The following is a 72,089-nucleotide window of genomic DNA, read 5'->3' as shown; positions in this document are numbered from 1 at the left end:
ATTTTGTTCGGGTCTCTCTGTGTCTCTTGGATCTAGATTCTGTTTCCTCCCCTGGTCTTGGGAAGTTTTCAGCTATTATTTCTTCAAATAAGTTTTTTGCCTCCTTTTCTCTTTTCTCCTTCTAGGATCCCTATAATGCAAATGTTATTATGCTCCTTGGTGTCATTGAGTTCCCTAAGTCTCTTTTCACTCTATTATTATTTTTTCTCTCTCCTATTCAGCTTAATTGCTTTCCATTACTCTGTCCTCCAGATTGCTGATCCATTCTTCTGCTTCCTCTAGCCTACTATTTGTTCCATCTAGTATTCTTAGTTTCATTTATTGAGTTCTTCATCTCTGATTGGTTTTTTATTATGTGTTCTATCTCTTTGTTAAGAGTCTCACTGAGGTCCTCCACTCTCTTCTCAAGTCCACTGAGTATCTTTATGACCATTACTTTAAATTTTCTATCAGGCATATTACTTATATCCATTTCATTTAGGTTTCTTGCTGGGGTTTTTTCCTGTTCTTTCATTTGGGACATAGTCCTTTGTCTCCTCATTTTGTCTAACTCCCTGTGTCTGTTTCTATGTGTTAGGAAAGTCAGCTACATCTTCTGATCTTGAAAGTAGTGGCTTTACAAAGATTGTAGAGGTCATGTAGTGCCCTGCAGTGCAGTTAGTTTCTCCTGTTCACCAGAACCTGGTGCTTCAGGGGTATCTCTTATGCATGTTGCATGCATCCTACTGTTGTAGCTGAGCTGCTTTTACCTTCAGCCCAGTCATCTACAATGGCTTTCTTTAACTGTTGTGGACAGGATTTGGTCCCTATGTTGTTATTGTGCCAGTCTGGGGCTGCCTTATGTTTGAGTTGAGCCAGATCAAATGTTTGCCCGAGATGCAGTAGCATTAAACTCCAGGGCACTTTCCCTTGATAAGCTTTCATTGGTGAGTGGGCCCTGCAGTCATACCAGATGTCTGCCCCCAGCCCACTGTGGGGACCTCAGTTGGACTGGTGCATATGGTTATCTTTCCCCCTTCCCAGGATAGAAGTCACTTTGGAGTGGTGCTGGCCCCACTGGTGCTGCTTGCCCACTGCTAGGTTTGTGGCACCATTTTGGATGGGCTCAATCCATATAGGAAAGGATGGGCCCACAGGAGAATATGGTGGGCAGAGCCAGCAGTGCTGGCAAGGTTTGTGCTAGCCTGCCCAAAGCTCCTGTCAAGACCACCAGGTTGGAGGTGGCAAATCCACAGAAGCACATGGGCAGAGCGAGCGGTGTTAGCAAGTAGGTGGAGAGTGTTGTCCCTGGGCTTGTTCTTGCAAGTGTCCATTTGTCCAGGCTGTGGGTTGAGGAAGGGAAATGGCACCCCCAGCTCCTTTGTTCCTAAGAGGTCTCCCAACAATCCCTGCTCCTCCAGCACACCTCTGAGATTAGTAAACAAATTCATCTCCCTACAACCCAGGAGTTTTTTGAACTGCTGCCTACACTGTATTGTCCCAGGGCTGTTTGTTCTGCTGTCTCTTTAAGAGTGGAGACTCGGTTTCCTATCTCCCTCCAGCTCTCTCAGATCCCAGCATGCTGATTTTTAAAGTTCTAGGTGTTAGACCCTCCTAATAGTAAGAACTTGCAAAATTTGGCTCTTCTGGTTTTCAAAAGCAAATCTTACAGAGGTTCATATGTCCTATGCCCGGGTGCCTGGGATGTCTATTTCTCCCCCCTCATCTTCCCAACTATGTCTCTACCCTTCTTACCCTCTTCAGTGTGTGTTCTCTACATTTAGCTATGAAGAGTCTGTCTGCCATTCTTTGGGTCATTTTCTGGGTTATTTACACTGATGTGGGCGCTATCTAGTTATATCCATGGAATGAAGTGAGCTTAGGGTCCTTCTACTCTGCCATCTTCTCTGGAACCCTCCTTTTTCTTTTTTTAAATTCAACTTTCCTCTCTGTATTTCATTTGAATAGTTTCTAGTGCTGGGTCTTCAAATTTACTAATCTTATTTCAGTCATGTCTTATCTGCCATTGATCACATTCAATGTATTTTCCATCCTAGACATTGTAGTTTTCAACTCTATAATTTCAGTTTGGATGGTTTTCTATCTTCATGTTTCTACTTAAATTTTGAACATGTAGAATACAGTTATAATAACTTTTAATTTAGTTGATTGCTTATTCTAACAGCTGTGTCAGTTCCAGTTCATTTTTTATTGATTTTTGTCCTCATTTCAGGACACATTTTCCTGCTTCTTTGCATGTCTGGCAATCTTTGATTGGATTACAGACATTAGAAATTTCATCTTTTTGGGAGATAGATTTTTCTTAAGACTTTATCTTTTTTAGAGCAATTTTAAGTTTACAGCAATATTGGATGGTACCAAGATCTCATATGCATAGGATATGCCTGTTTCCTCACATGCTAAAGTCCCTCATTTTCAACATCACTCACCGAAATGGTACATTTACCAAGGATGGATCTACATTGACACATAATCACCTGAAGTCCATAGTTTACCTTAAGTTTCACTTTTCATGTACATTTTATGGGTTTTGATAGAAGTATAATGACACACATCCATCATCATATTATACAGAGTATTTTCACTGCCCTAAAAATCCTCTGTCCTCTGCTTACTCATTTCCCCTCCTCAGTCCCTTTCCCAGGTGAATATTTTTGATCCCTACAAATATTCTTAAGCTTTGTTCTGGGATGCAGTTACATTAATTTAAAAAATTTAAGATTTTTGGGTCATACTTTCATGATTTGTCAGGTGGGACTAGACCACTGCTTAGTTTGGAGTTAAGTATTGCCCAATTGAGGTAACATCCTTCTTTGTATGCTATCCACTGCCCTGTAAATCATTATTTTTTCAGTTTGGCAGGTGGAAAGAGGCTGTCCTTGGTGGAAAATGCCAGTCACTGTTACCAGCAATCTTTATGGGTGGTTCTTTACCTGACTTTGGGTACTTCCCTAACACACATGTGCTGATCTATAATCAAGGGGATTATTCTGAAAATCCTCAGAGTAGTCTTTCTGTGAAACTTCTCCTCTCTGATACTCTATCCTGCAAACTGTAGCCCCCTTGGTCTTCATGAATCAGCTTCATCTTCTCAATTCAAACACACCACTGACCTCTCCCTGGGCTTCTCCTCCTTGTCATTGCCTTGAAACTCTCCCCATACAGCAAGTTGAGACAAGAAGCATCCCATATATACACAATTGTATAACTAAATAATTAAGGATATATAAGTAGTTCAGAGGCCTGGATTTAGCCAAGAATGGGTTTGAGAAAAGGGGATTGTCAGCATGGGCTGAAGAAGCTGCTTGTGGCTTGAAGGACACTGGGCTTGAGCTAGTCTCAGTAGAGGAAGAAGCAGGCCTGGGAGCAACTTCAGGAGAGGTTATCTTCTAGTGGGCAATACCATTACCTGAGATTCTAGTGACAGAAGAAGCAGCAAGATGGGGACATGAAGTAGCTTTGTGGAAAGGAAAAGAGCTGAAAATTTAAGAATGATTCTAAACTGGAAAAATGGTGAACAGAGGAAGATAGTCCAAGGAAATAGTTTGAAGAAATGCTGATGTGTGGGACAGTAAAGGTGAATGTAAAAAGGAGATCAGGTATGAGAGATATTTCCAAAGAAGGCTCTATGGAACTGGGTGTTCCATTTGAACTCAGATAGATCATGGTTTGAATCCCATCTCTACTTCTTACTACCTCTGTATTTCTGTGAAGTTACTTTCCTGATCTATAAAATAAAAGCATATCTTGTTCTAAAACCTGAAAATAGCCCCAGGCCTTGTTGGTCGTCAAAGTTCTTATCAAAACACAGATTATGCTCGGTTCATAGGATTTGGCTCTGTTAAGCACCAGGAAATTTCTGGAGTAAATAATACAGAGCTATTAAGCTCTTACATTTATTCAACAGATACTTGAACCAGGTATCATTCCAGCTGTTGGAGATAGAGCAGAGAACAAATCAGGCAATAGCTCTACCATTTAAGAGTTTACATTCTATAAATGAAACAAGATGGGATCGGGAAGGAGACAAACCATAAGAGACTCTTAATGTCACAAAACAAACTGAGGGTTGCCAGGGGGAGGGGGGTAGGGAGAGGGTAGTGGGGTTATGGACATTGGGGAAGGTATGTGCTATGACGTGTGTAAACCTGGCGGTTCACAGACCTGTACCCCTGGGGCTAATAATACATTATATGTTAATAAAAATTTTTTTTAATTATAAAAAAAGAGTTTACATTCTAGTTGTGGGATGTCAGATAATGCTTTAGTAAATTAGAGATGATAATAAACACTATGGCAGAAAGAAAATAGGGTACTATATTAGAAAGTGACTTGGGAAAGAGGCGGAGCAGGAAGAAAGTTACTTCAGCCAGGATGGTTAGGAAAGGCTTCTCTAATGAGGTAACACTTGAGCTGAGTTATGAAGGATAAGACTGAGCCAGCTATATGTATTAGTTACCTATTGCTGCATAACAAACTACCTCAAAACTTAGCAGCTTTAAACAATGTTTATTGCCTCATGGTTTCTTTGGGTTGATGATCAGGGTGTGGCTTGGCTGGGTGTCTCTGACTTGGCCTCTCACAAGACTAAAATCCAGATATTAACTGGGTATGCAATCAACTCAAGGCTCTACTGGGGAAGGATCAGCTTACAACCTCACACAAATGGCTGCTGGCAGCATTGTCCTTGATGGCAACTGGCCTGAGATATCAGTTGCTTGCCACATGGGACTGTCTCTAGGGCAGTTCACAATAGGCATCTGGCTTCCTTCAAAGCAAGGCAGTAAGAGAATGAGAAAGAGTGCACCTCGAATGGGAACCACCTTCTCTTCATAACCCATCACCTCTACTGCATTCTACTTGCCAAAAGCAAGTCACTAAATACAACGCATACTCTAGAGCAGGGTATTACACAAAGGTATGAATACTAGGAGGCAGGAATGGTCAAGGTCATCTCAGAGGCTGCCTATCACACCATGGAAAGAACTGGGAAAAAGTGTTTAAGGCAGAAGAAAGAGAAAATGCAATAGTCCTGAGTGGGAGACATTCTACTTGTGTTTGAGGAAGCCAATGGAGGTAGAATGGACTAAATCAAGTTAAAACAAAAATAGTAGTAGGATATTGGGTAGTCAGAAGGCACACCATGCAGGGCTGAAAAGAAGATTTTATTTTATTTTAAGTGCAGTTGGGAGCCAGTGAAGTGTTTTAAGTAAGGAAGTCAGCAATGTATTCCAACTACTTAACATTTTCCAGAGCTCTATGGTAGATGTGGCCCCAACAGGATTTGATGGAGCAAATGTAGTGGGTGAAGGAAAGGATCTCTTCTGCTGCTGCTAAAAAAAAAAAAAAAAAAAAAAAAAAGTCTCAGTGACACCTAAATACCTATTCAGCTAAGTATAAAGACTTTAGGATCCCAATAAAATATTCTCAAGCTATCCTTCCAGCCTATCTCCCACTACTCCCCTAACCTCCAGTTGAAGTGAAGTTTCTTGAGCATATACTATGCTTTCCTGTCTTGAGCTTATACCATTTCCTCTGCCTGGGGGTCTGTCTCTACCATCTCTACCTGTCAAGCTTAAACACTTTTTGTCAAGACCTTTCTTGAGTGCCACCTCCTATGTGAAGCCTTTCCTGGTTGTTTTCTTCTTTCAGTCCCCTCTGTTCTTTGTTTAATCCACTTTGGGATTTTACCATGTCTTTTCTACTATCAGTAGTTCATTTCTAACTTGTAAGTTCTTTGAGATCAAGAGCTCTGCTTTCTTTATTTCTGTAGCCTGCACTACCCAGAGCCTTAATAATCAGTATTCAACAAATGTTTGTCAACTTGAATTAAACTGGGAACTAGATGATTAAAGCACCTTTAGTTGGCCAAGAGGGCTTCCTGAGAAATAAGATTTTCTCTTTGGTCGATACTAAGTTATAATTTTCCTATTACAACTCACAAGTCCTACATGGTACGTTCTTTGACTATAATGGAATTATTATAGATTATTGTAATTATTATTAATTATTAGATGTTAATAACAGACATTTTTCTTAGAGAAACCTCCAAATATTTGGAAATAAAATAGCACATTTCTGAATAACACATGGGTGAAAGAAAGAATTAAAGGGGTAATTAAAACATATTTTGAACTGATAAAAATAAAAACATAACAAGTGAGAATTTGTAGGATGCTACTAAGGAAGTTTTGAGGGGGAAATTTATAACAGCAAACACCTGTATTAGAATAGAAGAAAGGTTTCAAATCAATAACCTTAAAACATATGCATGCATGCGTGCACGTGCACACACACACACACACAGAGCAAATTAAACTAAAAGTAAGCAAAAAAAAGAGAAAAATAGTAAGTATCAAAATATAAATCAATAAAATAGAAAACAATAGAGGAATCAATAGAACAAAAGCTGCTTCTTTGAGAAAATCAATAAAGATAAAACACTGTGAGACTTATAAGAGAAAAAAGAAATGACACAAATGACACAAATGACAAATAACAAGAACAAGATAGGTGACATCACTTCAGATTCTACACATATAAAAGGACAATAGGGATTATTATAAACAACTCTATGTCAATAAATATGACAACTAAGATAAAATAAACAGTTTCTTTGAATTACAAAATGATCAAAGCTCACTCAAGAAGAGATAAATGTCTCTATCTATATTCCTTATATCCATTTAGGAAAATGGGATACATCAAAACGTCTTCCAAAGAAACTTTAGGCTGAGATGATTTCATGAGTAAGTTCTAGAAAACACTTAAGGAAAAAATAATGCCAATTCTACACAAACTCTTCCAAAAATAGCAAAGCAAAGAGAATAGTTCCCAACTCATTCTAGGAAGCCAGGATAAGTTAGTACCTTTAAAACGAAATAAGACAAAGACATTATAAGAAAAGAACACTATAAACCATAATCCCTCATGAGCAAAAATTCTGTACAAAATGTATAGCAAATTGAATTCAACACTGTATATATATATATATTTTTAACACTGTATTAAAGAGATAAAATATCAGGTGACCAAATAAATTTATCCCTGGAGTGCAGGTTCTGTTTAACCTTTGAAAATCAGTCAATATACTTCAGCATACAAATTAAAAATAAAAATCATGTGCTTATCTGAATAAATGTCAAAAAAGCACTTAACAAAATCTAACATTCGTTCCTGATAAATACTCTCAGTAAACTAAAATTAAAAGGGAGTTTCCTCAACTTTCATAAAGGTCATCTAAAGAAATCTACAATTACCATCATACTTGATGGTTAAAACCTAAATACTTCCTCCATAAGATCAGAAACCAGAAAGAATGTCTGCTATTATTACTTTAATCCAACACTCTTATTAGTAGTTCTAGCCAGTGCAATCAGGAAAGAAAAAAAGGCATTCAGATTCAAAAGGAAGAATTCAAACTGTTTTTGTTTGCAGGTGGCATGATCATTTATGTAGAAAATATGATGGAATCTTTTACAAAAAAGCTATTAGAACTAATAACTGAGGGGCACAGTGGTTGGTTAAATGTGACTCATTTGATTAAGTGTCTTCCTTTGGCTCAGGTCATAATTTCAGCGTCCTGGGATTGAGCCCCACATCTGGCTCCCTGCTTGGTGGAGAATCTGCTTCTCCTTCTCCCTCTGCCCCTCTCCTACTCATGCTCTCTCTCTTTCTCTCTCTTCCTCTCTCTCTCTCTCAAATAAATAAATAAAAATCTTTTCTTTTCTTTTTTTTTTAAAGATTTTATTTATATATTTGACAGAGAGAGATCACAAGTAGGCAGAGAGGCAGGCAGAGAGAGAGAGAGAGGGGGAAGCAGGCTCCCTGCTGAGCAGAGGTCCCAATGAGGGACTCAATCCCAGGACCCTGAGATCATGACCTGAGCTGAAGGCAGAGGCTTAACCCACTGAGCCACCCAGGTGCCCCCAAATCTTTTTTTTTTTAAAGAAATAATAACTGAGATCAGTAAAGTTTCAGGTTACAAGATCAATATAAAAAATCAATTCTGGGGTGCCTAGGTGGCTCAATGGGTTAAGCCTCTGCCTTTGGCTCAGGTCATGGTCTCAGAGTCCTGAGATCGAGCCCCACCTCGGGCTCTCTGCTCAGTGGGAAGCCTGCTTCCCCCTCTCTCTGCCTGCCTCTCGGCCTACTTGTGATCTCTCTCTCTCTCTCTCTCTCTGTGTTAAATAAGTAAATAAAATCTTTTTAAAAAATTCATTTCTCGGTACTGGCAACAAGTAATCAGAAACTTGAATAGAAAAACATTACCAGGGGCATCTGGAGGGCTCATTGGGTTAAGCCTCTGCCTTCGGCTCAGGTTGTGATCTTAGAGTCCTGGGATGGAGCCCCACGTCGGGCTCTCTGCTCAGTGGGGAGCCTGCTTCCCCCTCTCTTTGCCTGCCTCTCTGCCTGTTTGTGATCTCTCTATCAATAAATAAATAAAATCTTTTAAAAAAGAAGAAAAAGAAAAAGAAGAAAAACATTACCATATATAATAACATAAAAATATGAACTATTTGGAGATAAACTTGACAACAAAGTGAAAGACTTGTACACTAAAACTATAAAATATGGTTGAAAGAAATTAAAGAAAACCTAAATGAAGGGAAGGGTCTACCTTGTTCATGGATCAGAAAACTCAATATCATAAAGATGTCAACTGCCTTCAGATGAATCTGTAGATTCAATACAATGCCAGTCAAATTCCCAGTTGGATTTTTTTTGTAGAAGTTGATTATAAATAGCTGATTATAAAATTTTTATAGAAATCCAAAGAATCTAGAATAGCCACACCACTCTGAAAAAGACAAACAAATTTGGAAGTGTAACACTGATTTTAAGAATTATTATGGGGCACCTGAGTGGCTCAGTCAGTTGAGTATCCAACTCTTGATTTCAGCTCAGGTCATGATCTCATTCTCATGGGATTGAGCACCATATTGGGCTCCATGCTCAGCAGGGAGTCTGTTTCTCTCTCTCTCTCTCCCTCTGCACCTGCCCCCCCCCTGCACACGCATGCTCTCTCTCTCTCTCTCAAATAAATAAATCTTTGAAAAAGAAGTTATTATAAAGTTACACTAATAAAAATAGTGCAATATTGATGCCTGGGTAGCCCAGTCAGTTAAGCATCTGTCTTTGGCTCAGGTCATGATCCTAGTGTCCTGGGATCAAGTCCCGCATCAGGCTTCCTGCTCAGTGAGATCTTGCTTTTCTCTCTGCCTGCTTCTCCCTCTGCCTGCCACACCCCCGCCTTGTCTGTGTACTCTTTTTCTGTCTAACAAAGAAACAAAATCTACAAAAAGTACAATTTTAGCATAAGTTTAGAAAAATAAATCAATGAAACAAAATAGAAAGTCCATAAATAAGCCCATACGTATACCTGGACAACTGATTTTTGACAGACGTGCAATGATAATACAGAAGAGAAAGGATAGTCTTTTCAAAAAATTGTGCAGGAACAAGTGCATACACATATGAAAAGTAGGAACTTAGATCTGTATCTCACAACTATATGCAAAATTTAACTCAAAATGGACCTAAATGTACGGGCGCCTGGGTGGCTCAGTCGGTTAAGTGTCTGCCTTTGACTCCATCATGATCCCAGAGTCCTGGAATCCAGTCCCACATTGTTCTCCCTGCTCAACAGGGGCATCTGCTTCTCCCTCTCCTTCTGTCCCTGCTCATGATCTCTCTCTTGCTCACTCTCTGTCTCTCAAATAAATAAATAAAATCTTTTAAAAAATGGGCCTAAATGGAGATATATAAATCTGTGAAACTTCTGGGAGAAAATAGAAGCAAATCTTTGTGATCTCAGGTTAGGCAAGAATTTCTTAGATACAACATCAAAAGCATAATTCATAAAAGAAGAAAATGATAATTGGATTTGGTTAAATTAATAGCTTCTACTCTTTAAAAGGCACTCTAGGGGCACCTGGGTGGCTCCATGGGTTAAAGCCTCTACCTTCAGCTCAGGTCATGATCCAGGGTCCTGGGATCGAGCCTCGCATCAGGCTCTCTGCTCAGCAGGGAGCCTGCTTCCTCCTCTCTCTCTGCCTGCCTCTCTGCCTACTTGTGATCTCTGTCAAATAAAGAAAAAAAAATCTTAAAAAAATAAAAATAAAAAAATAAAAGACACTCTAAAGATAATGAAAAGGCAAGACACAGACTGGGAAAAAAATGTTTGCAAAACCTACATCTGGGGATGCCTGGGTGGCTCCCGCATTGAGCCTCTTGCTCAGTGGGGAGCCTGCTTCTCCCTTTTCCCCTGCTTGCATGCTCTCTCTCTCTCTCTGACAAATAAATAAATAAAATCCTTAAAAAAGAAGTACATCTGATAAAGGATTTGTTCCAGAGTATATATTCTCAAAATTCAACAATAAGATAAACGAACCAATAAAAAAACTGAATAAAACAGTTGAACTGACAATTTAAGACACATAGACAGCAAATAAACATAATACAAAGATGCTCTATGTTTTCAGTCATTAGGGAAATGCAAATTAAGACCACAATGAAAAAAAAGCCATAATGAATAACACTATGTGGTTATTAGAATAGCTAAAATTTAAAAAAAATTTACTGTACCAAGCTTGACGGAGATGTGGAAGAGCTGAAACTCTTGTGAACTTCTGGTGACAGTGTCAATGTTACACCCACCCAGGAAAACAATTTGGCAGTTTCTTAAGAAGCTGGACATATGATGAATATATGATCTGCCCAGTTCATTCATAGGTGTTTATTTACTCAAGAGAAAAATAAATTTATGAGCACACAAAGACTCGAACAAAAATGTTTACAGAAGCTTTATTTGTAATAGCCAAAATCTTGAAACAGCTCAACTGCTTTAATCAGTAGGTAAACAATGACATATCCATAAAGTGGAATCCTACTCAGCATTAAAAAAGAGTGAACTATTGCTACGTATAACAACATGGATGAATCTTAAAATCATCATGCACAGTGAAAGAAGCCAGCCAAAAAAATGTACATATTATATGATTAAACTATAGAAAATTTAAAACTAATTGATAGTGACAGAAAAGCAACTGGTGGGTTCTTGGAGATGGGGACGAGGAGGTGTGGGAGGGAGGAATTACAAAGGTACAAGCAAAAACTTTTGGAGATGATAGATAGCTTCACTATCTTAATTGTAGTGATGATTTTACAGGTATATACACGTGTAAAAATTAGGTACTTTATTTTTTTTAAGATTTTATCCATTTATTTGAGAGAGAGAGAGAAAGAGAGAGAACAAACATGAGGATGTGGGCAAGGCAGAGGGAGAGGGAGGATCAGACTCCCCACTGAGCAGGGAACCCAATGCCAGAACCCTGAGATCATGACCTGAACCAAAGGCAGATGCCTAAGCAAGTGAGCCCTCCAGGCACCCCAATATTTTGTACTTTAAACATGTAGTTTATCGTAGACTCTCTATATAAGCTTTAGTAAAAATAAGTATGTATAAACTTCAGCTGTATATAAAATTATACCTCTTTATTGAGTGTACCTGAGTTATAATGAACTATACATATAACTTTCTTTTAAACTTGGACCCAGAAATGAACTTTAAACTTCTTTTAAACTTGGACCCAGAAATGAACATGTCACTTCCTGTCATGTTTCACTGGCCAGTGAAAGTCATATGTCCACTCCTAACTCCAAGGGGCCAGGAAAGTGTGTTCTTACTATGTGCCTGGAAGGAGAGAGTTGGCTATTTGTGTATATTCTTAATGACTACCATACTCAGCAGTAAGCATGCTGTTTTTTTTTTTTTTTATAAATAGTATATGTGCTGCCTAAGGGAACACTGGTTTTTTATAAATAGAACACTTGTCCCAGTTGTTACGTAAGAGAATTCACATGCATTTGCAGAACCACCAAACAATAGTACACTTAGTAACCCTTACTCAAAAGTGCTGCTAAGATTCAGCCAGTTTGTTTGTAATGGTGAGGAACACAATTTAAATAAAATTGGACAAGTAACCCAGAACTTTTGCTACTAATTCTGAAATTAGTGCTTTTTAGAATCTAAGAAAATAAATGGAACTGGGAGAAAACGTGTACCACCATTTGGTCTAGCTTCTGTTTCCTAGTCATTTTTTAAAAAATATTTTATTTATTTATTTATTTATTTATTTATTTGAGAAAGAGAGAGAGAGAGAAAGAGCATGAGCAGGGGCAGAGGGAGAAGCGGACTCCCCACTGAGCAGGGAAGCCAGCGTGGGCCTTTATTCCCAGGTCCCTGAGATCATGACCTGGGCTGTAGGCAGACGCTCAAGCAATTGAGCCTCCCAGGTGCCATTCTAGTTGATTAAGTATAACAGGAGTCCTTTAAGACAAAGGAAGGGTCAGAGATTCCGTTATGACAAATACCTTTTCTTTCATTTATTCTCTTCACAGTTAAGAAATTGTTTCTCATGTCCAACTAAAAAAAATTTTTTTTTCTAATTTAAACTAATTTCCTTTTGTTCTGTTCTTATCAGTCACTTTGATGAACTGGTCTGACATATTAAAACAAACGCTCTATGGCATAGAAAAAGGTTAACATTCTTAATGTACTAAAAACTCTTGCACATCAGTATGCATAAAAGACAAACATTTTACTTATTTTTCTAACAAGATGGCAGACTGTTAATACAGCACATATCTCATTTCACCAGGGCTTCTTTCTGAAAAACACATTGAAATGCTGTGTCTGTTATATTATCCTCAGTATTTTATATATACTTTTAAATATTTCTAATTTTTTAAAAGAAAAACATCCTAATTAAAAATGATCTAAGGGTACAGGAAATTCACAAGAGAAAAAATTATGTATATGAACAATAAACATAAGAGATAAAGAAAGAAGTAATTTATTGTTCAAAAGAAGTAATTAAATCAAAATAGAAATTAGATGCCACTTCAGGTGTACAGTTGGAAAATATTTTTTAAAATGAAAATGTCCAGTATTATCAAGGGGATCCCACCTATATTCACAATAGGATCCTCAATTAGTACAAACTTCTTCATTGTGTGAGTGATGGGATTGAGCATATTTTCAATTTTCTTCTTTTTGCTAATATACATCTTCTAAGTTTTTTTTAAATAACCATATACCACATTACTAACAAAACAAACACTTTTAATTGAAAGCAATAGTGCTTTTTAAAAAATTCTCTTATCCTTCTCTTCTCCACGTTAATCAATTCAGATTTCTTTCATCTTTTCATACAAGCCCTTTTTTATTCTGAAATTGTATTTACCAAGATTTTCAGAACTTTCTTCATTTTCTCTATGTGCTTGATTCAATTGAGCTTACTTTCTAAAATATTCTACCATAACTGGTTTGAATTTTTGAAAAATGCTTTCCGGTTTCTCTCTTAAATAAAAAGCGTAGTCAGGCTGCCAGTTAGCTCAGCTGGTTAGAGCGTGCTGCTAATAATAAAGTTATATTTGCATTGCATTTCACCAAACGCATCCATTTGCCAGACTGACATTTAAGAACGTGTCATACCATGTTCTTTTATCCAAAAGAATAGACTTATTAAGTACTTTTAGGTGTTCTGATACCGTTAGAGCAGTATCAGTGGGTATCAGTGTATGTGAGTAAATATATATGTGTGTGTATGTCCATTTGTATAAAATATGTGCCAGTCACTGGTCTTAGTGCCTTCTAAGCTTGGCTTCACTAAGTACTCACAACAATTGGATGAGATTACTGTTATCATTTCTATTTAACAGATTAGGCTTCAAGGGGGGCTATAATGTGCCAGAGAAGAGCTGGTAAGCTAAGCCTTGCAGATGGCATCCGGGAAAGGAAGCAGTTTATGCACAGAAATAAAACTATGTACAGGCAGCCTATGAGAAATGCCACAAATTCTTATCATTTTTTATCAAAAATGTAGAATTTTCTGGACCTTCGTTGACTTCAGTAAGTCTACCCCACACAGTCGGCTTCCTGGGTGTGTGAACGAGCAGTTGCACAGGACCCCAAGTGCAGAAGGACCCTAAACACTTGGAGTTTAATGTTCTGCAGTTGTCATCTTGAAATTCTAAGTCATTTTTCCTTTGAATTTGTGTTTTGTAAGTGAAATCTGATGAACATCAGAGCATGTGCCAAGACCTTGGAGCCTTCAGCTCACACGCGGTCTGCCTGCTGTCAGCTCCCCACCTCCTGGCAGCCGGCTCCCCGTCGCGTTGGCAGTCTGCTTTCTGTCACCTGGTGCCTGGAGCCCTGCCCACCTTCCCCCCACTTTCCCCCACCCCTCCCCAGGTCAGCATTTCCCTCTGTGAAGGGGGCAGCAACAGAGCTGTTTCCACAGTATGGAAGAAGGTGTGGGGGTGTCCATGTTCTGCTGTGGCCCTCTGCACCCAGTGGGGTCTTGGACTCAGGACCAGGAGGATTGGGGTTGGGCGTGCTGGGGTGTTCTGAGGCAAGGCTTGGCGGCAGCCATCCTAACCCAGGGTTGGCAACACCACAACCATTTGGAGCGAGACTCTTAGGGGGCAGATCTCTTGCCCACCACCAGTCCAGGTACTGAGCAGGTCCCAGTGTTGAGGTTGCAGTTGTTTCAGAGCCCACGGTCAGCTGCAGGGTCTAGGGCTGGAGGGAGGGAGTCTGGGTTCCTGTGAGGACGTGCACTTACCCCATGAGTAGCCCCTGACCCAGGGAGAGTTACATTAAATGGCAAATCAAAAACACCATGACCCGTCCAGAAAGCCACCAGAAAAGAAAGGAAAAACTCTGTATTGTACCCTTTTTTGAAGATGTATTTAGTTGAGAGAGCACCCCCTCCCCTCCTTCCACCCCCCTGGGTCAGAGAGAGGCAGAGGGAGAAGGAGAGAGAATCCTTAAGCGGACTTCTCCCTGAGTGCAGAGCTAGGTGGGGGACTTAATCCCATAACCCAGAAATCAAGAGTAAGCCTTGATTTCTGGGTTAACTTAACCGACTGAGCCATTCAGGTGCCCCTCTATAGTACCTTTTAAGGGTGACTTTTTCCTGCATTTTGAACAAGGAAGCATGCATTTTCATTTAGTACTGGGTGGGGGATGGTGGAGGGGGCTTGTACTTATGTAGCCAGCCCTGTCGTGCTCTAGTCAGACCCTCATTGTAGCTTCAGGTGATCAGAGGAGGAATGGTTTTCTCCAGGAGGAAAGGTGACTTTCTATTTGCTTACTCCACCCTTATTTACCTTTGTCTTGTGAGTGTTTATATAGAGCTTTACTGCTAGATGTTCCTGGGTTGGAAGATGAAATCTCTAGTGACTCTGGCTGGCTGGCTGGCCCACACTAGTGGAGAAGGGCTGTTTATCATATAGACGGAAGTGTAGGGAGCAGCACTCCCCCAGGGTGCATTCATTTCAGCGTTATTGAAAGCCATGTCCTGCAGGTATCTCTCAGTGAAAAGAGGTTTCTTTTCTTTTTCTTTTCTTTTTTTCTTTCTTTCTTTCTTTCTTTCTTTCTTTCTTTTTTTGAAGATTCCAGCGTGAGTGCCAAGTAGGTCTCTGAATATTGCTTTGGGACATCTTTTATTCCAGCAAATAATGGCCTTAATGCACTGGAAACCCAACTTACCGATGCCGTGGTGATAGTCAGTAGGGTCATGTCCACACGGAAAGGGCAGGCTGGACAGTTCTTACAGTCATAGCAGGGGATGCTCCTGGTGAAGGCATTTGGGAAACTGCTTTTCTCATGGAAACAATGTAGTAGCTACAGGCCTAAAACCTTAATCTTAATGCTTCTCTTTTAATGAACGTAAATGCCATATTCAAACCAGCTGAAGTATGTAATAGTACCCTGTCCAATAGTAAGCTTTCAAAATGTGAATCATTTGGCCTGGCAATAAAGAAATAGATCATTTTAGTTATCTTTGCTTGGTTGTTTGACAATTGTTTGCTATGGACAGAGAGGGGGAAAGCCCTCTCTGGCATCATCTCATACCAGAGTGAAGAGCTCCCAGGAGACATAGCTGAAGGTAAGCTGATCTAAGTCAACGGCTACCCATATCATCATTTTATTATTAGTTGTGAATGAAATTAACATTTCTGTGCTGAAATGGGAAATATCAAATATGTTTATATGCTGGAGACAGACTTAAAGTGATTCCCTTACCTGCCTTGAATCTGTGCTTAGCAGGGTGTATCAATCAAACATAAGATGATAAATACCTAACCTACCCACATAGGACTTAGATTTCTAGCCTTTCTTTTAACCATTGCTAGCCATTTTTACCACTTTCCCCCTGCCTTTTTTTTTTTTTAAACCAAAATGTGTTCTTCATAATGGGGTTAGAGATCAAAGCAAAGAAAATGGGGTTATTTCCTTTTCATAGGTCATTCTCCTTGTCCTCACCAGAAGGTAAATTGGTAAATGTTGGCATCCCTTCTCCTATACTCCTTGTCTACCATTCTGAGTTTCTTGCAAGCCCCACTCTTGCTCCTCGGGCTCAGTGCAACTGATTGTGTCTCGGATTTAGAGATGTAGAGACAGAAAATAGAAACTAAAGATAAAAACAAATCCGAGGGGCCCCAGGCCTGCTACAGTACAAAGGTCTCAAGGCTGTTCTCTCCTTCATCTCTCTCCCTGGCTACCTAATCTTCTCAGGCTGGAGGCCGTTTATGAGGGCCAGGCTTGAAAGAGGTATACATCCCTACTTGCCTTCGACAGCTCTCAATTCAGTCACTTACCCAACCTAACTACTAGAAAGGCTAAAAGCTGTTCTCTGTCTAGACTGCTGGTCAGAGGCCATGGTGTAGGGGACCTGTGTCACTACCTCTACTACACTAAACAGTTGGTACCACAGAATTCCAGAAAGGTTCTGAAATTGGAAGCATGATATTTTGGAAGCCCAAGGTGGTGGGTGGGGCTGAAAACAGGAGGCTTTATGAAAAATTTCATGAGGTACAGTTTGACCCTGTATAGCCAAGCACTTGCCCCTCTCTGACCCTATAGGAAGATGTGAGATTTGTCCTCTGAAATGAGCAGATTGGTTCTGGACTTAGAAATTCCTGGCATGGTCATGTGAGAGAGATGAGGAACCCTAATGGCTGAGACTTGATATTCCCAGCCTCCTTCTCCCACTCAGTTCCAGGATGCTGATAACCATACCTGAAGTTTCCAGGCAGGATTTCTCTCTGAAGACAACAAACAGCTGAGGAGAAAAATATATAGATCCTTCTAGTGAAATGGCTGTAGCTTGGCCATTTACCCTTCAGTGAGCCCCATTCATTCTCAGAGAACTTTTCAGTACTTCCCATTTCTGAATCTGTGAACAAGGAGAGAGCCAGGGGTCACAAAGTAGTTAAAGACAGCCTCTAAGGTGAAAGACTAAGTCCAAAGTAAAGAGATCGAAAATGAACCCAGGTCTAAGAAGCAATGCAAAAAGCAAAAGAAAACTTAGGGGGAAATTACTATTAATTAATATCTTCGAGAGATATGAGAATGTATTGCATGCATTTTTTAAAAAAAGGGAACAGAGTGTTACAGAAAAGGCACATCCCTGTGACAAGAAAGAACTTTTGAAAATTAAAAATAGGATAGGCAAAATTAAGAATTCAGTAGAAGGGGTGAAAAATGAAGTTGAAAAAAACTCCCAGAAAGTAGAACAAAAGGCAAAAAGAGGAAAACTGGAGAAAGAAAAGAATAAAATTATAGGATCAATGTAGGAGTTTCAAAATCTCATTAACAGTAGTTCCAGAAAAGTGAGAAACAGAGGAAATTATCAAAGAATCTCCCTGAACTGAAGGTAACGAGTGGCAACTCATATTAAAAGGGCCACTGGGATCAACACAATGAAGGAGAGGAGACTTGCACTCAGGCACATCATCATAAAAGTCCAGAATACTAAGGATGAAAAGAAGAGTTGAGAGCTTACAGAGAGAAAACACAAGTCACAACAGAAGCCAGAAGTTTCAGAATTCTGAGGGGAAGGGATTTCTAATTTAGAATTATATGCTTGGCCAAACTATCATTTAAACATGAAGGGTAACTACAACCAATTCTTAAATGGCTCAAGAAAAGAAATGTATATACAATATAGAGAGCAAACATGGCAAAAACATTAATTGGTGAATTGGTGAAGGGCATAAAGGAGGTTTTGGTAATATTCTTGCAAGTCTTCCCTAACTTTGAAAAAAGAAAAGAATGAGGCTAGAGTAAAAGAATTTTTAGATGTGTAAGGTCTTGAAGCTTATCTCAATGTCCACTTTTTTAATAAGTCACTGCGGGATGAGATGTGTTCCATGCAAACAAAGAGGTGAAAGAACAAACATGCAACCATGGGATCAAGAAAACAAAAACTAAGATAGAAGGGTTGTGAAAGGGAAGTCCTGGGATGGAGCTGCATCATAGTCTGGAGAGGAGTTGGTCTAGTGTGGAACAGGAAGACCCGGGCAGAGGATTTAGTTCCAATAAAATATGGAATTGATACATTAACCATTTGACCTGTTTTATAGTTCAGACAGAGAATTTGGGGATGAATAAATGGACAGAGCCATTGAAGATAGAACAAACCAAAATCTGAGTTAATTATTAACTCCAGGGAAAATGGACAATTGCACAAGAAAGGAAATATAAATGATGTGGTTCAGCCATCAACGAGATTTATGTGGTCACATTAACATAAAAATAAATATAGAATATAATCACTTTGGGAATGAGAGGGGGAAATGGTGTATGCGTGGAGGGCATAAAAGAGATCATTCCTCATTTTCTGTAGTAAGAAATCAATAGATAATGTAACAAATGAAAAGATTAAGAAAAGTAGTAGAAACCGCTAATTTGGAAATATAAAGAAAACATGAGAAAAATACTTCAAAGAATTGAAGGTAGTTTTCTCTGAGAAATGGTAGTTTTGTCCTAGTGGGTAGGGATAAACAGAGGATGTGTTTTTTCATAGACAGGGTTTGTGGGGATAGTCCCAGCTTACCCTTGTTAGTCTGGTATAATTTTATTATCATTGTCTTGGGACGCCTGGGTGGCTCAGTGGGTTAAGCCTCTGCCTTCGGCTCAGGTCATGATCTCAGTGTCCTGGGATTGAGCCCCACATCGGGCTCTCTGCTCAGCAAGGAGCCTGCTTCCCACCTTCTCTCTCTCTGCCTACTTGTGATCTCTCTCTGTCAAATGAATAAATAAAAATCTTTAAAAAAATTTATTGCCATTGTCCCTTTCACTTTCAAAATTGTTCTGATTTGGATGAAGACTTGAAGTGTTATTTGACTTTTTTTGTTGTTGTTATTTGACTTTTCAAACTGTGCATAGGTAATACTTTGATAGAAGTAAAATAAAAAGTGAGAACTCTAAATAAAATAACCATATTCCATATCCCATCCAGCTCAGCCAAAGACTTTGATTTTTTTCTCTAAAATTAATTCTTCATTTTAAATTAAATACAAGCAGGCTTCCAGTTATAGAATGAAGTCACAAGAATAAAAGGCAGAGCACAGGGAGTATAGTCAATGATATTATAATAGTGTTGTACGGTGACAGATGGTAGCTACACTTGCGGTGAACATAGCATAACGTGCACAGAATCTGAGTTACTATGTTGAATACCTGAAACTAATGGTTGTGTGTCAACTATATTCAAATACAAAAATTTTTAAATTATTTTTTAAAGATTTTATTTATTTATTTGAGAGAGAGAGAGAGCATGAGCAGGTTGAGGGGCAGAGGGAGAAGCAGACTCCCTGCTGAGCTGGGATCCCCATGTAGGGCTTGATCCTGGGACTCTGGAATCATGACCTAAGACCGAGGCGCCCCTCAAATACAAAATTTTTAAAAAATAAATGAAAGTTATAAAAGAAAACAAATGATGAAATATATTCATTGAAACCCATAAAACCAGGAACTAGCTTCTATTTTTTTCTATATTTTCATTTGTACCTCTAAATAGATTCTGCACTTTATATTACTTTAGAGAACTTGTATCTGTATTTTTCGTGTATTTCTGCTATTAGGTCTACAAGAGGTCTATATATTTTTTTCAATTTTTAAAAAATATTCAAATTTGGAAAGTTTCCCCTTCTAGACCTCAAATAACCTGGCAACAAGATCCTGTTTGACTTCGTCTTAGTAACAAAGCTCGGTGATTTGTCATAAATATTGCTTGAATAAAGGAATGAATGCAAAATATCTACCTACCTACATATAAGCAACATGTCTGTTTCGAAGCACTTTTTACACTCACTGCCTCATTTAATCCTTACAACTACTTCATGGGATAAACATAGCATCCCATTTAGCAGATGAGAAAAATGAGGTTCAGACAGATATTGTGATTTTCTAACAAGGTTATATAGCTAGTAGATACTAGGTGACACTGGACCAGGCCCACTAAAGATGGTTCCCATGTTTTTGCCACAATATCAAATGATAAGGATTTATGTCATCCCACAAATAAACAGAATCTGAGAAGCAAAATCAAGAACTCAGGTTAATAGCATGGCTATTAGAGAAACAGATTATGAAAACCAATGAATAATTCAAACATCCTTCTGTCAGACTGGTCTTTGAACAGAAATTATAATTAGTCTGTCCAGTTAGGCATCGTGGAAACTGAAATCACCCTCCTGGAGAGACAGCCCACCCCTCAGAGTCTCAGAGGATAAATCCCTGCTGCAAACCTCCAGACCAGGGAAGCAGTCTTTTTTTTTTTTTTTTTTTTAAGATTTTATTTATTTATTTGACAGAGAGAGATCACAAGTAGATGGAGAGGCAGGCAGAGAGAGAGGCAGAGAGAGAGGGAAGCAGGCTCCCTGCTGAGCAGAGAGCCCGATGCAGGACTCGATCCCAGGACCCTGAGATCATGACCTGAGCCGAAGGCAGCAGCTTAACCCACTGAGCCACCCAGGCGCCCCCAGGGAAGCAGTCTTAATGGTTGTTTTATTTTTTAAAACATATCTTAAAATTATAAAAATAATGCATGATTATTTCAGAAAAAATAATGAAATAGAGATAAAACACAAAATTAAAGAATTTCAATTATCCAAATCCCATCATCTAAAAATGAACATGGTTTACATTTCAGTGTATATATATCTCTATCTTTGTCTAATACTAACACATAAAATAGGATCATATGATCCAAAATTCTTAGTAACCTGCTTTCCTCCTCCAAACACTCTCTCTTTTGGACATAGGTTCATGTCTACAGTCATTTGTCTATATGGTTCTTAGTAGCTGCCTAGTAGCTCACCACTTAGATTACTGTATTTGACTAGTCTTCTGTTGCTAGATATTTGGGTTGCTTGTTCTTACTGTTTTTTCCTATTATTAATAATATTTTTTTCTATTATTTTCTATTTTTTTCTATTATTATTCTTTTACAGCAACAACAAAACTCTGCACACACATCTCTGTGCACATGTCCAATTATTTCCTCAGGATAACTTCCCTGAAGTGGAATTACTGGGCCAATCATCATGTATTTCAGGGCACCTTCTAACTCCTATTGTAAATTGCCCTCTTGGAAAGTTGTACATCCTATTGAAAAAGGATGTAATGCCCGTACCACTGTATCCCACCAACCCTGTTCATTCTTTGATCAGTGCTGTTATCTTTTTTAAGAGCTTAACCAGGAGGGAACAAGGCAAGGGGGTTGAGATCACAGGCAGTTGAAACAAAAAGAAATGCCAAAAAGAGTTCTTTACTTCCTTCTTTGGAGTCCCTCCCACACTCTAGTATTTTTCCAGTTTGAAACTCTAGCCTGGATGGTTCCCTCCTCAGCTCACAGTCCAACTTTCCCCACCTGTCCCTCTTTTATATTATTTGATTTGGGGTCAGTCTCTCTTTACTAATGAGTACATTGCTTTGAGATGAGGGTTCACCTTATATGTCAAGGTTCGGACAGCAATATTGCCCAGTCACAGGGTCACCTTTACATGCCTAAGGATTCCGAAATTTCAGAAACAATCTTGTTAGAATGACTGTTTAATATAGCCTCCTATGTTGATCTGCCAGCCATGGAAACAAAGCCACATTGAAGCTAGTTAAGAGGCAGGAGCAGAGGCCTAGAGCTGGGTATACATTCTTACATCTGCTCCTCTGATTCTTCCTGCCTGCTCCCTTGGGCCCATCCCCTCCCACTTTCTCCTCCACTTGCTGGCCACTGAAATACCTTTGTGTGCTTTATTTTAAAGGGGTGCTGTTCTGAGGCTACATTCTCATGGTCCATTTTTTTGGTTTCCATTTCTCATTTGCTCCATGATGGAAGATCACACCTTCATTCTTCCTAAAACTACGCCCTCTCCCCTCCCTGGTTCAGGACATTTGACGGCTTTGCAGCTTTGCACAATTCCTGGGTCTTTTCTTTCCTGATCAAGGGAGCTGGTAGAAGCCAGCCTCCTCAGTTTAATTATGCAAACTCTTTCTACCTCAAGACTGGCACAGGGTTTGACAGAAAAGAGTATGCTCCATGGAGGTTAAATACAGAACTGGATAGTGCATAGTCACCCACATCACTCACTTTATATATGTTCCTCTTGCTAGCAGTGGCCACACTCAGGAAAGGTAACAAAAGAAAGACATGTAAACTTTGCACAGGGACATATCAACACTCAGCAATGTTTGTCCTGGGAACTCACCGACCCAATACCCGGTTTTTAACACCCCTAACATTGAAGAGGGGGAGGAAAAATTATAACAGGAGGGACAAGTGGGCCTGGTTCTAACTCCCGTTTTGGCCAAACCTCCTCCAATACACGTCGAGCACAAACTACATTCTCACTCGAGAAACGGAAAATCATTGTTTTCTACCCTCTCAAACGACAGGGCCCCAATTTTTCCACTGCACCAGGACCTATCATGAACGTACTCATCTAGTTTTACCGATTTTAAGAGGATCATTAACTGCCCTATTTGTACGAAAAATACACAAAGTGACAGAGTCCAAAGTCCAACCCTTAGCCCAAAATCATGTGCTGAACATCTTCAGGGCAAAAGGAAAGAGTGAAGAAGGCACTGGACAGGCAACTTTGGGAGCTGTTCTGAAGCCCAACCGAGGTTGCGGCCCCGCACGGCTTTCCAGACTCCTTGCTTTAGCCGCCCGCTTCCCCCTGCACGCCCACTTCTCCCCAACGCCGCCCGGGCGAGCTCTCCATCGTGGCTCCGCCCCGGCCCCGCCCGAGGCCCCGCCCCGCCTCCGACGTCAGTTGTTATGTCTCGGCCCGGGCCGCGGCCCCAGCTGATCCTCCGCTCCCGAGGCGACCGCCGCGGCCTCGCGAGGTGGCGGGGGCGTCGGGTACGGCGGCCGAAACCCGTGCCGCCCATCTGAGCGGGGCGGGCGCTCCGAGGCCCGGAAGCCGCCTCAGGGCCGCCCGGGGAGCCGTCTCAGGCCTGTTTTTGCTTTTCTTCTTCAGGACCGTCGGCCCGCGCGTCCTATTTCTCTCTGCAGAGACCGCGACGCCCCCTCCCGGGCCGGGCCGCGGTGCCCGCCCGCCTGAAAGGCGCCGCCCGCCGGCGTGAGAGAACCTGGAGCCGCTGCCGCGGTGCTCGCCTCGCCTTTCGCGTATCCTGGGCGGCCGGCGGGGCCTGGGGCCTGGGCTCCGGGCGCGGCCCTGCGGCGGCCGCTCCTCCCCAAGCTGGGCCCGGGGCCTGGCCGGGCGGAGCGCCGCGCCCTCCTGACCAGCCGCCGCCCGCCGCCGGTCAGCCCCAACCGCCTCCCGGGCTCGCCGCCCCTCCAGCCCCGGCCTCCCGCCAGAACCCCGCTTCCTTTGTGGATCTGAAAGATTTGGGGGGCCTCTTCCCTCCCCCTGAGATTACGGTGCTGGAAGGCCGACCCGTCACCTCGGTCAGTGCCCCCCACCCGGGTAACGTCCCTCGTTTTGTTCCTCCCCGCCGGCCCTCCCGCGTCCCGCTCCTTTCGGTGTTTGACTGATGGGCTTTTTCTAGTTTTTTCCCTTTTATTCTCATCTCCTGACTGGCAGGCCCCGCGCGAGGCTCTGCACCTGGGCCCCTCCTCCTCTTTTCCTCACCCCCGCACCGGGAGCCAAACCCCCAGCCCCGCGGCCGGCGATGGCGCGACAGTGAGGGCGGCGAGGCCGGACCACGCTGGGACAGTGCCCGCGCCCCGGCGGGCGGGAGCACACACTCCCCCGCTCTGCGCCCCTCTTTTTCGTCTTCCGAGCTCTCTGTAAAGAGAGAAGACGCAGGGAAAGATGTGGCTGAAGCTATTCTTCCTGCTCCTCTATTTTCTGGTCCTGTTCGTCCTGGCCAGGTTTTTTGAGGCCATTGTGTGGTATGAAACTGGCATCTTGGCCACCCAGCTGGTGGATCCGGTGGCGCTGAGCTTCAAGAAGCTGAAGACCATTCTGGAGTGCCGGGGGTTGGGATATTCAGGGCTACCGGAGAAGAAGGATGTCCGGGAGCTGGTGGAGAAGTCAGGCGAGTATCCGACGCCCCTCCACCGGGTGGAGGGGGTGACTTGGGCTTCCTCGTACTTGCTGTTTCCTCCAGAATGAGACATTACCTGGAAGGGTTAAGCCGACTACTCCCGAGAGCTGTCCAGGTTTTCTACCAAAAAAAAAGTGAATCCAGTTTTGAGAAGAGGGCAGGAATTATTTGCCCGGGTGTTGCTGTGTCTTTTTAAGCTTTGTTTTTTAAATAACAGATATAAGTGCAAGTTCTTAACATTGTTTACTAAGAAGCAATTTTTTTAAAATTAGGGAATGTCACCCAGTTGCAGACAAACTAGAAAGCATTATTTGTCGGTTTAAATTCATAGGGATATAAGAAAAGGAAAAACCCCAAAACGTTGTCTGTAGATAGCAGTATTTGTCAGGATAGTAATCATAGCATAATGACAGGAGGAAAAAAATGTTGGAATCCTTAATATCAAAGAGGCATTTAGGGCTAAGATTTAAATTTTAAATCATGAGTTTATAGAGAAAGTATTAATTGTATACAGTATTAGCTTTTCATATTTTATGGTGAAAATAAAGTGAATATGTTTTGTGAATGCCTACCTTGTTTTGTTTTGGAAGAGTTTATATTTCTGTCAGTGTTTACAGAAATCTTTATGTCTTGGATGTAAACTTTTATTTTTCCTTTTAGAAGTCGGATACAGCTGCATCAACTTAAATGGATTGAGAAATAGAATGGAAATAGCTAAGAGAATATTTATTTAACATCTTAAGCAGTGCATTGTCAGTGACTGTTGGTTTGGGGGTAGGATTGAATGAGAAATATGGTTAATTTTTTTTCACCCCTGGACAAAATATATCTTTGTTTAGGTAAATGTCTAGAAGGGGAATGTACTGTAACTTGAGAAAGACATTCTGGGTTGCTGTAGGAAGCAGTTGAAACTGATGGTTATCTTTATTGTTTCAAATATATCTGTCTGCTGTGTCCTTTACAAGACAGTTTTTTTCCTTATTTAGTACCCTGTAGCTGTTAAGAATACTAACTCCAGATGACTTTAGCACTATATGCAGGTTGAGGGTTGTCAAATTTGTATCTCACTACTGGAGTAGAGGAGGGAACCCTCTGTAGATGTGATGCTTTTTTTTTTTTTTTTTTTTAAGAAAACGTAAAACCCATTTTTTTTCCTTGCCTCTTGTTTACTCACTGGTTTATTGTGACTTCTACCACAGGGGTGGGGGATGGGAAATGGAGTAAAGTAGATCTCTAATAAATGAATTTTCTAGGTTTAGAAGTATCAGAACTACCAAAGCCAAATCATTTCTCATGGTAAAAAAAATTAGTAACACTTTTTTTTTTTTTTTAAAGATTTTATTTATTTGACAGAGTAGGCAGAGAGGCAGGCAGAGAGAGGAAGAAGCAGGCCCCCCGCTAAGCAGAGAGCCTGATGCGGGGCTCGATCCCAGAACCCTGGGATCATGACCTGAGCCAAAGGCAGAGGCTTTAACCCACTGAGCCACCCAGGCACCCCAACACTTTTTTCTTTTGACTTTTATTTAGTGTTGCTTCCTTTGGGCCTAAAAATACTTGTCACTGTGGGTATACAAGGAATGCACATATCATTTAAAGAATACACACAGCTCACAACAATATGACTAGGATCACACATTTTATAGCAGAGAGGTCTTGGTGTAGTAATTTAACTTTATAATTTAAATGTTTGTTGTAAATGATTTTGCTGCAGTCGTGCTTGTTTTTACATTAAGGCAAAAATTAAAGTAATTTGACAGTAGTGTTTACTTTTTATTTGATGACACAAGCTCTCAATTTACACTGTAAATTTGAGTATTAATGTGGAGTTTTTTTTCTTACAGGTAATATTTTGTATCTAACCTTTAAGTCTTAAAAGCCTTATGCTATTTTAAGCAAGTGATAATGGCAAACTCTGTAAACCCATTTCTAAATCTTGTAAGTCAGAAGTATATAAATCATACTGTTTAAAAATTATTTGAAGCCCAGCATGTTACACACAAAAAGAAATAATACCTTGATGGCTTTTTGGACTTAGCAGGAAATTAAGTAATTTTCTAACAGGTTATGTGATGACCCCACTAGAATATAAGCTCCATGAGAAGGTGGATTTTTGTCTGTTCATTTTTGCCTGACACTAGTAGGTTCTTATGACATATTTACTGAGTGAATCTTAAATGGGTATATTCAGGTTCTACTTTTCTTTTTTATAGACTGAGATGAAAGTGCTGTGATAAGATTTTTAACAGTGTAAAATGGAATTAATTATTGAAGTTGGGAATGTAGTTTTTTTTTTTTTTTTTTTAAGATTTTTATTCATTTGAGGGAGAAGAAGCACAAGCAAGGGGAGAGGCAAAGGGAGAGCGAGAGAAGCAGACTCCACTGACCTGGAAGCTCATGACCTGAGCCCAAGGCAGACATTTAACCACTGAGCCACCCAGGTGCCCCGGGAATGTAGAATTTTTAAAATCTAACTGGTGTTATTTTTTTCATTTCTTCAGGTGACCTGATGGAAGGTGAGCTCTATTCTGCCCTCAAGGAAGAAGAAGCATCTGAATCCGTATCTAGTACCAATTTCAGTGGTGAAATGCACTTCTATGAGCTTGTAGAAGACACAAAGGATGGCATCTGGCTGGTTCAGGTATAAGAAACAGTGATAGAAGTAAAATTATTTTTTACCAGAATAGTATTCACTAGCCAGCTAGTGACACTTCTGTGTACCTGTGTCATTTTTCTTAAACATAAGTCAGCCCTCATAGGGAGGCTCCAGTGACCTCTTAAAGAGGTTTTGCAGACCAAGGAAAATGAAAATTGAAGAGGGGGGAGAGAAAGCTTTGGGAAAACAGAGTTGACAAATCCATTGTAGTTGTTGGATCTTCATTAAAGTAAGAAACACACAGATATATTCCTTTTGTTGAGCTATTTGCACTGTTTCAGTTTTGGTTAACAGTTTTTAATTCAGTGATCCAAGCAGTTTTTGTATCTAAAGGAAGAACCTGGAAGTCAAAGTAAGAAAATCCTTCTATTGGGGAAATAGACAACTTTGTGACTATAGAGGATGAGATATTGTGGGGAATGGTGGGGAGTGCTCATTACTCAGCTTGTGAAATTGATGAAATGATTATTTTAAACCCTAAACTCTTGTGATATCAAAACTGTGAAATTTAATTAGCATATTAGAGCTATGTAGAGCTATGAAGGGCCTAAAAAATAGTCTTTCATGCTTCACAGAGTGCTTTATATATCACTCATGGTAAATGAGTGGGCATACATTATCATTTATGGATTTTAATGCAAATTAGTAAAGTCAATATTATATTGAACATGTAATTTCATAAATATTATTTAGGGCAAGGCTAAAGTTAAATTTTTAAAAATATAAGATCACTTAAAGTAAAATATCAAATAAATTAACAGCATGATTTTGGCTAAAATTATGATTATTGAATCAGGATCAAATCCCAGGGCCCCAGATTTCTTGTCTAGTACTCTTGTCATTTCACTCTGGGGTTGGCTAAGTTTGATTCACAGTATAAAAATCAAAATCGCTTCTTCATATTTCTTTCTGAGGACAGTAATGTCAAAACACAGTAAAAAAAAAGCTAGGAGTTCAGAAACCTTAGATGCAGATCTGGTCCTGTCGTAGATTTGCAATATAATTATGGATAGACAGATTTTGTCTTGTACCTGGCCTCAAATAAAACATATACATGTAAAGAGAATGGAATAATACTGTGGTCCACGGAGTTAAAGATTAAAGAGTTGAGGTTTGGGAATTCTTCGGGTGATTACATAAGCTATTCACCACTTTCCTTGACATGCAGTCTTCCTATTGTGTTTGACCTTTTACCTGTCAAATAATCTAATCCTGTAATTTTTAAATTCAGCAAAGGGAGAACCTGGGAGGTTATGGGTGTAGTCTGTGCATTATCCATCAAATTCTAGTTTATTTCTCTGTCAGTTAATTGTATTTGAAAAATAAACTAGCATCTCTAAAGCTTTAATTTATAAGTAAATAGTTATTCCATTTCCTTTCCCAGATATTTATATCTGATGGTCTGATCAAGAAAGACTTGTTGGCTTTGATAATTTTTAATTTTATTTACTGATACTGAGTTGAATAGCCTGTCCCATTTATCTGTATTCTCTATCTAAATGTTTCTCCATATGTTGAGTGATCCCATAAAGATGAATGATAAATAGATGCTGAACACCTTCCAAACTTGAAAAAGCCATGTCAAAGTTCAGATATTCTTTTGGTATATAGGATTCTGCCTATAGACAATGAACATATTCTGGTTCACTAATTAACATATATTCTAGGCTTATAAATGATCTACTGTTTTTTAATGTTCTTTTTTTTTTTTTTTAAAGACTTTTTAAAAGAAGTTTTTATTTACTTATTTGAGAGAGAGAAAGAACATGCACAAGCAGGGGAGACTGGGCAGAAGGAAAGGGAGAAGCAGGTTCCCGGCTGAGCAGGGAGCCCAATGTGGGACTGGTTCCCAGGACCCTGAGAGTGACCTGAGCCAAAGGCACACACTTAACCCACTGAGCCACCCAGGCACCCTCACTGCTCTTTAATGTTAATTAAAGATAACCGTCGGTGGGGGGGCGCCTGGGTGGCTCAGTGGGTTAAGCCTCTGCCTTCAGCTCAGGTCATGATCTCAGGGTCCTGGGATCAAGCCCCCGCATCAGGCTCTCTGCTGAACAGGGAGCCTGTTTCCCCTCTCTCTTTGCCTCTCTCTCTGCCTACTTGCGATCTCTCTCTCTGTCAAATAAATAAAATCTTGAGGGAAAAAAAAAAAGATAACCGTGGGGGCGCCAGGGTAACTCAGTTGGTTAAGCTTCTGACTCTTGGTTTCAGTTCAGGTCATGATCTCACAGTTGTGGAATCAAGCCCCTCATGTGAGCGTGGAGCCTGCTTCACATTCTCTCTCCCTCTCCTCCTCTGCCCCTTCTTCTGCTTGCGCGCTCGCGCGCGCGTGCTCTCTCTCTCTCTCTCTCTCTCAAATAAATAATTAAAATCTAAAAAATAATAATAAAGATAAACAAACTCTGTTAGTAGTTGACAAAATTCAACTAGTTTATTTAGCAGTTAATTGTATGCCAGGCCCTGGAGATATACCAGGAACATACATCAGGCTAAGTCCTTGCTTTCTCAGGCACCTCACATTCCAGTTGGGAGAGGTATGCAATAAATAAGTAAATATTTAATATAGCATCAAGTTAGTGGAAAATACTAAGAAGAAGAAGAATGAGATAGAGAGTGGCAAAAAATTCTGATAAAGGGACACCTGAATGAAATGTAGAACAAATAATGAATGATAGTGAATGTTAGCATTATAAATTCTAATCTCTAAATTATTTTCCTCTAAAATATTTTTTAAGCCTCATAAGGTATTAGTAGTTGAAAAATGACTCCTAAGGAAAATGGAATGTATTTATGTGGTTTTCCATGTGTTAATGATAGTAGGACATACATTTAATTTTTCTAATGACGTTCAGGGTTTGCACTGATCACCAGTGTCTGGCTTGTGTCCCTTGGGGCCAGTCGCTTACATCTGTCAGATGGCTGGCTTGGGTTAGAAGAATAATCTCTGGCAGGACAACTGAGAAGATTGAGATTGAAACCCTGTCTTCTGGCATTCTGAAGTCACCAGCTAAGCTAATTAGCACAAACATTAGTTTAAGCTCTTAAAAGAGGGCTGTTGGTTTTTTGTTTTTAAATTTAAAATGTCTGCTAGAAACAAGATAAGTATTCTCTCGGTTGCTTGTCATTCTTTCAGCTCAGGTCATATTTATGATAACTTTAAAAAATTCTCTTCTTAGTGATTTGAATTATTCGTTTCTATTTACTTTAAAAGAACCTAACTAATTTCAGTTTGCTTTGTCATTTTTTTTTTTAATTTTTGATCATGCATAGATCCTGGCCAGTTCAGTCCTCCTTATATTGCTTTTATTTTAGGTATGCTGTGTAAGCAATATTTAAGCATATCAGAGTTCTTTCCTTTCCTCCCATTTTTCTAATATTATACTTTACTCCCATGAATTGTGGTTTTCTTTTGCATTTATTGAGAAAAAAATGTAGCTAGATGGCATATAACTGATAATAAACACTTTAGATTTATAAATCATGTCATTGAAAGGATGTCTGGATTTGCTTATTTAGGGAAAATGTAACTTTAATAAATGGGTATATGACTTAGCTATTCTATCACGTGGTCATTTCATTTTTCTGTATAGAAAAATTCATTTTTCTGAATAGATTAGTAATCTGGGTTGATTATAGATTATAGATTGGTAATCTAGGTTGATTATTTTTTTTGGTGACACCACATGTGGAATTGTGATACTACACAAGAAAAATTGAATTTGTATAGTTTATTTAATTCTTCCTGTATTTCTTATAATTTGTATCTTATGTGCAATTCATGCTTTTATTTTCTGCATGATACATGTTAATGGCCTTTTTATTTTTCTCTTCTTAATTGTTTAAGATGTATTAAGGCTCATGAATTATCCTTACATTGAACCAGAGTATTAGGATGCTCCTTTTCGTGTCAAGCTTTTCCATGTCTGTCCTGTATTCTCTGTAATATGAGGTGAAAAGAAAAGAACTAATTTTAGTTTTCCAGGCAGCAACACATATGGGACATCTTTATCATCAGTATACTATGTAACCCATGGAACAGCTGAGTCCTCTTTTTTTCTAACAGTTCTTTGTAACATTCTGAGCTTTCCTACTTTGTTCCTAACCTCAGCTCATATCTCTAGTCAGTTATTTATCTTTTAGTGTTGTGGATTCTTTGGTTTTTACCACCACCCAATCTTCTGAGCGTCACAAATTAAAGATAGTTACTTTTTTTTTTTTTTTCCTGTTCAGAAAACACTTAGAGAGGCAGATGGAACAGTGGCTAGGCTTCTGAAATGGAAAAGTTAGCATGCTCTGTGGGTTTTTGGGTTCATCCTTATCTTAACATTTCTGTTTCTCCTTTCTCAGCCTGTTCAAAGAAGGACTGTGATATTTGTTCCCTACTGGCTTTATCCCCATCATAAGGAATTTAACGTCACTAGAATTGAGGTAGCAGTGAAAAACATCATGTGATTTAAAGTAAAGCTTTGGGTCAATATTTGCTGAAGTATTATGTTACTATATTTCGTGTTTGGCTAAAAAGAGTTAATAGCTGTCTTAAAACTTGTTTAGCTTTGTTCTAGACAATTGTTTTTTCCATGGAGAGTCTAACCTATTAATAAATAAATAAAAGTAAATAAGTGTCTTTCTTGACACTACCCTAAAGGTAAAATACATGGTAAGCCATTTTATCATTTATTTTGTACTGGTGAAAAACTTTTACTTTTGTTTACTCGTAAAGAAAGCTAATTGGGATACCAAAGAAATAATTAAATGCCATTTAATTTTGTTTCTGTCAATCACTCATCCTCACTTTTAATGATCTTATATAAAATTTGCATATATTTATTTAAGTTGGGCTATGATTTTGAAAGTAGAAACTCCCCATTAGTATTGAAATATAGGGGGACACCTGGGTGGCTCAGCTGGTTTAAACATCTGCCTTCGGCTCAGTTCACAGTCCCACGGTCCTGGAATCGAGTCCTGCATGGGGTTGGGGAGGTGGGGGGGGATCCTTGCTCAGCGGGGAGCCTGCTTCTTCCTCTGCCTCCTGCTCCCCACTGCTTGTGCTTTGTCTCTCTCCCTTTCTCTCTTTCTCTGACAAATAAATTAAAAAATCTTTAAAAAAAATAATGAAATACTAACAGATGCAGAAAATATCATAGCCCAGCATTCCTGTTCTATGGAGTTTTGTTATTTAATTTAGCCTAGATTTATATGGCAGATGTTCTGATTAGTAATAAAATCCACCTCTAAAAATTAGGCAAAAGTATATGGTTTTTTTTCTTATACAAATGTAACACCTGTAATACAGGAGGAAGGGAATAGACGATAACCTGAGGTGCAGTTTTTCTTTGAAAGTTTAACTGGACCACACTAGGTTGACATCAGAGAATATGGGCAGTTAGCATCACACATTATCCAACACAGTTCCATGCATGGTGTGCTGGAGCCAGCTTGTACTGCTTCATGAGGGGTGATTGTTAACATCTCTTCCCAGTTCCATGTTCAGAGATAACATGTTGGGAAATTGAAATCACCATATGGTAGTATTTATACCAAGGAAATCAACAAGTAATAGAAATAAGAAGTTCCTTTTTCTTTTGGAGAGCTAGTTATTAAATATCTACCAGCAAACCACTGGTTTCATCCATTCATCTAACCATGTAACGAATATTTTTTGAAATCTAATATGAGCCAACTGAACCTTGGGATTAGCACTGAGGGTACAAAGGTGAATAAACTATAGCCTGTGCCTTAAGACAGCTTAGAGTTTGGTTTACTAAAATGTGTAGACCAGTAAAAATCTTAGTATATGATTATCTTTCAGCTGAGTTAGATGGCCCGTGATGGTGCTAGCATCTTAGGAGATACTAAAGAACTCTATTAGACTGTGAAATGGAACTTAGGAAAATTGTGGTGATTTTTTTTCCTGGAAAAAGCACATATATGTATATATATATATATATATATATATATATATATATAATTTTTTAAGGGTTTTATTTATTTGACAGAGAGAGAGCACAAGTAGGCAGAGCAGCAGGTAGAAGGAGAGGGGGAAGCAGGCTCTCTGCTGAGCAGTGAGCCCAATGCGGGGTTCAATCCCAATACCCTGGGACCATGACCTGAGTCAAAGGCAGCCACTTAACTGACTGACCCATCCAGGCACCCCTGGAAAAAGTGTATTTTTAAATTCATTGAATTGAAAGTCCTCATATCTGACTGGGGTCCAAAACATTAATATACAATTGCATAGCAAGGTACTGTTTGTGCTAATGTTTGTCCAGAAAATATTCCAGATGATAGGTTGCTAGGGAAGGGACTTATAACACATACCAAAAACTTGGTGGCTTTAGAGAACTTTAGTCAGATATAAAAGAATGAAGTTACTAAGCTGTAAAAAGCTGAAATAATTTAGGTCAGCATACATGTTTAATGAGTACCCAAATGAATTAGACACTGTACTAGCTGCAGGAAATGCAATGGTGAGCAAGTGTAGGGATGCCAGTTAGAGAGGCAGATACCTAGGGAAGAAAGAGGGTAAGATTCCTTCACTTCCAGCGTATGCTACCAACTCTGTTCCAGACTTGGAACTCAGGCTGCAATTTCATCTAGTTTTTTTCTAGTCCTGAAAATATTTCCCGTAGAGAACACATCTTTCCTGAACTGCCAAGGAATATGTCTCTACTTTTAATAAGACCAGCAATGTGAGTGCCACTCAGAATCATCATGCATACTTTTTGATATGAGCTGTAAGTTGGGAACTCTTACTGGTGTGACACAGTAGTAATAGGCCTAGAGTATTTGTTAGTGCCATGTGACTCAGCCAGGTGTGTTATTTTGTGAAAATATTAAAATTTTTAATGGTGATTTAATTCAACTTCTATAAAATTTAATTTATGCCAAACCTTAAGTTGAATAATAGAACTATATAGGACATTGAACAGAGCAATTTCTAATTGCATAAATATAACTTCAGAGTTAAATAAAATGCTTTCATGCAATGAATGCCTACAGGAGTTTTCATTTTTGTGTGGCCCTCTGTGTTAGGGATGATTAAACTCTTCAAAAGCAGGTGTGGGTACAGCTTGCTGAATAAATAAGGCCCTGGGGTTACACATTGTCATGTACCTGCTCAGATGTTCCTACCTCTGATCACAAACTTGTGTTGTCTATGCTGTAACCAGCAGTGCCTGCCAATGACCCCCTCTCATTCCTACTTCCTTTCCTAGAATTGAGCTCTTATAAGTCTGAAAGATACTTGTACAGTGGTCAGGATATTCACTGAAAGATGCCCCTAGATTTAGGGCCATACCTTACATTGATTAAAACAACCTCTTAATCAACCCCTTGATGCAATGTCATTATAAACACTGACCTGAAATGTTTGGGTCATTTGCAGCCTTGATCAGGAAATGGGAGTGAAAAGAAGTCCTTTAAGAGTTATTTTTAAAAGTAGGGAGTAGGGTGGTATATGATTGCACGGAGACTTCTTAAACCTTCTTAGTAATCTGAAAAATAAGTTCGTGATTTCTTTGATTACTTATTGGAAAGAAGAACTACCATATTGACTCTTGAGTAGTAGGGGGAAAAGGAAAAGAAATGCCTGCCCTGCTTCTTCTCCTGATTATTCAGATAAAATGTATCCAAACCTTTTGGACCATGGAAAAATGAAAACTAGGGACTTAGGGGGTAACATAACTGGCATGAACCTCCTCAGAAAGAGCTTTCATGTCCTCAGATTACCCTTTTTCTGCTTACCTCCACCATCTGAGCATTTGAATAAATAATTAATGTCTCCCTCAACAAGACCTCTATTTTTACTAAAAAGCACATTATAACCATTTGTTTAATGCTCTAAATTATGTATATGTTTGTGTATTTATGAAGCATCAGAATTACTACAAAATGTTATGTATAGCATGTAAGTCTCTGTAGATGTGGGGATGATAGTAGCAATGGTGTAGGGCAGGGATTAGTGGACATAAAGTGAATTTCAAGTCACTTGTCACCACCACGTGCTCTGTCTCTTTCTGCTGCCCTTTGTTAGGCTTCCCAGCAGAGAGGCCGCAATGAGGTAGCTATACCACTCTTGTGTCTCCCAGGGGTATATATTGGCACTCATTTCACTCATGCACCTGGGATTTCATTTCCTGGAGGCATTGTGAACATGAAAATGGCCCTTCCTCCTAGAAAGGAGTATTGTGTTGTAATTTTGAATTAGATAACATCAGTTACATAGCCTTTGTAAAAATAAACTTGGCCTATATACCCTAGGTTTAAAATAAATCAAACAGATGGTTTTGTGAAGACTAGAGACATTTTGACTTTCCTTTAAGTTCCTATTTGTTTTTGTGTTTTTGTTTTTAACATGTAATTTTGTTTTTTATTGCTGTGTCTGTTGAAGTCCTGCCTTCATTCAAAGCAGAAAGATTAGGGAATAAAAGGAAAAGGTGTTAACGATTAGAAAGTCTTAAGAAGCCATGACTCATTTTGGAGGTTAATTTATTAGAGTTTTTTCTTTTTCCTTCTTTTCTTTTTTTAAAAACATCTTTTACTTCTCCCAGTCTTGTGTTTAAAAGCTATTTGCAGATTTGAAGTAGAAGTTCAAGAGTGTAGAATTCATTACGATAATTTTTTTTATGTTAGAACCTTTTCATGATTGTTAAAGAAAAAGCTGTAGAAGTAATAGTATTGGTTTAGTTAAAGCATAGTTTAATAGAAAACGTGTTTGACTCTCGGATCCTTAATAACACTTTAAAAAAGTGAAATTTGAACTCATTGAACCCACATATGATAATTTCTAGTAAGCTTTATTTGGATTATTGTTTAAAATTTTTGGAGCAGAGAAATGCCTCCAAAGGCCATTTACTTCCTGTGTAACTTATTTCTAGAGAATAGACCTACAGGGTGAAGAATGTGGCTAGCTTTTTAATATGGTTTTGATTCCCCCTCTATGTAACTGCCACAGAGTGTGGAAGTTTAATGCACTGTATTCAGTGTTTTAAGCCTTGTCAGCTGGACAGTTGTTCTTTCTACAAGAATTGCAGTGATGATGTAATTGGGAACAGAACCTGTTGCAAAAGATAAAAGTGTATTATAGATAGTAAGTGGTTAGTTTGATTTCATTTTAGGTAATTAAAGTTTCTGTTTTTCTTTCTGGGCAAACAGGTCATAGCAAATGACAGAAGTCCCTTGGTTGGTAAAATCCACTGGGAGAAAATGGTGAAAAAGGTGTCAAGATTTGGAATACGAACAGGCACTTTTAATTGTTCCAGTGACCCCAGGTGAGTTGATTAGGCATTTCTTAGAATTTGAGTTCTGACCAGAATTGTCTTAACTAATGAAGACAATGATAGGAGAAGCCTATTCGAACTAAAAGCTAATTGTAATGTTTCGCGCACTCTTAGTTATACTGGTGCTTGATTAATGGTGTTTGATAAACTGGCAGCTATTTACCTTCTTTCCGAGGTGACTTTCTCTATCACATTCTTCTATATTCTTTCTAGTGGGGGTGACTCAAGACTATGTCTTCAATCCTTTTAGTTTCACTTTTCTTCCCAAAAAGACTTCAGCACATTTATAGCTTTGTACTGATTGAAATCTTTTGTCATAATTCTAACCTCTAGTTTGTGTGAGGATGCTCATTTCCATCTGCCCTACTCCTACATGTGTCCTTTTCCCTACACTGTCCAAATTCAGATTCATCCTTTTTTTCTTTCATCTGGCATGTACCCTTTCTACCTTTCCTTTTACTGTTGTGTTTTGTTTTGTTTTCCCATTTTCTCAGACAAGAATCCTTGCAGGCATTTCTCTTTTTTCTTTTGTCATTGTCTACAGTATTTTATCTGTTGTGTTATTTCTTGTTTCATTATTAAATTATTTCTTTGAAATACTTTTTATTTTGGGGCGCCTGGGTGGCTCAGTGGGTTAAAGCCTCTGCCTTCAGCTCAGGTCATGATCCCAGGGTCCTGGAATCAAGCCCCACATAAGGCTCTCTGCTCAGCAGGGAGCCTGTTTCCTCCTCTCTCTGCCTGCTGCTCTGTCTACTTGTGATCTCTGTCTGTCAAATAAATAAATGAATGAAATCTTTTAAAAAATTTTTTTTAAGAAATGCTTTTTATATCAACTTCTAGTGCCATCAAGTTTTAACTTTTACATATATTCATTCATTTAATTACTCTTTCAGTAAATATTTAATAAAAGATTAGCATGTATACCATGTTCTGTTTAGTGCTGAGGATGGGACATATGATGTGTATGTAGAAACCCCCACAACATTGGGTAGTTTCTAATGTAAGTAATAGATCTGATTTATCTATGTCCCTTATATGTGGCCCCAGTGAGAAGCCTGTTAAGCTGTAGAAAACCCTTCAATACTACTGTATTATACTACTCAGATTTTCCTTTCTTCTTTAAATCCATGTTTGCTTCATTTTACCTCAAGATTGTTTTGCTTATTGGTATTATAGGGTGTGATCCACACCCTAAGGTGTAGAGTCCCCCAAAGAACTGGAGGTAAGAAAGAAAGTTCTTGTATCTCCTAATTCACAGTCTCCTCATCTACCCACAAAATTTGCATTCTCAAAAAAAAAAAAAATTTGCATTCTCCTCTTCACCACAGAATCTTGATCATATCTAATGTCTTTTGTTGAAATGTCCAGAACAGCCCTAGTGTTAATGTTCTAATGAAAAGGAAATTGTTGTTATTTTTGTCCTTTATTTATCAAAGACAATTGCATTTGGTCTGATCTCATCATTCCCAAATAGTCTCTGAGTGAAAGATCTTTCTCCCCCATACTAGTGATTGCTATACCAGTATACCAGAACAAATTAAAGTACCAATATTTTGATTTTTTTTTTCAGGTAATCCCAAAAGTCAGTATCACTATTGTTTTTTTAATATTTTATTTATTTATTTGACAGAGATCACAAGCAGGCAGAGAGGCAGGCAGAGAGAGAGGAAGAAGCAGGCTCCCCGCGGAGCAGAGAGCCTGACGTGGGGCTCGATCCCAGGACCCTGGGAACATGACCTGAGCCGAAGGCAGAGCCACCCAGGCGCTCCCAGTATCACTGTTTTTCAAAAAAAATTCAGAATTGATTGTAAAAAATCCATGAGCTAATTAATACATTTCAACACTGTAACTTATAAATTAGAAAATATAAAGGTTAAACATATATTATAGTCTAATATAAATTGTTATATAACATTAAGAATTCAAAAATAAACTAAGCACAACAGAAAATGATAATCTATTAATATGAAAAACTGAAGGAAACAGTAGTATTTGACTTTTTTTGGTGTAATCTTATAAAGCAGAATGCATCAGAAGTATCATAATTGAGTCTAACAGATTTTAATGCAACTTTTTCTAGCTTTTCTTTGGAAAAACTCTGAATCTGTACTAGCTGAAGAATGGAAAAGAGATAGTAAAAGCAACATCCATATATTTTTCTCTAAATCCTTCATCTTCAAATAATCTCACCTCTTATTTATGATAGAACAGATCATTTTTTAGAAAATTTTGCTTTTTGTGTTGATTGCAACTATTTTTTGTTATTAAAACACTTTTCGGGGCACCTGGGTGGCTCAGTCAGTTAAGCGTCTGACTTGTTATTTCCATTCAGGTCATAATCTCATGGGTCATGAGATCAAGCCCCGTGATGAGCTCTGTGCTCAATGCAGAGTCGGCTTGGAATTCTCTGCCTCTCCCTCTCCTCCTTCTCCTCCCTCTGCTCATGCACATATGGTTCATCCAAAGGTGAAGGTTTTGATGCATAGTTACTCATCAGTTTCTTTCATTTTTTTTTTTTTAAGATTTTTTTTTTTTTTGACAGGGAGAGAGATCACAAGTAGGCGGTAGGGTCGGCGGGGGGGGGAGCAGGCTCCCTGCTGAGCAGCGAGCCCGATGTGGGACTCAATCCCAGGACCCTGAGATCATGACCTGAACTGAAGGCAGAGGCTTTAACCCACTGAGTCACCCAGGCACCCCTACTCATCAGTTTCAATATTGTCATACTCATATTTCCTTTTATTGGGAAGGTCTTACAACCAGAGTAACAACTATTGTTGCCATAAAAGCTGTGCTTAGTCAGGATCACTTTTTTTCTCTTTTTGAGGATTTTGGAGATACAGAAGAATAAAATAGATATGGAAAAGTGTGTTCAGAATGTCAATGCAGGGGTGCCTGTGTGTCTCAGTCTGTTAAGTGTCCACCTGTTGATCTCAGTTCAGGTCTTGATCTCAGGGTCGTGAGTTCAGGCCCTGCACTGGGCTCCATGTTGGGCGTGGAGCCTACTTTAAAAAAAAAAAAAAAAAAGAATGTATAACTGGGCAGGGAATAGTGTTTTTCAGCAAGTGTTTTAATCATATGTTGATTAATTGAGTCATCATCTTCATTTCAGATTTTTATAGACACCAAGCTCTCTGCTCCACTATTTGTATTGGTTTCTTTTCTTTTTCTTTTTTTTTTTTTAGATTTATTTATTTATTTATTTATTTGACAGACAGAAATCAGAAGTAGGCAGAGAGTCAGGCAGAGAGAGAGGAGGAAGCAGTCTCCCCGCTGAGCAGAGAGTCTGATGCGGGGCTTGATCCCAGGACCCTGGGATCATGACCTGAGCCGAAGGCAGAGGCTTTAACCCACTGAGCCACCCAGGTGCCCCTGTATTGGTTTCTTTACTGGAGTTCCTTCTCTGGGGTGGTCTCAGGGCACCCTCTTCTGATGTGCTGGTCCCATTGGATAGCAGTACTTTCCTGACCTTGTTAGCTGCCCTAAGAATATTCAGGGCCACCACCTTCAGGCAGCACCTGACTCTGTTGGGCAGCAGTTTTAATTTCTGTGTTCACATACTCAACTTACCTCTCATTCCCCAATCAAGCAATATAGCTTACAGGGCTAAAAAACCCTCTGTTAACATCTATTCTCTTGTCATTTCTTGAAGAAAGTAGAAAACAAGGTGGGGTGTGTCTTTGAGGGGTTGGAGAGATGGGGGATAGTAAAGAGCAGATGGAGAACATTGAAATTGCAGGAGCTGAAAGGCAAGTGGGTCAGGAGGGCTTATGGTGAGAGTGAAAGGGTAGAGGGCTGGTGGAATAAGCAGAGAAGGGAAAGTGAAGGGGAGATTGGAGAGCAGGTCTGCAAAGTCAGTGAGGCCAATGACCTCATCTGAAGAAACTACATTACATAAACAGAAACACTAAGGTTTCTTTTTAAGTATTGAATGTCACACAAGAAACTGGAGTAACAAACTAACCATGTTTTCTATCATTTTTAGTCTTCAAATTCTCTAAGAGATTTCAAAAGGCTTACTTGAAGAACTAGAGGTTATTTTTATGGTATTATCAATCAGGAAGGTTAAACCTTAAAGCCGTCACCCAACTGTGAACTGAAAAGAAAGCACGTGATACATTTTTTTTTTACATGAAGAAATGTATTCACTAAGACCTTCTTTGCCTATTTTATACAGTAAGGTTTCCTGTCAGAAAATTGGCATTTAATTTATGGCACAACTCAGTAGCCAATATTCTCTGAGGTAGTTATAGAAAGATTAAAAAGAATGACCATGAGTAGAAATGTGTCATCACAAGTGTCATATGAAATTTAAAAATTAAAGCTACTTAAAGATATTTAAGATGTAAACAAGGCAATTATCTATTTGACTTATTGCTTTTGGGGGTGGAGGGTAAAAACAGAATTCATGTCAATGAATTATTACTTTGCATTATACAAATACAGGGTTAAGGGATACAGGATATTTTCTTTGTAGGAATTTATAATTCTAGAACCGTTTCACTTAAAACAATATTGATATTAGTGGAATCTATACTGTTAAGGAAGTGAATCAACTCAACAAGAAGCTGAATCATGGTCTGTGATTCTGAGTCACCCAGGTAGTTTCTCAGAGTCATTACTAACCTTGTCTTTATGACATAACATACTCTCTTCATTTATCTGAAGTTATATCACAAAATTCCTGAGATACAACTAATTGTATTATCAATACAAAACCATATGACCTATGTTGAGACTTTCAGTCTGATCATATAAATGTTAGTGTGCTTATTTCAATAAAACATAATCCATGCTGGGGCACCTGGCTGGCTTAGTCAGAGGAGCATGTGACTCTTGATCTCAAGGTCCTGAGTTTGAACCCCATATTGGGTGTAGAGATTACTTAAATAAAACTTAAAATGTGTGTGTGTGTGTGTGTACACACATGATGAAGTATACACACACAAACACACACACACACACATAATCCATGTTTACTAAGTAAAGCGTAACACTTATGATTTTATGATTTTTTTTTAAAGATTTTATTTATTTATTTGACAGAGAGATCACAAGCAGGCAGAAAGGCAAGCAGAGAGAGAGGGGGAAGCAGGCTCCCCACTGAGCAGAGAGCCCAATGTGGGGCTCGATCCCAGGACCCTGAGATCATGACCTGAGCCGAAGGCAGAGGCTTAACCCACTGAGCCACCCAGGTGTCCTGATTTTATGATTTTTATATCAATATTTTAAATAGCAAAATAAGAGGTTAAATATTCATTACTATCCATTTACAAATCTGTAATGAAAAAAATGTACCTGCGTGGTAGATTTTCTTTTTTCCAACTTTATTGAGTTAAATTTACATATCATAAAACTTCACATGGTAGGTTTTTGGGGAAAAAAATTACATTTTTTTTAAAAATGGGAAGTGCTGCACCTACAATCTCTCCTCTGTCCTACAACAACTGTTTTTGTTTTTCAGTATTTCATTTCTCATCTAGTTTTTTAGGGGGAAGGTGATGTCACAAATAGCAAGAACTTATCCATTTCCAAAAGGATTGGAGTCATGACCACACTGGTTAAATCTAAACAAATGGGGGTGCCTGGGTGGCTGTCAGTTAAGCATCTGCCTTTAGCTCAGGGTATGATCCCGGGGTACTGGGATTGAACCCCGCATCAGGCTCCCTGCTCAGCGGAGAGCCTACTTCTCCCTTTGTCCCTCACTCCACTCATGTTCTCTCTTGCTCTCACTCTCTCTCTCAAGAAAAAAAAAATCTTTAAAAAAAAAACAACAAATGATTTAATTTTATTTAAATTCTTCTATACTTACTCATCCTCTAACTGAATCTCTTCTTAATCTGAAAACTTACTTTGTTTCCTCTGCATTAAATACTCCTCTTCATGATCTTCATTAAAGGGATGAAAGAGTACAAAAAAGTATGGGACTTGCTCCTTCTTAGGTGAGCTTTTGTATGAATTGCTTTTTACCGTGCCCATGTGTGTCAGGTATCGGGTCGGTGGTTGGGTTAATAAGTGGGTAGAGCTTGGCTCCTACCCTCAAGGAGCTTGCATTCAAGTTGGGGACTTGGCATGTAGGATAATCTGTTCTCTCTTCTTTGCCTATCTGAATCTAACCACCTTCAAGACCTCATTCAGTTCCCAAACCTTTCATGACATCTTCACCAGCTCAAACTGTCAGTGATACTCCTTTTTTTACCTTATTTAGTAATTGAATATATACGGTTTTATACTTCTGTTTTGTTTCCTTATTAGGATTTTAAATTCCTTGTGAACAAGAATTACTTTCCTATTTTTTTGATCTTATAAGCACATAATGAAGTAGTAGGCACATAAAAGATGCTGAAGTATTTACTGATTTCCTTGACTAAAGCCTTTTCTTAAAAAAAAAAAAAGAAAGAAACAGAGATATGAAACAAAACTACAAAAAGAGAGCTTGCTTTTGTTCTTGTATGACTGCCAGTTATTGGTACTGCTTTTGATTATTCGGATGTTATTTGGTTTTGGGGAGAGAGTATCTTTCAGTGCCAATGAAGTTCATTAGGGGAAAACAAATTGTGCAACAGTGAAGATGAGCAGCTAGCTCATCCGTGAGCCCACCTTTCACTTAAAGTTTACTCTCTTACAGATACTGCAGGAGAAGAGGCTGGGTACGATCCACACTCATTATGTCTGTACCACAAACAAGCACTTCTAAGGGGAAAGTCATGCTTAAAGAATATAGCGGACGCAAAATTGAAGTAGAGCACATTTTTAAGTGGATAACTGCTCACGCAGCTTCTCGGATCAAAACCATTTATAATGCTGAACATTTGAAAGAAGAATGGAATAAAAGTGATCAGTATTGGGTAAAAATATACCTATTTGCAAACCTTGACCAACCCCCAGCTTTCTTCTCTGCACTAAGTATAAAGTTTACTGGAAGAGTTGAGTTTATTTTTGTTAATGTGGAAAATTGGGACAATAAGAGTTACATGACAGATATTGGTGTATATAACATGCCGTCATACATTCTTAGAACTCCTGAAGGAATTTACAGATACGGAAACCACACAGGTGAATTTATATCCCTTCAGGCCATGGATTCATTTTTGCGCTCATTGCAACCTGAAGTAAATGATCTGTTTGTTTTGAGCTTGGTTCTAGTTAATCTTATGGCATGGATGGACTTATTTATCACACAAGGAGCAACCATAAAGCGATTTGTGGTTCTCATAAGCACTTTAGGGACATACAATTCTCTATTAATTATTTCCTGGCTACCTGTGTTGGGCTTTTTACAGCTCCCTTACTTAGATAGCTTTTATGAATATAGCTTAAAATTGTTGCGATATTCCAATACAACCACACTGGCTTCATGGGTGAGGGCAGACTGGATGTTCTACTCTTCACACCCAGCCCTGTTTCTCAGTACGTACCTTGGACATGGTTTACTAATCGATTACTTTGAGAAGAAGAGACGGCGCAACAACAACAATGATGAAGTCAATGCCAATAACTTAGAATGGTTATCAAGTCTGTGGGACTGGTACACCAGCTACCTCTTCCACCCGATTGCTTCTTTTCAGAACTTTCCTGTAGAATCTGATTGGGACGAAGACCCTGACTTATTCTTGGAGCGGTTAGCTTTCCCTGACCTTTGGCTTCACCCTCTGATACCAACTGATTACATAAAAAATTTGCCAATGTGGCGATATAAATGTCTTGGAGTCCAGTCTGAAGAGGAAATGTCGGAGGGTTCTCAAGATAATGAAAATGACTCAGACAGCGAGAGCACAGACACTTTTAGCAGTGAAAAGGAAGTATTTGAAGATAAGCAAAGCATAGTTCACAATTCTCCAGGAAGAGCAAGTCACTGTGATGCTGAGGCTTGTTCATGTGCCAATAAATATTGTCAGACCAGCCCATATGAAAGGAAGGGGAGGTCATATGGATCATATAATACTAATGAAGATATGGAACCTGATTGGTTAACTTGGCCTGCTGATATGCTGCACTGTACTGAATGTGTTGTTTGCCTAGAGAATTTTGAAGATGGATGTTTGCTAATGGGGTTGCCTTGTGGTCATGTGTTCCATCAGAATTGCATTGTGATGTGGTTGGCTGGAGGCCGACACTGTTGCCCTGTTTGCCGGTGGCCTTCTTATAAAAAAAAGCAGCCATATGCACAACACCAGCCCTTGTCAAATGATGTCCCATCTTAACTATGTGCAATTTGTCCTTTATAAGCTTTTGAGTATCTTACAGCTTGCCTTTTTAATGTTAGTCACAATGTTTTTGTGGTTTGAAGTTTAGTTTAATGTTAGTGCAGTGACAGGAAATACACATTATGCTAATGTTGATGACAATTACTTGGTTGCCTTGTGTGTCAATTGAATGCATACTTAATTGTAAAAATTTTTATTTGCAACATTGGAAATTCAGAAGTTAATGTTTTTTGTAAGCACAAAAGAAGTATGATAGAAATTTATCCTAGCAAGACTTCACAAGGTAGGATCAAATTCTAATGGAATTGAGGCAGTTTCTTATCCTAAATGTTTCCTCCCTTTTTACAATCTCTGTCCAGCACCTCTTGGTTAAATAATGTATGCTCTGAGACATGAAATTAAAACAGACCTATGAAATAAATTATTTTAAAACCAGAAGATTACAGCTTTTCCAATGTTAAATTGTTTTGATGAGGAGGCTGAATGCTATAGGTGTTTTGCTAGTTTGTTAATTTTACAGGTAAGTCAAACATGATCCTTGACTCATGAGGACAAACAAAAAGATGAATTATGTTGCCAGTACTAGCCAGAGGTGGCATTAATCAGCCTCTTAGCTTGGTTAGCTTTGATGGAGAAGAATTTCATGGTGGGCTCTTTTTTTTTTTTTTTTTTTTTTTAAGTATTAAGTCATTTATGAGTAGTATATTCATCTAAGTAAAATCAACTATAGCATATTAGCCACACATTGATTACTTAATGTTTTTCCTGACTTTGATTTTTAAAAATTACAAAACTACAGAAAAATTGGAAACCATACAATGAGCATCCATTTTTCTAATTCACAAAGTGTATTTTGTTACCTTTGCTTTATCTTCTCTATGTGTATATTTATCTTTTTTCTTTCTTTTCTCTGAATGTTTTTTGTTTGTTTATTGCTGATCCCTTTGAAAATAAATGTTAGTCATCTTAGTACTGCTTTACCACTGAATATATCACCATGTGTCTCCTAAGAACAAGAATTTTTTACCTAACCACTGTACCATTATCACACCCAAGATGTTTATTAACATTGACTCAGTAATACTTAATATATAATCCCTACTTCCCACTTGCTCCCAAAATATCCTTTATATCTTTATATGCTTTTGTTTTATTTTTGTTGTGAACCTCACACAAGGTTCATGAATTGGGTTTGGTCTTCTTCCTTTCATGTTCTCTCTAGAGCAGTTCCCTGCCCTTTTTTTTTTTTTTTTTTTTTTAAGTAGTCTTCCCTGATAAATTTTTGAAGAGTAAAAGCTAGTTGGCTTATAAAATGTTCTACATTCTGGATTTGTCTGTTTCCTCATGATTAGATTTAAATTAAACAATATTGCCTGGGTGATATGTACCTCCCATTTATATGTCATCAGTAGACACTTTGTATTAGTTTATCCCATTACTGGTGAAGCTAAATTTGGTTAAAGTAATATCTATCCATTGTAAGATACTTTTTCACTTAAGAGGGAACCTGTGAGGCTATGTGAATATCCAGTTTTTTTAAAAATTAATTCCAGTGTAGTTAACGTTTAGTGTTATGTTAGTAACCCAAAGTTTTTAACACCCACTGATGATTATTAGTCTAAATCAGGTATTAAGTAGGAGTTGTACCATGGGAATTTTCTTTTCTCTTTTTTTTTTAAGATTGGTTGATTTATTTTAGAGAGTGAGCTAGAGTGGGGGCGATGAGGGATTAGGAGGGGCAGAGGGAGAGAGAGAATCTCAAGCAGACTCCCCACTAAGCATGGAATCTGATTCAGGGCTCAGTCCCATGACCTTGAGATCATGACCTGAGCTGAAATCTAGAGTCAGATACTCAACTGACTGAGCCAGCCAGGTACCCCATAACGTGGGGATTTTCTTTTTTTTTTTTTTTTTTAAGATTTTATTTATTTATTTGACAGAGATCACAAGTAGGTGGAGAGGCAGACAGAGAGGAGGAAGCAGGCTCCCTGCTCAGAGAGAGCCCGATGCGGGGCTCAATCCCAGGACCCCGAGATCATGACCTGAGCCGAAGGCAGAGGCCTTAACACACTGAGCCACCCAGGCACCCCAACATGGGGATTTTGTAATTGCATCCTTTATTCTACATTTTTTAGGTGGCATTTGTGTGTGTATGTATGAAAAACAGCTATTTTTCCATTTTTCTTTCTCACATACTTTGAATATTACTGGACTTACTTTCTTTTTATAGTCAGTGTGTAAATATTCATTATTCTTTTCTATTTCCAAATCATCCCAAATCTGGTAAGTGGGAGCTCCTCTAGGCCACTCTTCTGTGCTATTGATATATCCCTTTTAATCTTGAAGCACTTGCTTGCTTTTTGACCAAAGGTGTTCCATGGGACGCCTGGGTGGCTCAGTTGGTTGGATGACTGCCTTCGGCTCAGGTCATGATCCCGGAGTCCCGGGATAGAGTCCCACATCGGGCTCCCAGCTCCATGGGGAGTCTGCTTCTCCCTCTGGCCTTCTCCTTGCTCGTGCTCTCTCTCACTGTCTCTCTCTCAAATAAATAAATAAAATCTTAAAAAAAAAAAAAAAAGGTGTTCCAGACTCATTTTGTATTTTCCCTGGCCCAGCACTGAGATCAGGTCTGAGTTTCATGGTGCACTTTTAAAATCTTTTCTTGACTGTCCTCCAAAATGGTAAGAAAATGTAATTTTCTTATTCTGAATTACTGCTGGGTTATTAGCAGAAACTTTTTTTTCTCCTTCGTGGTAGACTGAACCTAATTTTCATACGTTAATGACAATATTAAGGACCAGCTATTACTTAATGTTTGGGAGCTCTATTTTATTTTTTAAAATAATTTATTTATTTGACAGAGAGAAAGAGATCACAACTAGGCAGAGAAGCAGACAGAGATTGAGGGGGAAGCAGGATCTTTGCTGAGCAGAGAGACCGATGCAGGGCTCGATCCCAGGACCCTGAGATCATGACCTGAGCCAAAGGCAGAGGCTTAACCCACTGAGCCACCAGGTGCCCCTGGGAGCTCTTTTTAAATAAAAATGCAAACATTGCTCCTTGTGCTTTTAATTTTCCTTTTGAAAAAAAAGGTAATCATGTTATTGTAAATGTTAGTGTTTCTTAGAGTTCTGCCATTGGTCCACTGTTCTTTCTTGTTTTCAGTGGATGTCCCCAGTCTACATGTCCAGACAAAGGCCCCTCCCCAGACCTCCAGTTTTATATTCAGCCATCTGCTGAACAGCCTCTCCTGGATGCTTTTCAGTACTTAGTAAAACAGCTTTTCATTGTCTCTCCTACCCCCGGTCCTCTTAGGGTCCTGATTTCAGTTAGTGGGTCATAGACCTATAATATTGTCCCATTATGAGATGTACACAAAAGCATAGACATTTTGAAAAACAATTAAAATTTCTTTAGCTTCCTAGGGCACATCATACTTTGGAGACTACTACCCTAGAAGATAAACCAATCTCCTTAAAATCAGCTTTCAAGGCCCTTCATGATCTTCCTGCCTGACTTCTTAGAGACATCACCACACTCTGGGCTGTTTATCTCTCCAGGCCCACGCTCTAGCTTTTCTCAGCTTGCTGCTTTGTTCTCAACCTCTGCCTAATGTTCTCCACCCCTTCTCTGGTTTGTCTGGCTAGATCCCACTTTATCCAGAATTTCTACACCCTCCTACCCATCTTCCTCCCCCCCAGGCTTATAAAGAGATAAAGATGTCTTTACACTGAAAGCTCAGCCAGCTGTCCTCTTACTCAAGTGATCAAACTTAGTATCACCAACAGTGGAGCAGATTGATATGTGCCCTTCTTCTAATCTCAGTGATACTTGCCCTTTCTTGATATGTGCCCTTACATCCCACTGATACCTTGCACACATCTGTCATACTTAACTGCATTGTGTTGAAACTATGCATGTGCCTCTTTTGGGTGAACTACTTTAAGGTAGCACCTGTGCACTATTCATCTAAATATCAACAGGGCAGGGCATAAAATAAACATACATTTAGAATGTTAGACATACAGTAAAAACAATACAATGAAGTTGAGGAGGAAATAATTGCCAGAAGATCAGATCTCCAGGGAAGCTTAACTCTTCCCTTAATTGTTAAGCATAGCAAATAGTGCTTTTTGTCAGATATTCCTGGAGGCAGTGAATTGAAGGAAATAGTCAAGGTTGACTCTACACTTGAACTGTGTTTAAAAAGAAAGTTTGAATTCATAGAGCTACCTATTGAATTTAAAGAACTAAATTTTCCAAGTCTGTGGGCTTTGTGGTTACTGAACTCTGGTTAACTGTATAGTAGGATACATGATTGTGTTCTGTTCAAAAGTTTTTCTACAGTCTTCTCTCATGTTTTTGTGTAAGTCTGTTTTAAGGATAAGAGATCCTTGAGGGCAGGAGTAATGCTATAATCTACTGTTATAGCCTTAATATGTCAGACCCAGAGTTGATAGTAGGTACTTATTGGCTTGAATTTTAAAAATCTATTTTAATTTTGCCCTTTACCAAACTTTTTATCACTGATCTAGTGTAGGTAGAAAAGATAAATTATATTTTTATTAGTACTGACAAAGACATCAGTATTTATGGCCTGCTCCAAGACAAAAAATCTTAATTTTTTTCTTTTTTTAAATTTTTATAGTCCCATACTTCTTTTCATCTCTAGAATATTTGGGAACCTGAAGATTATTTATGTGCTCTTTCTTCTTGCTCCCACATTTTCCCCCTTGGCCATTTTATTGTTACTTTAAAAACTATCCAAGGGACAAAAGGTAGCAGAGGTGAAGTGTTGGGTCCTTTTTGCTACTGGATTTGGTTAAAATTTAGAGAAGAGAAAAAAAAAACCTAGAGAAGAGAGTGCCTGGGTGGCTCAGTTGTTAAGCATCTGCCTTGGATTGGGTCATGATCCCAAGGTCCTGAGATTGAGTCCCATGTCGGGCTCCTTGCTCAGTGGGGAGCCTGCTTCTTCCTCTCCCACTCCCCCTGCTTGTGTTCCCTCTCTCTCTGTGTCTCTTTCTGTCAAATAAATAAATAAAATCTTTAAAAATAAAATTTAGAGAAGAAAGAATGGAAATTTCATTGTTAAAATGACATTTTGAATCATCTGTGTTTTAATCATTCTATTCTGGTTCTTGTTGCAAAAATTTAAGTATACCGATTAATGATCAATTTAGACAATCTCTTTGCTTATTTTTTTTTAAAGATTTTATTTAGTTATTTGACAGACAGAGATCACAAGCAGGCAGAGAGAGAGAGAGGAAGGGAAGCAGGCTCTCCGCTGAGCAGAGAGCCCGATGTTGGGGCTCGATCCCAGGACCCTAAGACCATGACCTGAGCCGAAGGCAGAGGCTCAACCCACTGAGCCACCCAGGCGCCCCCACTTTGCTTAATTTTTTGTGCCATCTTCTCAGCCAAAGTTTTTTTTTTCAGCCAAAGTTTTTATTGGCCTGTATATAATAGATCATTTCACTTAATAATATCCATGTGCAACAGGTAGATGAGAAGGAATCCCTGCTTAATAGGTGGTCGAAATTCAGAACAACCAAGATAGTTAAAGATGTGACTAGGACACAGCTTCCAGATCTGAATGTCTTCAGGGCCCAGTGAAACATTTTGAGAAGGAGTGGTGGGGGAAACAGTGTGTGTGTGTGTGTGTTTTTAAAAGATAACATCCGCCAGTCAAAGCTGTGGTGGCTTCTTTAAAACCTCTGGATAAGATTCTATCTTGTTCAAGGCTCTTTCTACCATTGTTTCACTTAGAAATAAGTGCATCTGTGGAAAAGACAATAGGAACAGTCTTTTGTCAAATTTACATTATCCTTTATGCTGATGCTAAATTGCATACTTGTTACTGTCAAGTTCTCTTAGTTTATGTGATGATGGATTAAAAGGTGCTTTATATTATATGCTAAACAAATAGGGCTTGAATATTCTCATATACAGTCTGTTTTAAAACACACTCTTAGAATTGATAATACTAATAAGTGAATTTGTAACATATTTATCTAATAACAAAAATAAGCTTAAAAGTAGAGAGGCACCCAAACAGATGTCAAAGGTCAGGTACTACCTGTTTTCTTTTTTTGTTTGTTTTTTAATTTATTTTTCTAACTTTATTGAGATAAAACTGACATATAACATTGTGTAAGTTTAAGGTGTACAACGTGTTGACTTAATAGATAAATATATTACAGTTTAATGGCCGTGGTATCATTAGCTAACACCTCCATCACATCACATAATTATTTATAGTAACATTTAAGATCCACTCTCTTAGCAACTTCCAAGTGAATAAATACAATATTTTTAACTATAATCACAATGCTGTGTGTTAGAGCCCCAAAACTTACACATGTACTAACTGAAGTGTGTACTCTGTTTTTTCTTTCAAGATTTTATTTAATTATTTGACAGAGAGAGAAAGAGAGAGAACACAAGCAAGGGGAGTGGCAGGCAGAGGGAGAAGCAGACTCCCTATGGAGCCTGATGTGGGGCTCGATTGTAGGACCCTGGGATCATGACCTGAGCCAAAGGCAGATGCTTAAGCAACTGAGCCACCCAGGTGCCCCAGTCTGTACTCTTTGACAAGCATCTCCCCATTTCCCCCACCCTCCAGTCCCTGATAACCACCATTCTACTTTCTGTTTCTATGAGTTTGGCCTTTTTGTTCTCTTTTGGGTTTTTCCACCCTTTTTTGTAGATTCCACATGTAAGTGATATTGTATAGTTTTTGTCTTTATCTGACTTATTTCATTTAGCATAATGCCCTCAAGAACCATCCGTGATGTCACTAATGGCAAGATTTCCTTGTTTCTTGTAGCTGAATAATATTCCATTATATATATCTGGTATATACAATGTAGGGGTACAAATATGGTGGTATATATACCATATTTTAAGCCATATACCCTTTGATGGACACTTAGTGTTTTCTTTTTTTTTTTTTTAAGATTTTATTTATTTGTCAGAGAGAGAGAGGGAGAGAGAGAGAGCACAGGCAGACAGAATGGCAGGCAGAGGCAGAGGGAGAAGCAGGCTCCCCGCCAAGCAAGGAGCCCGATGTGGGACTCGATCCCAGAATGCTGGGATCATGACCTGAGCTGAAGGCAGCTGCTTAACCAACTGAACCACCCAGGCGTCCCAACACTTAGTGTTTTCTTAAAGCATCTGCTGAATGAATGAAGAGTCACACAGATGCTTACTCAGAATTTATTCTTACTTTACACAGAATTTGAATGAGTTTGGTGATTTAGCTTCCCAATCTATAGAACAGAAGCTACACAGAGATTTTGGGGGGAAAGCTATGCTCACCGGTGTACCCCCAACGCTGACAGATAGACTTAGAAGTAGGAGGTGGAGCCTACTAGAGGCAAGGCAGGCAAAGAAGTCATAGTTACAATAGTTTGACAGTTAGAGGTTAAAGGTATTAAGAAAAAAAAAACAAAACAGTAGTTTGTGGCCAGTAAGTACAGTGTCAGTTTCCTGAATTTCACTATCTCACTGACGATGATTCTGTGTTCGTCCAGAAAAACATTTTACCAGTGCCATTTGCAGAAGAAGTCGGGAAAATTCATTTTATTATATTCAAAATAGTTTTAAAAAATAGATATTATTTATCTAGTCACTGTCACTACTGTTGGTAAAATTCTATGAGCTCTTCTCATTTGGGAATGTACTTTGAGACCATCGTCTATTTGTTGATGAAGTGGGGTCTGGTGACATATTTCCACATGGATAACTTACTTGGGGTTTTATGAAGTCCTTGCACAAAAACAAAATAGTTGGATTTCAGACCAGTAAAACAGAAGTTAGAATTCTGGTATCTTCAGGACTGCTTTTGTTTTTATTATTTAAATGCTCCCCATTTAGTTTTACTTAAATCCTGAGTCAAGTGGCTAAAACAGTAGGTTTCTGGAACAAAATGCCTCAAGCTGACTCCCAGCTTTGTCGCCAGAGGCTTGGGTTAGAAACCCCTCTTGCCAAACACAGAAATATTTTGGGCTTTTAAAACAGTATTGTTCAAATTATTTGTTAGTATTGAACATGGTGGACTGTGACCAAATTTGATGTATATTGCTTTGCTTTAAAAGCACTTTAACTTGTGTGATGAGAAGGAAAAATAAAAGAAGAGTGTCATTCTTTTTTTTTTTTTTTAAGATTTTATTTATTTGACAGAGAGCCCGCACAAGTAGGCAGAGCAGCAGGCAGAGGCAGAGGGAGAGGGAGAAGCACACTGTCGTCTGAGCAAGGAGCCTGATGCAGGACTCAATCCCAGGATCCTGGGAAGACGACCTGAGCTGAAGGCAGCTGCTCAACTGACTGAGCCACACAGGTGCCCCAGAAGAGTGTCATTCTTAACAGTTTTCCTGTTTAAAATAATAGAATCTGAGTATCAGAAGCAAATATAAAAGCTGTTTTGTCCAATCTTCTACCTTAGTTTAGGTTGTGAATGTCCCTGTCAAGAATAGATTGGCACATTCATCATCTAACAAAAGGCATGCTACATTTGCAAAAATCTATATACAGTACACCTGCCAGAATCCACAGAAAAGCATGCAGTCACCTGGCAATATAGCCATAACAGGTGCTGAATGCTCAGATTTGGATACATTCCATGTCACCATGGGAAGGAGAATGAAATCTGTTAAAAACAAACAAACAAACAAAAAAAACCTAGTTCTAATATAACCTCACTCTGAAATATATTGTGATATCTACATCTATTCATCAAAATGGCACACATTTAATCAGGATTTTTATTTAGAGAGAAACCTGTGAACTGTTAAGGTATTAAAGCCCAACCTCATGAGTCCAGCGACCAACTCATCTGGTTACTCTGAATTATCTCCAAAACAGGGAAAAGGCGACATGAGATCAGCTTTCTTCTACTTCTGCTGAGCGTATTCTCTGCTATTACCAAATCAGGGCATATCTACACAGACTGCTGTATATTCATGACTGTGGAAAGGTTGAGCGGTAAAAGACAGTTACAGCATGATATGCACCAGACTGGGTTATATAGAAATTGGAGAAAGGACCCTTCACTTCAGAGTTTTCTGACGGCTAAAAAAGACTACAGAAATTCATTTAGTTATGTTCTCTTAATGGTAAGGAGGAATATATATAATTAACCCATTCTGGGAAAATACATGCATTGTATTTAGAATCTGTAACAGAGACCTAGAGTTTATTCAAATGGCTTGGAGTTCTTGGTCCAGAAGAAAGTGGTGACAGCTGTAGGAAGCTTGTTTATCTGAGAATTAGTACATAGTCTGAGTGCAGGACTAGTGTTTTCTGAAATAATATTCCTATATGGTGAACCATAGGTAGGAACCAGAAAAGACTTTTGTGCCTCATAACATTACTGATCAGCTAAAAGGGGGAGAAGTAGGACAAGAGAAGGATGGAACAAATGGACGGTACCTTCACCATCTATTTCTTCTTTAACCACTTCTAGTCATCCAAGGAAAATGCTTTCTATTTTCCATTTAGTTGAAGTTTTTACTGAAAGGCAATACATCTCCACATAAGTATATAAATATTAAATGTGAGGTTATTAATTTCTCACAAACTCAAAACTCATATAACCCATCACCCAGATCAAGAAACAGCAACTGTCACATCCCAGAAACCTTCCTTGGTTCCCTCCTTGTCACAACTTCCACACATCTTCCCAAATTTAATCTCTACAACAATGTCTTAAATCCCGGGGTAGTTTTGCTTATTCTTGAATGTTATGTAAATGGAATCCTATAGTATGTTGTATTTTGCATATAGTTTCTTTCATTCAAAATTGTATTTATGAGGTTCATGTCTTATGTAGAGCAGTCATTCATGCATTTTCATTACTGTGTCATGTTCTATCATCTGAACGTATCAGTTTATCCTTTGTATCATAATAAACATCTAACTTATTTCCATTTTTTGACCATTGCAAATAGTACTGCTATGAACAATCTTGTACACTACTTTGGTTCACATTTTTGTTGAGGATAGAATTTTTTTTAAGGTTTTATTTATTTATTTGAGAGAGAGAAAGTGTGAGCACAAGAAGGGGGAGCGGCAGGCAGAGGGAGAGTGAGAAGCAGGCTCTTTGCTGAGCAAGGAGCCCGATACGGGACTCGATGCCAAGACCCTGGAATCATGACCTGAACTGAAGGCAGACACTTAAGCGACTGCGCTACCCAGGCGTTCCTGGGCATAGAATTTCTGAGTTACTATGCCTATGTTCAATTTTGGTAGATACTGGCAGTTTTCTAAAGTGGGTGATCGATTTGATGTTATAATTTTTTTCATTTCTGAAATTCTGATGGGTATATATAGATATTTCTCTGTGATTTTAATTTGCATTTTTCCAGCAACTAATGAGGCTGAGACCCTTGTCCTATGCTTACTGGCCATTTGAATTACCTCTTTTTTTAAATCTTTTGCCCATTTTTCTATTGGGTTACTGTTGGCCTTTTTATGTTAAAATTATAGGAGTTCCTCATATATTCCTTTTTTAAAAAATATTTTATTTATTTATTTGACAGAGAGAGATCACAAGTAGGCAGAGAGGCAGGCAGAAGGGGGGGGGGGAAGCAGGCTCCCTGCTAAGCAGAAGAGCCCGATGTAGGACTCGATCCCAGGACCCTGAGATCACGACCTGAGCCAAAGGCAGCGGCTTAACCCACTGAGCCACCCAGGCACCCAAGTTCCTCATATATTCTGGATATAAGTTCTTTTTCAAATATATGCATTGCAGATATTTTCTCTCAGTGTGTGGCTTTCCTTTTAGGAAGAAGGAGGGGATTTTTTTTTAACTTTTTTTGGTGTTTGTTTGTTTGTTTGTTTTTTAAGATTTTATTCATTTATTTGAGAGAGAGTGAGTGCTCAAGCAGGGAGGAGGGGCAGGAGAGGGAGAAGCAAGCTCCCCTTGGAGCAAGGTTGCAGGACACTATCCCAGGACCCTGAGATCATGACCTAAGCCAAAGGCAGACGCTTAACTGACTAAGCCACCCAGGCACCCCCAAACCATTTTTTTTCCTCAGAAAATTGCCTAGGTGGCTCAGTTAGTTAGACATCCAACTCTTGATCTTAGCTCAGATCTTGGTCTTGGGGTTGTGAGTTCAAGTCCTGTTCTGGGCTCCATGCAAGGCGTGGAGCCTACTAAAAAAAAAATTTTTTTTTAAATCACATACGAAAGTGGAAAGATTCATATAATGAATTCCCATATATCCCAATTTCAACAAGTCTCAACTCATGGCCAATCACATTTCAGCAATTATCTGCGATAAAAGTCACTCTCTTGCATTGCCCTCATCTCTCCTTTTGTTTTCATTATTAACCCTTTAGGCCTTTATTTCTTTATTCAACATTCATTTGTTTATTATTTGTAACTATTTGGATTAATCCCAATTGAATTTTTAAAAAGATTTTGTTTATTTGAGAGAGAGAGAGAGGCATGAGAAAGAGCAGTGGAGGGGATAGGAGGGTGGAGCAAAGGGAGAGGGACAAGCAAATTCCATGCTGAGCATGGAGCCCCAGGAGGGGCTCAGTCCCACAACTCAGATCACGGCCTGAGCAGAAATCAGGAGTCTGGGACTTAACTGTCTGAGCCACCCACACAGCCCCAGTTGAATTAATAATTAAATCTGATTAATGCATTTTTGTACTTACAGTACTTTCTGCATATGGTGACTTTATTCACCACTCCCTCCTTGAAATTCCTTTCCCTCAGGTTTCTCTGGTACTACTCTACCTGATTTTCCTCCTACTTCTTGGATCCTTTTTTAAAATAATTTCCTTCCTGGGATGGTCCTCCCTTGCTCCATCAGAGTCATTGTTCCTCTAGAGTTCTGTTCCAGTTCTCAATTTATTTGGGCGATTTCATCGATATTCATGTCCTTGACTTCTACTTATATGCTGACGGCTTCGGAATCCACATCTCCAGTTCAGATCACTCTATTCCATACCAGGTCCCCGTATGGAACTATCTGCTGGCCATTTCACTTGGATGACCCATACGCATTCATGCCAGACTTGCTGATTGTTGTTCTCCCCCTCCCTGCTATCCATTCTCCCATTCTTCCATTATACTAGAATTTTAGCTGAATAAATTCCTAGCTATCAACTATATTTCTCAGCCCACATTGTAGTTAGGTGTGACCAGTGTGACTAATTCTTAACAGTACAATGTAAGCAAAAGTGATACACGCCACTTCTGGATCTTGACTTAAAACACTGGGTATATGTGTTATCACTTTCTCTTCTCTACTTCTAACCTGCCAGGTATGGTGACAGCCGATGCAACCTTGGAAGTTAGGTGAGATAATTACACAGAGATGCCTCACCAGCCTGGGTTCCTGAATGACCTCAAACAGAGCTACCTAGCTATGGAGATTACTAGAATCTTCCACAAAACAAACTTCCATTTAATTTAAGTCATTGCATTTTGAGGCCTTTCTGTGATAACAGATTAACATTTAACGGTGACAGCAACCCAGTCACAACATATCCAAAATTTGCTGATCATCATTTCACCTAAATATCCTATGTCTATAGTTCCAGCATGCGTAAAGTCTCCTGCAGTTACCTAGTCAGTGTTCCTCTCTCAATTGTTTTTCCTAGGTGCAGTTCCTACTACTTCTTAAAATAACTCAGGATTTCTACTCCTGATCATGATGCAGTAACTGGTACTGGACTGGTCTTCTTACCATAACTATAAATCCAGACAAAAATACATGAGCAATTGTTTGGGGGCAGTGGACAACAGGGAATATGAGGCTGAGATTGCTGAGAGGAGGGAAACAGACAGGGTAAAGCCCCTGATTACTTGGCTCTCTGCACAGGGCAATTTCTTGACTACTTTACACAGAATTCAAGTCCAAGAAATGCACAATAAGCAGTTCCACTGAGATTCAACTATGATGTTGTGTCTACAGTTCTTTTTTTTGTATTGCTGTATTAATTAGTATATTATTATACGAATATATCACAATTTGGACATTTATTTCCAGTTTTTGCCATTATGAATAAAGCAACTTTGAATATTATACATGTCTTTTTTTTTTTAAAGATTTTATTTATTTATTTGACAGAGAGAGATCACAAGTAGACGGAGAGGCAGGCAGAGAGAGAGAGAGGAGGAAGCAGGCTTCTTGCTGAGCAGAGAGCCCGATGTGGGACTCGATCCCAGGACCCTGAGATCATGACCTGAGCCGAAGGCAGCGGCTTAAACCACTGAGCCACCCAGGCGCCCTTATACATGTCTTTTAATGGACACTTATGTTGAGTATATAATAAACCATGGAATTGCTATATCATAAAGTTAATATATATAGTAGCTTTAGTGGCTACTGCTAAAGAATTTTCCAAACTAGATGTACCAACGTACACTTTAACCAGCAGTATATGAGTCCCCATGTTTTTTCCAGCACTTGGCACTGTCAGTGCTTTTAATGTTAACCATTCTTGTGGGGATGTAGTAGTATTTAATTATGGTTTTAATTTTTATCTCGCTGATGAATCATGAAGTGGATCATCTTTTCATAATCTCAATAGCAATTTGAAGATTCTCTTACGAAGTGTCTATTCAAGTATTTTGCTCATTAAAAAATTGGGGTGTGTCTATTGTTATTAATATGTAAGTGTCCTTTATATATGCTAGATATGAGTGTTTTTATTTTGAAAATATTAAGCAGTTTTTGGCTTCTCTTTTCACTCTCATCTTTTGATGAATAAAAGTTCTTAATGTTAAAAAATCCAGTTTAATGATTGTTTTATAGTTGTTTAAAATTTGTGTTCTGTTTAAGTCATCTTTGCCTACCCCAAAGTCATGAAGATATTTTCCTATGTTTTGTTCTAGCAGCTTTACTCTTTTACCTATCATATTTTAGTCTATGGCTCCATCTGAAATGAATTTGGCGTGAGGTAGGGACCAAAGATCTTTTTTTTTTTCTCTTTTTCTTATGGAGATCTAAATTGACCTTGTGGAATTTAATGGAAAGAATATAATTTTCCTTGATGAATTGTGGTGGTGTTTGTTATAAACCAGGTTCTGCTACTGGGTTCTCTATTCTGTTCCATTAATCTCTGTAATAATTTTACACCAACACCTCACAACATTAGTTATTAGAATTTTATAATACTGTTGATATCAGGTAGCATAAATCTTCCAATGTTAGTATTTTGCATTTCCACATAAACTTTTCAAATTGGCTTATCAAAATTCACTGCAACAAACCCTTCTAGGTTTTGAGATTGCATTAAGTCTATAGATCACTTTGGTGGTGAATTGATGTCTTTACAATACTGAGTTCCATTTCATGAATATGGGATATATCTCCATTTATTTAGATATTCTTTAATTTATATCAGCAGTGTTTTGTAGTTTCCTATAAAGCGGTCTTGTATATTTTCATTCAATTTATTCCTACTTGACTGACTTTTTTGACATTGCAAATGATAGTGTTTTATAAATTTTTTTAAGTTTTTATTTAAAGTCCAGTTAGTTAACATATAGTATATGAGCTTCAGAGGTACAATTTAGTGATTCAACACTTACATACAACACCTGGTGCTTACAACATCACAAGTTCACTCCTTAATCCCCATCACCTACTTAACCCATCTCCCCACTGACCTCTCCTTTGGTAACCATCAGTGTGCTCTCTATAGTTAAGAGCTGGTTTGCCTCTCACTATTTTTTCCCCATGCTCATTTGTTTTTCTTAAGTTCCACATGTGAGTGAAATCATATGGTATTTGTCTTCCCTTGAGTGACTTATTTCATTTAGCATAATGCTGTCTTGCTCCATCCCACGTCATTGTCAATGGCAAGATTTCATTTTTTTTATTGTTGAGTAATACTCCATTATATTTATATGCCACATCTTCTTTATTCATTCATCAGTCAGTGGACAGTTAGGCTCTTTCCACAATTTGGCTAGTGTAGATAATGGTGCTATAAACATTGGGGTGCGTGTATCCCTTTGAATTAGTATTTTTGTGTTCTTTGGGTAAATACCTAGTAGTGCAATTACTGGATTGTAAGGTAGTTCTATTTTTAACTTTTCAAGGCAACTCCACCTTGTTTTCCAGAATGGCTGCACGAGTCTGCCTTCCCACCAACAGTGCAGGAAGGTTCTCCTTTCTCCACATCCTCACCAATCCCTGCTGCTTCTTGTGTTGTTGACATTAGCCCTTCTAACAGGTGTGAGGTGATACCTGATTATAGTTTTGATTTGTATTTTCCTGATAATGAGTGATGTTGAGCATATTTTCATGTGTCTGTTGGCCATCTGTATGTCTTCTTTGGAAAAATGTCTATTCATGTCTTTTGCCCATTTTTCAATTGGATTATTTACTTTTTAGGTGTTGAATTTTATAAGGTTATATACTTTGAATACTAACCCTTTATCAGACATATCATTTGAAAATATCTTCTCCCATTCTGTAAGTTGCCTTTTAGTTTTGTTGATTGTTTCCTTTCTGTGCAGAATTTTTTTTTTTAATGTAATCCCAACAGTTTAGTTTTGCTTTTGTTTCCCTTGCCCCAAGAGACATACCTAGTAAGAAGTTGCTAGGGCCAACAAATTTTATTCTTTAATTGTTGATTGTATACAGAAAGAATGTATTTTTGTAGTTAGCTTTTTTCAAGGCAAGAATTGTGTTAAACCTGTATATTTATGTGGAGAACACTGATATCTTTACCACATTGTGTTTCTAATCTGTGAACATTGTATGCATCTCCATTTTATTTAGATCTTTGATTCTTTCATGATTCTGTCAGTGTTATCTAATTTTCAGCATGCAAGTCCTATACATGTTTTGTTAGATTTAAACCTAAGTATTTCATTTTTTGAGTGATTGTAAAGGGCACTGTATTTTTAATTTTGGTGTCCATATGTTCACCACTAGTATATAGAAATATCATGTAAAATATTTTTTGTACATTTGTCTTTTATTCTGTGACCTTACTGAAATCTCTTTTAGTTCTTTAGAGGTTTTTGGTAGATTTCTTGAAATTTCTACATAAGCAATTATGTCATCTGTAAATAACAGTTTAATTTCTCCCTTTCTGATTTGTATGTCTCTTATTTGTTTTTCTTATCTTATTGCAGTGTTAAAACTTTCAGCACTAAATTGAATAAGAGTGGTGAAAGTGGATATCACAGTCTTAGGGGAAAGTATTCAATCTTTCACCATTAAATTTAATGTTAGTAGGACACCGGGGTGGCTCACTTGGTTAAGCATCTGACTTCCGCTCAGGTCATGATCTCAGGCTCCTGGGCTCAAGCCCCATGCCAAGTTCTGTGCTCAGCCAGGAGTCTGCTTGTCCGTCTCTCTCTGCCCCTCCCCCTGCTCATTCACTCTGTCTCTCTCTCAAATAAATTAATAAAACCTTTTAAAAAGTAAATTTAATATTAGCTGCAGGGGTTTTTGTAAATGATTTTTATCAAGTTGAAGAACTTCCCCTGCTACTATTTTTTTGAAAGTTTATTTATTTATTTAGTCACAAATGGATATTGAACTTTGTCAAAAATTTTTTTCTGCATTGAGTGATATGGTCATGTGATTTTTTTCTTCTTTAGCCTGTTATGGTAGATTATACTGATTAATTTTCAAATACTGAACCAGCCCCCCCCCCCATCTTTGGAATAAACCCCTCGGTCCTGGTGTTTAATCTTCTTACATATTACTGAATTATCTTTTCTGTATTTTGTTAAGAGTTTTTGTGTTTATATTCATGAGAGATATTGATCACTAGTTTTCTTATTTTATACTTTTTTTTTTTTTTTTTGGTCTGGATTTGGTATGAGGATAATACTACCTGCATAAAATGAACTGGGACATTTGCTCCTCTTCTATTTTCTAGGAGAGCTTTTGTATAGTTGGTGTTAATTATTCTTTCTTTTTTTCTTGTTTCCTTTTTTAAATTGAAGTATAGTTGACAACCAATGTTTACATTAGTTTCAGGCATACAACATAGTGATTCCACAACTCTATTCATCATCTTATGCTCACCACAAGTGTAGCTACCATCTGTCACCTTACACCACTATTACAGTACCACTAACTATATTCCCTATGCTGTATCTTTCATCCTCATGAATTATTCATTCTACAACTGGAAGCCTGAACCTCCCATTCCCTTTCACTCATTTTGCTACTCTTGGCAACCATCAGTTTACTCTCTGTATTTATGCATCAATCTCTGCACTAAATATTCTTCAAACATTTGATAGAATTCTCCAGTTTATCCATCTGAGCCCAGAAATATCTTTTTTGGGAAAAATCCTTTTATATAGATTTTTTGAATTTATTTGGTAATTGTTTTTAAATTATGATTCAGTTTCCTTAATTGAGTATTAGCCATCATTCTACCTTCAATACTATCTATCATATTATCCATTTCATGTTAGGTGAGTTGTGGTAACATTTGTTTTTCTGGAAATTGGTCCATTTCATCCCTTGTTAGCTCTTTGGTGTCTGTAAGTCCTGTATTGATATTCTACTTCATTCCTGATATTGGTCATTTGTGTTCTCTCTTTTTTTATTTTTACGTCTTTTTTTCTAGAAGTCTGTCAATTTTGTTTGTATTTTCAAAGAACCAGCTCTGTTTCATTAATTTCCTCTATTACTTTTCTATTTTCAATTTCATTGATTTCTGCTTTTTATTTTGTCCCTCCTTCTGCTTTAGGTTTACTTAGCTCTTCTTTTTTTATATTCTCAAGGTGGAAACTTAGATTATTGATCAAACTTTTCTTCTTTTTTAATGGTACATTTAATGCAATAAATTTTCCTTTCAATAATGATTTAGCTGTGTCCCACAAACATTGATATGTTGTATTTTCTTTTCTTTTATTAAAGATTTTATTTATTCATTTGAGAGAGGGTGAGAGACAGAGAGAACACAAGCAGGGGGAGAAGCAGAAGAGGAGGGAGACACAGACTCCTCACTGAGATGGGAGCACAATGTGGGGCTTGATTCCAGGACCTGGAGGTCATGACCTGAGCTGAAGGTAGACTCTTAATGACTGAGCCACCCAGACACCCCAATATGTTGTATTTTCATTTTCATTCTGTTCAAATGCATTTTTTAATTTCTCTCGAAACTTTCTCTTTGTTCCATTAATTATTTAGAAGTGTGTTGTTTAGTTTCAATGTGTTTGGAGGATTTTTCTGTTATTGATTTCTAGTTCGATTCCACTGTTGCTAGAGAACATACTTGGTATGATTTCACTTATTTTAAATTTCTTGAGATTTATTTTATGGCCCATGATATTGTCTCCCTTGATATGTTGTCTGTAGGCACTTGAAAAGAGTATGCATTCTGTTGTGTGTCAAGTGTTCTATATATGTCATTTAGATCCTATCCAGTTGGTTGATGATGTTCTTCATCATGAGGTCCTTGTTGATTTTCTTAGTTGTTCTATCAGTTGTTGAGACAGTGGTATTGAAATCTCAAACTCTAATTGTGTATTTGTCTGTTTCTTTATTTCTGTTCTATCAATTTTTATTTCCCATTTTTTTCACTTCTGTTGTTGGTGTGTACACATTTGGGATTGCCATGTCTTCTTGGTGGATTGACACTTTTATCATGGTATAGTGTACATATTTGTTTCTGGTAAATTTATTTGATCTTAGGTGTAAATTTTCTGATAATTTAGCCACTCCTGCTTTCTTTTGATTAATGTTTGCATGAAATAACTTTGCCATTCTTTACTTTCATTCTGCCTATATCATTTTATTTGAACTGAGTTTATTGTACTGACATATAGTTGTATTTTTTAATCCTTTCTATCAATCTCTTTTAATTGTATTTAGACCATGACATTTAATATAATTCTCGATATGCTCAGACTAAGTCTGATTGTTTTTATCTTATTTTGTTTGTTCTCTCTGTTTTCTTTTCCTCTCGTCCCATGGATTACTTGAACATTTTTTTTAGAATTCCATTTTGATATATCTATACTGTTTTTTTTTTAAACTGCTTTACTGAAACAGAATTCACATACTACATGATTCATTCATTTAAAAATATTCACAGTATTTAATGCTCACCATATAAGCGTAGTTATCATTTGTCACCATACATTATTACAATATTATTCACTCTATTTTCTATGTTGTACTTTTCATCTCCAATTGCACAATTCAATAACTTTTACTACATTCACAAAGTTGTGCAACCATCACCACTATATAATTCCAGAACACTTTCATTACTCCAAAAAGAATGCCCATACCTATTAGCAATCACATTCCATTCTGCATTTTTCCCATCTCCTGGAAACCACTGATCTATGTTCTCTCATTATGGATTTGCTTATTCTATGGGAAATTATGTGTTCTTTGGATTTGGTACAGTGTTTTCAATTTTTCATCCACATTGTAGCATGAATCAGTATTTCATTCCTTTTTTATGACCAAATAATATCTGATTACATGGATAATATATTTTATGTATCCATTTGCCAGTTGATGGACATTTAGGTTAATTCTACTTTTTGACTATTATGAACAATGCTGCTATGAGTATCTGTGTACAAGTTCTTATGTGGACATATATTTTCATTTTGATATGTATGTTTCTATAGTAGAATTGCTAAATCATATGGTATCATACTTAACTTCTTGTTGAACTGCCAAACTGCATCATTTTACATTGCCACTGTCAGCGTATGAGAGATCCAGTTCTTTGTATCCTCAATAACACTTTGTCTTTTTTTTTTTTTAATTATAGCCATTCAAGTGTGTTTGAAGTCATCTCACTGTGGTTTTGATGTTCATTTCCCTGATGGCCAATATCTCTATGGTATTTTTTAGTGTACTTCTTTGTACAGTTTTTTTAGTGGCTGCTCTAGGTATTACATTATATGTATATAACTTATCACGATCTACCAGTGTCACCATTTTACCAGTTCAAGTAAAGTATAAAAACCTTATTTCTTGGGGCGCCTGGGTGGCTCCGTTGGTTAAGCATCTGCCTTCGGCTCAGGTCGTAATCCCAGGGTCCTGGGATTAAGCCCCATATTGGGCTCCCTGCTCAGCGGGAGGCCTGCTTCTCCCTCTGCCTGCTGCTCCCCCTACTTGCGCATGTGTGCTCTCTCTCTTTCTCACTATCAAATAAATAAATAAAATCTTTTTAAAAACCACCTTATTTCTCTTTAGATCTCTTTTCCTTCCCCCATTTATAATATAATTATCTTAAGTATTTCCTCTACCTTTATTTAGAATCACATTAGTCAATATTACAATTTTTGCTTCAATCACTGAACACAGTTAAGAAAACTCAGAAAGAGAGCAAAAGCCCATTGTATTCAATCCATATTTTTGCTTAGTCTGTTCTTTTTTGCTCCCTAATGTTCTTAGATTCTTTCTTTTATTGTTCTATTCCTATTTAGAATATATCTTTTCTTGAGGCACCTGAGTGGCTCAGCCAGTTAAGCATCTGTCTTCAGCTCAGGTCATGATCTCAGGGTGCTGGGATCAAGCCCTGTGTCCAGCCCTGCATCCAACCCCACACCAGGCTCCCTGCTTTGCAGGGGAGTGTACTTCTCCCCCTCCCTCTGCCCCCACCTCGTGTGCTCACTTGTTCTCCTTTTATCTCTCTCTCTCAAATAAATAAGTAAAATCTTAAAAAAAAAAAAAAGAAACTATTTTTTCTTTTACGATAGTTTTCTGGGGACACATTCTCTTAGTTTTCCTTCAACTGAAAATGTCTTCATTTCCCCTTCATTCTGAAGAATATTATCTTGGGATATAAGAGTCTGATGATTCGGGAGGAGTCAAGATGGCAGAGAAGTAGCAGGCTGAGGTTACATCAGGTAGCAGGAGATCAGCTATATAGCTTATCTAAACATTGCAAACACCTACAAATCCAACAGGAGATTGAAGAGAAGAAGAATAGCAATTCTAGAAACAGAAAATCAACCACTTTCTGAAAGGTAGGACTGGCGGAGAAGTGAATCCAAAGTGAGGGGAAGATAGACCACGGGGGGAGGGGCCGGCTCCCGGCAAGGGGTGGAGCAATGGAGCACTAGTTCAGGACTTTTAAAAGTCTGTTCCGCTGAGGGACATTGCTCCAGAGGCTAAACTGGGGTGAAACCCACGTGGGGTCAGTGTGGCCCCAGGTCCCACAGGTTCACAGAAGGATCGGGGGTGTCTGAGTGTTGCAGAGCTCGCAGGTACTAGAAGGGGAAGGTGGCTACAGAGACAGAGCCGAGGAGTGAGCTCTCAGCTCGGGGTTACCTTGAACTGGTTGCAGGCTGGATGAGCTCAGAGCGCGGCCAGAGGCCAGGGAGACTGGAGTGATTGGGCGCTATTCTCTGAGGGCACACTGAGGAGTGGGGCCCCGAGCTTTTGGCTCCTCCAGGCCGGAGACAGGGAGGCCGCCATTTTCATTCCTGTCCTCCAGAACTCTACGGAAAGCATTCAGGGAACAAAATCTCCTGAAAGCAAACCCGAGCGGATTACTCAGCCTGGCCTCTGGTAAGGGTGGTGCATTTCCACCTGGGGCAAAGACACTTGAAAATCACTACAACAGGCCCCTCTCCCAGAATATCAACAAGAATTCCAGCCAGGACCAAGTTCACCTACCAAGGAGTGCAGGTTCAATACCAAGGAGAGCAGCAGAATTCCAGAGGAGGAGAAAGCAAAGCACAGAACTCATGGCTTTCTCCCCATGATTCTTTAGTCTTGCAGTTAATTTTTTTTCAATTTTTTTTCTTTCTTCTGCTAAATTTTTTTAACTTTTGCCCTTTTCTTTTTTAATGTTTTTTAACTATTTTATCTAATATATATATTTTTTACTTTTTTATATTTTTTCTTTATTTGTTTTCTTTTTTTAATTGTTTCTTTTTTTTTTTTTCTGAACCTCTTTTTATCCCCTTTCTCCCCCCCCCCATGATTTGGGGTATTCTCTGATTTAGTTAAAGCGTATTTTCCTGGGGTCTTTGCCACCCTTTTAGTATTTTACTTGCTCCTCCATATACTCTTATCTGGACAAAATGACAAGGTGGAAAAATTCACCACAAAAAAAAAAGAACAAGAGGCAGTACCAAAGGCTAGGGACCTAATCAATACAGACATTGGTAATATGTCAGATCTAGAGTTCAGAATGACGATTCTCAAGGTTCTAGCTGGGCTCGAAAAAGGCATGGAAGATATTAGAGAAACCCTCTCAGGAGATATAAAAGCCCTTTCTGGAGAAATAAAAGAACTAAAATCTAACCAAGTTGAAATCAAAAAAGCTATTAATGAGGTGCAATGAAAAATGGAGGCTCTCACTGCTAGGATAAATGAGGCAGAAGAAAGAATTAGCGATAGAGAAGACCAAATGACAGAGAATAAAGAAGCTGAGCAAAAGAGGGACAAACAGCTACTGGACCACGAGGGGAGAATTCGAGAGATAAGTGACACCATAAGACGAAACAACATTAGAATAATTGGGATTCCAGAAGAAGAAGAAAGAGAGAGGGGAGCAGAAGGTATATTGGAGAGAATTATTGGAGAGAATTTCCCTAATGTGGCAAAGGGAACAAGCATCAGAATCCAGGAGGTGCAGGAACCCCCCTCAAAATCAACATTAGGTCCACACCCCGTCACCTAATAGTAAAATTTACAAGTCTTAGTGACAAAGAGAAAATCCTGAAAGCAGCCCGGGAAAAGAAGTCTGTAACATACAAGGGTAAAAACATTAGATTGGCAGTGGACTTATCCACAGAGACCTGACAGGCCAGAAAGAGCTGGCATGATATATTCAGAGCACTAAACGAGAAAAACATGCAGCCAAGAATACTATATTCAGCTAGGCTATCATTGAAAATAGAAGGAGAGATAAAAATCTTCCAGGACAAACAAAAACTGAAAGAATTTGCAAACACCAAACCAGCTCTACAGGAAATATTGAAAGGGGTCCTCTAAGCAAAGAGAGACCCTAAAAGTAGTAGATCAGAAAGGAACAGAGACAATATACAGTAACAGTCACCTTACAGGCAATACAATGGCACTAAATTCATATCTCTCAATAGTTACCCTGAATGTTAATGGGCTAAATGCCCCAATCAAAAGACACAGGGTATCAGAATGGATAAAAAAACAAAACCCATCTATATCTTGCCTACAAGAAACTCATTTTAGACCTGAAAACACCTCCAGATTTAAAGTGAGGGGGTAGAAAACAATTTACCATGCTAATGGACATCAGAAGAAAGCAGGAGTGGCAATCCTTATATCGGATCAATTAGATTTTAAGCCAAAGACTATAATAAGAGGTGAGGAAGGACACTATATCATACTCAAAGGATCTGTCCAACAAGAAGATCTAACAATTTTAAATATCTATGCCCCTAACGTGGGGGCAGCCAACTATATAAACCAATTAATAACCAAATCAAAGAAACACATCAACAATAATACAATAATAGTAGGGGACTTTAACACTCCCTCACTGAAATGGATAGATCATCCAAGCAAAAGATCAACAAGGAAATAAAGGCCTTAAATGACACACTGGACCAGATGGACATCACAGATATATTCAGAACATTTCATCCCAAAGCAACAGAATACAAATTCTTCTCTAGTGCACATGGAACATTCTCCAGAATAGATCACATCCTCGGTCCTAAATCAGGTCTCAACCGGTATCAAAAGATTGGGATCATTCCCTGCATATTTTCAGACCACAATGCTCTGAAGCTAGAACTCAATCACAAGAGGAAATTAGGAAAGAACCCAAATACGTGGAGACGAAACAGCATCCTTCTAAAGAATGAATGGGTCAACCAGAAAATTAAAGAACAATTGAAAAAATTCATGGAAACAAATGGTAATGAAAACACAACGGTTCAAAATCTGTGGGACACGGCAAAGGCAGTCCTGAGAGGAAAATATATAGCGGTACAAGCCTTTCTCAAGAAACAAGAAAGGTCTCAGGTACACAACCTAACCCTACACCTAAAGGAGCTGGAGAAAGAACAAGAAAGAAACCCTAAACCCAGCAGGAGAAGAGAAATCATAAAGATCAGAGCAGAAATCAGTGAAATAGAAACCAAAAAAAAAACAATAGAACAAATCAACGAAACTAGGAGCTGGTTCTCTGAAAGAATTAATAAGATTGATAAACCCCTGGCCAGACTTATCAAAAAGAAAAGAGAAAGGACCCAAATAAATAAAATCATGAATGAAAGAGGAGAGATCACAACGAACACCAAAGAAATACAGACAATTATAAGAACATACTATGAGCAACTCTACACCAACAAATTTGACAATCTGGGAGAAATGGATGCATTCCTAGAGACATCTAAACTACCACAACTGAACCAGGAAGAAATAGAAAACCTGAACAGACCCATAACCAGTAAGGAGATTGAAACAGTCATCAAAAATCTCCAAATAAACAAAAGCCCAGGGCCAGACGGCTTCCCGAGGGAATTCTACCAAACATTTAAAGAAGAACTAATTCCTACTCTCCTGAAACTGTTCCAAAAAACAGAAATGGAAGGAAAACTTCCAAACTCATTTTATGAGGCCAGCATCACCTTGATCCCAAAACCAGACAAGGATCCCATCAAAAAAGAGAACTACAGACCAATATCCTTGATGAACACAGATGCAAAAATTCTCACCAAAATACTAGCCAATAGGATTTAACAGTACATTCATTAAAAGGATTATTCACCACGACCAAGTGGGATTTATTCCAGGGCTGCAAGGTTGGTTCAACATCTGCAAATCAATCAATGTGATACAACACATTAATAAAAGAAAGAACAAGAACCATATGATACTCTCAATAGATGCTGAAAAAGCATTTGACAAAGTACAGCATCCCATCCTGACCAAAACTCTTCAAAGTGTAGGGATAGAGGGTACATACCTCAATATTATCAAAGCCATCTATGAAAAACCCACCGCAAATATCATTCTCAATGGAGAAAAACTGAGAGCTTTTCCGCTAAGGTCAGGAACACGGCAGGGATCTCCATTATCACCACTGCTATTCAACATAGTACTAGAAGTTCTAGTCTCAGCAATCTGACAACAAAAAGAAATTAAAGTCATCCAAATCGTCAAAGAGGAAGTCAAACTATCACTCTTTGCAGATGATATGATACTATATTTGGAAAACCCAAAAGACTCCACTCCAAAACTGCTAGAACTTGTACAGGAATTCAGCAAAGTGTCAGGATATAAATTCAATGCACAGAAATCAGTTGCATTTCTCTACACCAACAAGACAGAAGAAAGAGAAATTAAAGAGTCAATCCCATTTACAATTGCACCCAAAACTCTAAGATACCTAGGAATAAACCTAACCAAACAGGCTAAGAATCTATACACAGAAAACTATAAAGTACTCATGAAAGAAATTGAGGAAGACACAAAGAAATGGAAAAATGTTCCATGCTCCTGGATTGGAAGAATAAATATTGTGAAAATGTCTATGCTACCTAAAGCAATCTACACATTTAATGTAATTCCTATCAATATACCATCCATTTTTTTTAAAGAAATGGAACAAATAATCCTAAAATTTATATGGAACCAGAAAAGACCTCGAATAGCCAAAGGAATATTGAAAAAGAAAGCCAAAATTGGTGGCATCACAATTCCGGACTTCAAGCTCTATTACAAAGCTGTCATCATCAAGACAGCATGGTACTGGCGCAAAAACAGACACATAGATTAATGGAACAGAATAGAGAGTCCAGAAATAGACCCTCAACTCTATGGTCAACTAATGTTCGACAAAGCAGGAAAGAATGTCCAATGGAGAAAAGACAGCCTCGGGACACCTGGGTGGCTCAGTTGGTTGAGCCGCTGCCTTCGGCTCGGGTCGTGATCCCGGGGTCCTGGGATCAAGTCCCGCATCAGGCTCCTTGCTCGGTGGGGAGCCTGCTTCTCTCTCTGCCTCTGCCTGCAGCTCTGCCTGCTTGTGTTCTCCCGCTGGCGCTCTCTCTCTCTCTCTGACAAATAAATAAATAAATAAAATCTTAAAAAAAGACAGCCTCTTCAATAAATGGTGTTGGGAAAATTGGACAGCCACATGCAGAAAAATGAAATTGGACCATTTCCTTACACCACACATGGAAATAGACTCAAAATGGATGAAAGACCTCAGTGTGAGAAAGGAATCCATCAAAATCCTTGAGGAGAACACAGGCAGCAACCTCTTCTACCTCAGCCGCAGCAACGTCTTCCTAGGAACATCACCAAAAGCAAGGGAAGCAAGGGCAAAAATGAACTATTGGGATTTCATCAAGATCAAAAGCTTTTGCACAGCAAAGGAAACAGTTAACAAAACCAAAAGACAACTGACAGAATGGGAGAAGATATTTGCAAACGACATATCAGATAAAGGGCTAGTGTCCAAAACCTATAAAGAACTTAGCAAACTCAACACCCAAAGAACAAATAATCCAATCAAGAAATGGGCAGAAGACATGAACAGACATTTCTGCAAAGAAGACATCCAGATGGCCAACAGACACATGAAAAAGTGCTCCATATCACTCGGCATCAGGGAATTACAAATCTAAACCACAATGAGATACCACCTCACACCAGTCAGAATGGCTAAAATTAACAAGTCAGGAAATGACAGATGCTGGCAAGGATGCGGAGAAAGGGGAACCCTCCTACACTGTTGGTGGGAATGCAAGCTGGTGCAGCCACTCTGGAAAACAGCATGGAGGTTCCTCAAAATGTTGAAAAGAGAACTACCCTATGACCCAGCAATTGCACTGCTGGGTATTTACCCTAAAGATACAAACGTAGTGATCCGAAGGGGCATGTGCACCCAAATGTTTATAGCAGCAATGTCTACAATAGCCAAACTATGGAAAGAACCTAGATGTCCATCAACAGAGGAATGGATAAAGAAGATGTGGTATATATACACAATGGAATACTATGCAGCTATCAAAAGAAATGAAATCTTGCCATTTGTGATGACGTGGATGGAATTAGAGGGTATCATGCTTAGCGAAATAAGTCAATCGGAGAAAGACAACTATTATATGATCTCCCTGATATGAGGAAGTGGAGATGCAACATGGGGTATGAGAAGAATAAATGAAACAAGATGGGATTGGGAGGGAGACAAACCATAAGTGACTCTTAATCTCACAAAACAAACTGAGGGTTGCTGGGGGGAGAGGGGTTGGGAGGGGAGGTGGGATTATGGACATTGGGGAGGGTATGTGCTATGGTGAGTGCTGTGAAGTGTGTAAACCTGGCAATTCACAGACCTGTACCCTTGGGGATAAAAATACATTATATGTTTATAAAAAAAATAAATAAAAAAATAAATTTAAGATTCTGACGATTCTTTTCTTCTAGTACTTGAGAAATATTGTGCTACTTCCGTCTGTCTCCCGTGGTTTGATAAGAGATCCACTGCCATTTGAATTGTTTATCCCAGATTGGTAAGATGCCATTTTTCTTTGGCTGCTTTTGAGATATTTTTAGTTTTCAAAAGTTGAATCTACCATTCATCTTGAGGTATATTTCTTTGTATCTTTCTTGGGGTTTGCTCAGTCTCTCAAATCTGCAGGTTTATGTTCCTTGCCAATTTGGAGT

At 38.5% G+C, this 72,089-nt stretch overlaps 1 protein-coding gene across 3 annotated transcripts; it reads left to right on the top strand.

The window, feature by feature from the left end:
- The first annotated feature begins 23,650 nt into the window (after window positions 1–23,650).
- LOC111148091 (ring finger protein 103) lies at window positions 23,651–45,316 on the top strand. Of its 3 annotated transcripts, XM_022504490.1 has the most exons (5): window positions 23,667–23,771; window positions 24,198–24,364; window positions 26,872–27,011; window positions 36,180–36,295; window positions 42,930–45,316. In XM_022504490.1, the coding sequence occupies exons 3-5, from the start codon at window positions 26,880–26,882 to the stop codon at window positions 44,503–44,505; spliced, it is 1,824 nt and encodes a 607-aa protein (XP_022360198.1). In that variant the 5' UTR covers window positions 23,667–23,771; window positions 24,198–24,364; window positions 26,872–26,879; the 3' UTR covers window positions 44,506–45,316. The 3 variants fall into 3 exon arrangements, with proteins under 3 accessions (XP_022360200.1, XP_022360197.1, XP_022360198.1); XM_022504492.1 differs by lacking the exon at window positions 26,872–27,011 and having other exon boundaries at window positions 23,651–23,771; XM_022504489.1 differs by having other exon boundaries at window positions 23,651–24,364.
- The last annotated feature ends 26,773 nt before the right edge of the window (window positions 45,317–72,089 follow it).

Source organism: Enhydra lutris, unplaced genomic scaffold (genome assembly GCF_002288905.1).
Source record: "Enhydra lutris kenyoni isolate GAN:26980312 unplaced genomic scaffold, ASM228890v2 scaffoldscaffold18, whole genome shotgun sequence".
In the NCBI taxonomy this organism is placed as follows: Eukaryota; Metazoa; Chordata; class Mammalia; order Carnivora; family Mustelidae; genus Enhydra; species Enhydra lutris.
This window is presented reverse-complemented; position numbering and strand designations above follow the sequence as displayed.

Excerpts from the sequence above, each read along its gene's own strand:
- LOC111148091 (XM_022504489.1), top strand. The coding sequence starts at position 24,139 with ATGTGGCTGAAGCTATTCTTCCTGCTCCTCTATTTTCTGGTCCTGTTC. Across the intron at positions 24,365-26,871 it reads GGAGCTGGTGGAGAAGTCAG|GTGACCTGATGGAAGGTGAG; the intron begins GCGAGTATCCGA and ends TCATTTCTTCAG. Across the intron at positions 36,296-42,929 it reads AATTGTTCCAGTGACCCCAG|ATACTGCAGGAGAAGAGGCT; the intron begins GTGAGTTGATTA and ends ACTCTCTTACAG.